The sequence below is a fragment of the Vicia villosa genome, linkage group LG6 (assembly GCF_029867415.1).
Source record: "Vicia villosa cultivar HV-30 ecotype Madison, WI linkage group LG6, Vvil1.0, whole genome shotgun sequence".
Lineage (NCBI taxonomy): Eukaryota > Viridiplantae > Streptophyta > Magnoliopsida > Fabales > Fabaceae > Vicia > Vicia villosa.
This window is the reverse complement of record NC_081185.1, coordinates 3190376-3262464: the sequence shown is the minus strand read 5'-3', so window position 1 is coordinate 3262464 and position 72089 is coordinate 3190376. Positions and strand designations below refer to the sequence as shown.

At 36.8% G+C, this 72089-nt stretch overlaps 2 protein-coding genes across 2 annotated transcripts; both read right to left on the bottom strand.

Annotated features, from left to right (window-relative positions):
- Positions 1-30155: 30155 nt before the first annotated feature.
- On the bottom strand, positions 30156-31322 carry LOC131611053 (uncharacterized). The gene has a single exon (XM_058883179.1). It carries the CDS (start codon positions 31320-31322, stop codon positions 30156-30158), a length of 1167 nt encoding a protein of 388 aa, XP_058739162.1.
- A 21918-nt stretch (positions 31323-53240) lies between these two features.
- On the bottom strand, positions 53241-55425 carry LOC131611138 (uncharacterized). Its single transcript, XM_058883244.1, has 4 exons — positions 55319-55425; positions 54743-55197; positions 53909-54512; positions 53241-53693 (listed from the first exon to the last, which is right to left on the bottom strand). Exons 1-4 carry the CDS (start codon positions 55403-55405, stop codon positions 53241-53243), a joined length of 1599 nt encoding a protein of 532 aa, XP_058739227.1. The 5' UTR covers positions 55406-55425.
- Positions 55426-72089: the final 16664 nt, after the last annotated feature.

Here is a 72089-nt window from a genome sequence, read left to right as displayed (position 1 = left end):
ATACCCTCAGTGGTTAGCTAACATTGTTCCCGTTCCTAAGAAAGACGGAAAAGTCCGCATGTGCGTCGACTACAGAGATTTGAACAAAGCTAGCCCTAAGGATGATTTTCCTTTACCACATATTGATATGTTGGTGGACAGTACAGCAAAATCCAAAGTTTTCTCATTCATGGATGGATTTTCAGGATACAACCAAATCAAAATGGCACCTGAAGACATGGAGAAAACAGCTTTCATCACCCCCTGGGGCACGTTCTGCTACCGTGTTATGCCTTTTGGACTAAAGAACGCAGGGGCAACTTATCAAAGGGCCATGACTACGCTTTTCCACGACATGATGCATAAAGAAGTGGAAGTCTATGTGGACGACATGATTGCCAAATCAGAAAATGAAGAAGATCACATACAGAATCTGACAAAGTTATTTCAACGCTTACGGAAGTTTCAGCTTCGCTTGAACCCCAACAAGTGTACCTTTGGTGTCTACTCAGGAAAATTCCTTGGTTTCATTGTCAGCAAACGAGGAATTGAAGTAGATCCAGACAAGTTCAAGGCAATTCAAGAAATGCCTTCGTCCAGAACCGAGAAACAAGTTAGAGGATTTCTTGGACGTCTGAATTACATCTCGAGATTCATATATCTCATGACTGCAACTTGCGCTCCTATTTTCAAACTTCTACGGAAAAATCAAAGTTGCGTCTGGACAGACGATTGTCAGAAAGCGTTCGACAGCATTAAGGAATATCTGCTCGAACCACCCATCTTGTCTCCTCCAGTGGAAGGAAGACCTTTGATAATGTACTTAACCGTCTTAGAAGATTCCATGGGTTGTGTCCTTGGACAGCAAGACGAGACAAAGAGAAAAGAGCATGCTATCTACTACCTGAGCAAGAAATTCACTGATTGTGAATCCCGCTACTCCATGCTCGAGAAGACGTGTTGTGCTTTGGCCTGGGCTGCCAAGCGTCTCCGCCAGTACATGATTCGACATACTACTTGTTTGATCTCTCATATGGATCCAATCAAGTACATCTTTGAGAAGCCTGCTTTAACCGGGAGAATTTCCCGTTGGCAGATGTTGTTATCACAATACGACATTGTGTATCACGCACAGAAAGCCGTGAAAGGAAGCATTCTAGCTGAGCACCTGGCTCACCACCCACTCAATGGTCATGAATCAACCAGTTTCGACTTTCCGGACGAGGACGTCATGTACCTCAAGATGAAAGATTACGACGAGCCACTACCAGACGAAGGACCTGAGATAGGATCCCAGTGGGGCTTAATCTTTGACGGAGCTGTCAATGCTTATGGACGAGGAATTGGGGCAATCATTGTTACACCTCAGGGTACCCATATTCCATTTACTGCCAGATTAACTTTCAAATGCACAAATAATGAGGCCGAATATGAAGCTTGCATCATGGGTCTCGAAGAAGCCATGGATCTAAGAATCAAACACTTGGATGTATACGGAGATTCTGCTTTGGTCATCAATCAAATCAAAGGAGAATGGGAAAAACGTCAACCAGGGCTAATTCCTTACAAAGACTACGCGAGAAGATTGTTACCATTCTTCGACAGGGTAGATTTTCATCACATTCCTCGTGAAGAAAACAATTTGGCTGATGCATTAGCCACACTCTCTTCCATGATTAGGATAAATCATTGGAATGACATTCCTCGGATCGATGTTATGCGCCTGGATAGGCCCGCTCACGTGTTCACAGTAGAAGCAATCATCGACGACAAACCGTGGTATCACGACATCAAAAACTTTCTTCAAAAGCAAGAGTACCCTCTTGGGGCGTCAAAGAAAGATAGAAAGACTTTGAGAAAGTTAGCTTGTAGATTCTTCTTGAATGAAGATGTTCTGTACAAGAGAAACTTCGACATGGTTCTGCTCAGATGCGTTGACAGAAAAGAAGCAGAAATACTCATGAGAGAAATACATGAAGGTTCCTTTGGTACCCACACCAATGGACATACCATGACAAGGAAAATACTGAGAGCAGGATATTATTGGCTGACGATGGAGTCAGATTGCTACCAATACGCAAAGAGGTGTCACAAATGCCAGATCTACGCCGATAGAATTCATGTGCCACCATCTCTTCTCAACATACTCTCTTCCCCTTGGCCTTTCTCCATGTGGGGAATCGACATAATTGGAATGATCGAGCCAAAAGCGTCCAACGGACATCGCTTCATCTTGGTAGCCATAGACTATTTCACCAAATGGGTTGAAGCAGCTTCATATGCAAACGTTACAAGACAAGTTGTCGTCAGGTTTATCAAGAATCACATCATCTGTCGCTATGGCATTCCTAGCAAGATAATCACTGACAATGGGTCAAATTTGAATAACAAAATGATGAAGGAGCTTTGTGAAGAATTCAAGATCGAACATCACAACTCATCTCCTTACAGGCCAAAGATGAATGGAGCTGTAGAAGCAACTAACAAAAACATCAAGAAAATCATTCAGAAGATGGTCATCACTTACAAGGATTGGCATGAAATGCTCCCGTATGCTCTTCATGGTTTACCGTACATCAGTACGTACTTCGACTGGAGCAACTCCTTTCTCCCTTGTATATGGCATGGAGGCAGTCCTACCTATAGAGGTTGAGATTCCATCTATGAGAGTTTTGATGGAGGCAAAATTAACAGAAGTCGAGTGGTGTCAAAGCAGATTCGATGAATTGAACTTAATCGAAGAAAAGCGCATGAAAGCTTTATGCCACGGACAGCTATATCAACAAAGAATGAAGAAAGCTTTCGACAAAAAGGTTCGACCTCGCACAATCAAAGAAGGCGACCTTGTACTCAAAAAGATTCAATCTTTTCTCACAGATGCGAGAGGGAAATGGACTCCCAATTATGACGGCCCCTACGTGGTCAAGAGAGCTTTCTCAGGAGGAGCCTTAATACTCACGACTATGGATGGAGAAGAATTCGCCCGTCCTGTGAACGTCGACGCAGTCAAGAAATACTTCGCCTAAATAATTAAAAGAACAGCTCGCTAAGTTGAAAACTCGCAAACAGCGACTTAGGCAAAAAAGAGCGTCTCGGTGAATCGAAAACCCGAAAGGGCGATTCGGGCAAAAGTTAGAGACATAAAAAAAAAAAAAAATTTCAATCCCGGTAGACTTAAAACCCGAAAGGGGTAGTTTACGCAAAAGTTAGGGATATATGGCAAGTAACTGTGTTCAGGACAAACTTGATCATTCAAAATCCATAGCGGAGTGTTCATCAGCAGTAGGTCATCTTCTACGAAGCACGAATACAGCGCAACTCGGAGTGGAAGGGAAAGATAACGGTCGTCACGTTTCATCGTAGCCCTTTTCCCGAAAATTACCAATTTCCAACTTTGTAAATACTCCATGGAATCAAGCATTTGGCTGATTACCATTCCATATATAATAATTTGAGCCTTGTGCTTTTCCTTTGCAATCTAGTCTTATTCAGTTTCTTGGAATGCATTTTAAGTTTAAACAGTCAATTTCTTGAAACAAATGTTTTCATAAAATAAAAATGAATTTACTTGCAAAAAAAATAAAGGTGAAATTTCTTTCTGAGGTTTACAAACAATAGGAAGAATGCAAACAGTTGCTCCGAGAACGTTTGAGACTCCGGGAACCAATATTTCCCCATGAGGTCGCTTTGCGAACATCTCCCGATGAAGGATCTTTACTTCAATTCATATTACTCACTTCGGACAGCGGACAACTGATAACCAAATATTCCCAACAGAGTTCGAACTACAAGAAGAGGACATCTTCTGATCAACAAGAATTCAAGTTGTATCTTAGGATTTTCCATCCGCGACAATTCCATTCACATTCACTTTACATTCTATCATTGTCATAATATTCATGCATACATTACATCATAATTGCATAGCCGAATCAGGCTTTGATCCTGTGAATGCCTAAGTCATTGAGGCATGAACTCGAGTTTCCCCTGCAAGTTCCGGAGAAACTTTTTCCTTCGAAACAACAGTTCATACACAAGGATCTCACCAAGCAAGTCAACAGATGGTAGTCTCCCTCAAAGAGATTAGTTTGTTCACTTTTGGAATTCCTCAGCCGAGAATCTCCTGCAGAGCGACATTCGACAGTCTTCTTCAGATAAGATAGTCTGCTTCACATTTTGGAATTCCCTACAGGTTTGGTCTTTCCCCAGCAGGGTCAAGAGGTGCCACTTCTTGTCAAAGAAAAATTCAGAATCTCCCAGCAGATCGACAAATGATTCCCCAGCGGAGTCAACGGATGGTAGTCTTCGTCCAGAAGATAGTTCAGATTCCCCAACAAAGTTAGCAAATGGCAGTCTCTTTCAGCAGAAGACAGTTTGCTCACTTTCTATCATAACAAAGTCAGCAAATGGCAGTCTCTTTCAGCAGAAGACAGTTTGCTCACTTTCTATCATAACAAAGTCAGCGAATGGCAGTCTCTTTCGGCAGAAGACAGTTTGCTCACTTTCTTTCATGACAGGGTCGACAAATGGCAGTCTCTCCCAGTAGAAGACAGTTTGCTCCCCTAGCAATTGGCAAATGGCAGTCTTTTCCCAAGAAAAGACAGTTTGTCTGTTAAATACTCAAGAGATCGACAAATGGCAGTTTCTTCGAACAGTTTGTCTGTTTCTGGGATGTTTAACTCCCCACAGAGTCGATGAATGGCAGTTTTCCTCTTAGGAAAACAGTTCGTTGATTCCCCAGGCATCAGTTGACGAATGGCAGTTTTCACCCCGAAAACAGTTCGTCCGCCTTCAAACAAAGTCATTAGCCCCTCAAAAGATCATGAGGCCATATGACATTCTTTCAAAGACGTCAAGTCAAAAGGGAAGATGTTGAAGTTTCTTTATAGCCGTCAAAGGGCATCTTATCTCCAAGCGCTGATAAGAAGTTTGACGAGGAAACAAACCTTTGAAGTTTCTTTACAGCCGTCAAATGGCATCTTACCTCCAAGCGCTGGTAAGAAGTTTGACGAGGAAACAAACCTTTGAAGTTTCTCTACAGCCGTCAAATGGCATCTTACCTCCAAGCGCTGGTAAGAAGTTTGATGAGGAAACAGACCTTTGGAGATTTTCTCTTTATCTGAGATATTGTCCAAACGCAACTGAGACCAGTTTCGAGATTTGGACATCCGGAACGAGAGGAGGTTGTTTACCTTTTTCTAAGTATCAACACTTAGTTAAAGAAGATGGATTGCGCATCCTACATTGCCATCCATTCACCAGAATCCACATCAAGTATTTCTGCAGGAGTTTGTCTCCTCATCCCCCGCCAAGTGCGACAACGGGATCAAATCATGCAAAGATTTTATCATCTTAGGAGCGCCCAAAATTCGGGAATTCTTTGATATTTAAGTCTCTTTTACGCAGGAGAGATCGAGATATCAATCTCTCTCCCTCCAGATAAAAGAAACTTAAATAGGGGCATCTGTCATACCCTAATTTTTGACCCCCCTGAGATGTCACATCCTAGGCGTCAAATTCAAAAATATTTCTTGATCGGTTTGGAAGCCGTGATCAAGATTTCATTCGTTCACTCATTATTTGCAAAATAATTTCATGTCCATGGAGGTTTTTCAAATAAAGTGTGTCATTTCCAATTTATGGATTCAAGAGGGTCGTTTGAAATTTATTTCATGACTTTTAGCCTATGGATTCATCATGGTGAAGAAATTCGTTCATATGGATTGCTTGGAAAAAGTGTGCTATCTGAATTCATGATGCAAGAATATGTTTCAAGACTTTAAATTCAAATTTTCACTACATGGATATTCCACCATTTCCTTTTCAAAAGGGATCATCCAAGTTTTCAACATTTCAAAGGAATTCAAATTCCATTCAAGAAATATTCATGTTTCATACAACTTCATTCAAAGATTTTAAAGGAAATTCAAACATCCACAAATGAAGATCATTCTTTACAAAGTTCTAAATTCCAAAGTGGACTTCATTCAAAATTCAAGATTACATTCAAAGTTCCAAGAATACAAGTTCATACAAATTCTTTTGGAATTACAAGAATAAAAGAAAGTACAAAAAAATACATTCTTGAATTCATTCTTGAAATCTTCAAGTACCCATTCTTGATGTCCAAGTCTCCTTCTTCATGTTTTCTTCAAAAGTCCTCATATGACATGAAAGAAAAAAGAGACATAAAAGGGGTGCATTTAGCAAAAGTTCAAATCAAGTCAAAAGTCAAAGAAAGTCAAAGAAAGTCAAAGAGAGATTTTTATGTCATAAATTTCTACAACTTAGAGATATCATAAAATGACATGAAAATTTTCTCACATGGCTTATGTCATAAAGGAATCTTTTGGCTTATGTCATGTGGAATCTTTTTGCTTATGTCACAATGGATATTCCTTTCTTACAAGAATCACAAACTTGACTACCAAGTTACATAATGCCTAACATATCCTTTTCTTTGCCTATAAATAGAAGGGCTCTCCATAGTATTTGTCACACCAAAGCAACTTAAATTCTTGCTTTCTCTCTTCTCTCTATTGCTCATATATTGTTCAATATACCTCTTGGCAAGAAGAAATTCTCAAGCCAAGAGATTCTCTATTGGAGGTGAGTATTCTAGTTACAAAGTAAGGAAGAAGGAAAAGGTAGTTCTTCATACCTTTCTTGAAGATCTTCATCTTCAAGCTTCCAACAACTTGAAGTTCCATCTTCAAGGCGCTCCCATAAGTCCAAAGAGGTGTTGTGGCATCACCTTCATCAAAAGCCTACAACAATTTCAAAGAAAGAGAGGTTGTTAATAACAACAATTCAAAGTTGTTCTACAACAATCAACAACAATTTGAGGGTGTTCTTCAACAACACCACCCGAAATTTCCAGAAGAAAGAAAGGAGGGTCAAAACCATACCTCCAACTTTCAGTTGCAGCCCCACATCAACTTCAACCTGCAGCACCAAATAACGGTTCAAAAATTCAGCAACAACAAGAGTTGCGACAACAAGAAACCGCAGTTCAGAATCACTCATCCCGACAGCAACAATTCACAGGAAAAATTTACAACAACTCAGGAGCAACTCAAAGCGAAATTCAGCATCACAACAATAATTCACGGTTCAGATATAAGCAACAATAACTCAGAAGTGCAAGGAACCAGGAGCTTACCTCGATGAATAATCCGACAAACACCTCCTTGTCGCAGGTAAGTCCTTTCTACTTCCACTCTTATATCACTGTTAATTATTTGTTGCTGTAAGTTTTCCTCTACAATTATTCAGACACTAAGATTAGGAAACATAGTATAATTTGTAAGCTATCACTGCTATATCACATATCACATAACAGGGAAAAATCCGAAACAACGAAATTTAAGCTTACCCAGATTTTCGCCACTGTTCATAATTCTGGTAAAATCAAATTAGGATTTGATGTAGAGTTGAGTTCATCCTTGTTATTCATCATATTTGTCCGAAGCTTTCCAGAAAATCCTCCATGGCTGAGTGTTGCTGTTGCTCGGTGAGAAACCGAGTGAGAGAAATCATCGTGAGAGTGAGCACCGAGAGCGACTTGAGCAGAGAGGGGGAGTGATTAAGAGAAGCTGTTGTTATTGTTCACCACCGAGCAGAGAGAACTCGCGAGAGAAAGAGAGAACCATGAGCTTCCTTGCTGTTTAACCGAGGGAGAAAAACCGAGTGAGAGCTTTTGTTGTTGTTCTTCAGCGAAAGAATGAACTCGTGAGAGAGAGATAAGCGACCAAGGAAGGGACGGTGGCTGAACGGAGAAGGGGATGCCGTTTGTCTTTGTTGTTGTTCACAGATGTGAGGGAGAGCAAAGAGAGAAAGAGTATAACGAAAAAGAAAGAGAAAAGAGGCGCTGCCTCTTGTGGTCTGTTTAGGGTTTCTTTGAAAACCACTTGCCCACTGAAGCAAGGGCGGATCCGGGTAACACTGACCCGACCCGGTCTGGCCCATCTTTTTTTATTTTATTTTATTTCAGTTTGGGCTGCACACCCTCCAAACGAATTTCAAACCCCCTGGCCCAATTATTACTTCCTTTTAATTATTTCTTTTAATTTTCTTTAAATACTATCTTTCATAAAAAGATTCAGTATTTTAATTTTAATATAGGATTTTAATCTTCTTTATAATCCTTATTAAAAACTCAAAAAAAATATATATTAGATATATATTATGTTTTCTAAATATTTTCACATAAAACTACAAAAAATATCTTTTCTTAGATTAATTTTGTTTAAGTTTGATGTTTTCATATTATTTTGTGCAGTTAATCATTTAAATTTCTATTTGATTACTGTTGCACATTATTGTTATTTTCTCACTTCACCCAAGGCTTCGAGATTATTTCTCCATTGTCTTTTGCCTTTGTCTGTTTGTTTGGTCTTCCATTTGCTGTAGAAGTCCATAAACAATTGCTGGAAAATCATTGAATGCTGTAAGCTGTTGAGCTTATCTGATGTTCTTTTCGGCTGGTGTGGATGCTCAATAACTGTTGAGATCCCAATTTATTCCAAACATATCACTTGATGATCAAGGTAACACCTCAAACTCAGAAATCCAATTTCTCATTCTTCGAGGTAAGCCTAAAACTCATAAAATTCTTTTTCATAATAGTAATCATTTCAAATCATCAATCAACTGTTTTCACAACAGTAATCATTTCAAATATCACAAATCATTTTCAACTGTTTTTTTCAACCAGTACTATAAAGTACTGGGCCTCTAATAGAGTGTAAGTCCCAAACACCTTCTCTTCTTAGCTTGTTTTCAAAACTGTATTTTCAAAATCTTCTTTCTGTTTTCAAAACATTCTTCTGGTATTTGAAGGGCATTATTCCCGGTGAAACTCTTCAGATACCTATGTGACCTTTGTCCATCTTCACTTCTTCTGTTTTCAAAAACCCTTAACTGTTTATCATATATATATATTCAACTGTTATCCACCAATTACTGTTGAGGCTCTGTACATACTTCTCCAAAGGCCTCCACTCCATCCAGGTTAGGCTTTACAAGCTTTCAATTTACAGTCTTTATTTAAATTACTGTCAAATATAAACTGTGCATATATTAGTTTAGAACTACGTTTGAGTATAAACCTTAAGGCAGTTAAACAATATATATATATTATAGGAATATGACCTAGGATTGAGAATGTCTTCCCGGTGAAGGCTCTTTCCTAATTAGAGATCTGTAGTTCAAACCCCCAAGATGAATTATTCCCGGTGAAACATCTTGGCAAAAACCTTAGAATCCAAAAATATAGGACACATCCACCCAAAGAGGAATTATTCCCGGTGAAACCTCTTACCCATTTGCTTAGAGCCAAAATAAGTTCAAAACCACATAGCTTTCTCTTGTGCTATAACAAGGACCCTCGATTAGCCTCCTCTTGGGCTTTGTACAAGGACCCACAGGCTTCTTAAAAGCATTTCCAGCTTCCTCTTGAGCTTGTATACAAGGACCCATCAGGTTTCTTATAAACATAGGAACAGGTCTTTAGTCACCTTTTAGCCTACCCTGGTGAGTTTCTTCCAATTTAAACCAGACTTTAAACAAGCTAAGTTTGTCTCAATTTCACATTGAGCACACCTTTTGGAATGAGAGACATGGATAGTCTCTGTCACCCTTATCTTCATCAATCTTCCTTAGCAGGGTCTAGGATCTATGTTTATTTTCTCCTCAGCATGAGTCAGCCTTCATCTTGGGCTTTAAACAAGAAGTCTCCACTAGATAATCTTTCTGCCAATCCTTTCATCCTTTAATAATTAATGGAGTGCTACCCAAATCAATCCATCATTTCAATAAAACCCCTGGAAAGGGTTAGCCTCCAAATCAATCAATCATTTCAATAAATTCCCTGGAAAGGGTTAGCCTCCAAAGTCAATTAATAAAAATGTCAAAAAATAAAGATTCATTTCTCTTAGGAGATAATTTCCCCAAAAGAGTCAAAACCCCTGGAAAGGGTCAGCCTCCAAAAAACATGATAAAGTCAGTATTTTACCAAATAATTTCTCCAGCTGAGTCAAAATCCCTGGAAAGGGTTAGCTTCCAAAGAAAAACAGTCTTTCAATAAATAAAATCTCCTCAGTAGAGTCAAAACCAACAAAAATAGTTAGCCTCAACCTTGGGCTTCATACAAGGCACCAAACAATAAAACTCCCCTGTCAAGAGTCAGCCTCAACCTTGGGCATTGTACAAGGCAGATAATAGAGTCTCCCCAGTGAGTTCTTCATCACTCAGTAGCCACAACCTTGGGCTTTGTACAAGGCAGATAAACCATATTTTCATGTGTCAAAGATTCCTAACACCTAGGATCTTTTCCCCATAGAGTCATCCATACTCAGTTTATTTTAGAGTCAGCCACAACCTTGGGCTTTGAACAAGGCAGAAAATAATGTTTTCCCTAGCTAGAGTCAGTCACAACCTTGGGCTTTATACAAGGCACACAAAATAGAGTCATTCATAGTCTCAAAAATTCAGTTATCCTCAGCATTTAGCCACAACCTTGGGCTTTGTACAAGGCACACAAATAGAGTCTCCCTAAATAGAGTCAGCCTCAATTCTGGGCTTTGTACAGAACACAAAATACCCAGTAATTAATCCCCAGTGGAGTCATCTCCCAGAGTCAATAATATTAATAAATCAATCAAAAAAAGCCTCAAGCTTGGGCCTCATACAAGCCAGCTAAAGTCAAATCTTTCATATAGTAAACAGACATAGCTTATCTCTATAGAGAGATATTTTTACTACTCGACCACATTCAAACAAACAAACATTTCAATTTCAATTTCAATCAAAGTCTCCCATTTAGGACTCTGAAAGACATGCTCTGGCACATCCCCAGACTTGTACACTTTCCCTAATTTGGACGAGCATCTTTCTTTCATTTAAGAGGCATCTGACTGGCATACTTGCACACACAAGTAAGGTCCCCCTCTTGAATGAAATGAATCCAGTTATTCTGTCACTCTTTTAAATGTTTGTGGTAGAATAGTACAAATACCTCTCTGTAAAGATGATTTCATGTCTCTTTACTGTAAACAGAGATTAAATTCAAAGCTTCAACCTTGAGCTTCAAGCAAGGCACCAAAAACATTTAATTTCCCTAGTTAGTTCCCCGAACTACATTAAGCTCTGACTTCCACTAGGGATATGTAGGCATGAGGTTCACAAGGAATCTCAGCGAGTTAATAAAATACCAAAAATAGTCAGTCTGTCTATCTGTCTGTCTTTCTTTAATCAATTCAATTCTCTCTCCTAACACAAAGGAGAAACTTTCCCAATCATTAGCAGCAAACACAATCACAATGACACAGAGAAGGTTCCTGTAGAGTACTACAGATATGTAGGGTGTTTAAACACTTCCCTATGTATAACCGACCCCCCGGACTCCAGAATTTCTAGTCTAGGTGAAATCCCCACACTTAGCAAACTCCTAGGGTTTAGTTGAGATCTTTTTTTCCCTTTCCTACTCGTAGGACCAATAAGAAAGTTCGTGTGATATCGTAGGAAGAACTGAAACAAAATTCATCCCACCACGGGCGCATTCTCCTTCCAAATTTCGCGTGAAGGGTTTAGCGTGCCGTCCTCCCAAGTGAAACGGGGAGGTAAAGAAAACGACACCACAGTTCCCATGTGCGCTTTCCATCATCTTTCCATGTGCTCTCAATATCTGAGCCATCTGATCTCATTAACTCTCAATCCAACGCATCAAAACACTCCCCATAACATGGACCTCATTTAAATACCACACCTGATTATTTTATTTTCTATTTTCTATTTTCATTTTAATTTCTTTGCAAAATTAGTTTAAATAATTCTAAAAATCCAAAAAATACACAAAAAATATTTTTAGGCTTCTAAAATAATATTTTATTTTCTGATATAAAAATATTTTATTTTTCTTCATAATTTAAAAAGTTTGCATAATTAATTAGTTTATATTTATATATTTGCTTTTTAATTATTTCAACCAATCAAAAAAATCATTAAAAAAATTGTTCTTTATATGAAACATAGTTTATATATTATAGGCTAATTTTGTACATATTTAGAATAATTTTCTCTTTAAGTTTTAATTATTTGTGTAATTATTTATATAATTATGTATTAATTAACTTAATAAATTTCAAATCAATTTCAAAAATCCCAAATTAGTTTTGTTTTAAAATTAATTAACAAACATTTTGAACATATTTTGAACTTAATTTTTTAGGTTTGAAATTTATTTTCATCTTTTTTCCTCATTTTAATTTAATTAATCATGCATTAATTATAATTAAAAACAATCATAAAAAACCAAAAACACTTCTTTTATTTTCTTGCAATTTAAATTCCTAGATAAATGTATAGGTTGTCAAATTCATGTAAATAGCGTAGTTTACATTTCCTGCAGAATCGATGTAATAGCGTAGATTTACTTTCCGCATTTTACATTTCCGCATTTTAAATTCCAGCACATATAAACTGCGTGTATGCCAAAGATAAAATTGAATCGTTAGATCACTAACTTCAAAGATAAAATATCTGAATCCAAACACAATCACACTTGCACCTCTTAGGGTAATCCCTTTCTCATTCTTTTCAAAATCAAATTCTATTACTTCAAACGCAAAATCAAACTTTTGTTTATATCCGGTGAAATGATAGATTTTTAAAGGAAATAGGATAAAGACCTTATAACTCAGGGTAGACCTCCTAATTTGCTTGCTCAAATCAAAACAAACAAATCTCTCATATATCATTGTTTTTCAAAATAAAACTTTCAAAAAGACAATACTTTGTATATATCCAAACAAGGATCATTACGAAGTTAACGTTCTTTTTTCAAACATCTTTTGAAAGATAAAAACACTTTGTATACATCCGCACAAGGATCATTACAAAGTCAATTTACAAAGGTATTTGGAACCACATACGAACATTTCAAGGCAATCGAAAAGTAATTGAAAACAAGTGACCTAAGCAAATTAAAGAGCCCATGGATAACCATGGATACGAAGGGTGCTAACACCTTCCCTTTGTATAACCTACCCCCTTACCCAGAATTTCTTAAAGGTCTTTTTTCTGTTTCTTTTATAAACCTTTCCTTAATTGGATAAAATAAAAGGTCGGTGGCGACTCTCTGATTTTCAAAAATACAAAAGCAGAAACAAAAAAGAGTCAGTTCGCGTATCTCTCCACGAGAGGTATGGCAAAAAACCGAGCGCACGACAGAACTGGCGACTCTGCTGGGGACACTTTCTAAAAACAAAATGTTTTCAAAAGGGGTTACCTTTAGAGAATAGATCATTCCGATGTTTTCAATTGTTTGACTTGATTGCTCTATTTTTCAAAAGGTTGTTTGGGTATTTTGCTTGTGTGAAAGATTCTAACCCGAATCTCGAGATACCTTAAGTATGTTGCAATAGACCAAGGAAACTGTACGGCATGTACCGATACGGTTGATCTGGTAGTCATCGTTAGTGCGATACTTTGGTTTATACTGATGTCCCTTGAAAACGATCAAGGAGTATATTAGGCTTCCGAAATGTCATTAAACACTAATTTGTCTTAGAACCTTTTAGTTGAACTTGACTTGTGGCCTATTAAGTGGCTAGCTTTGAAGTTGATCGAAGTTAGTTATCCTCGAGGAATATTTTGATCGGCCTTCCGAGCGCCGTATTGAGATGTTACCTCCAAGGATCATAGAACCCGAATACTATTCTAGGACAGGTTTTAACCAACTCAACTTCAGTGGGGAGGGTATCACCTATGGACTTCATGCAAGCCTTTAAACCTAAGGCTTTTGTTTGATTTGTTTGTGTGTGCCACATGTTTGACATCATAACATCATAAGCATCATAAGCATATCATTTTTTCACTAATCATTTCAAGGATCAAAGAGTTTACCTTTGTTATTGCAGGTAATGGCTCCCGCCACCAGAGATTACATCCGAATCAACATCTCAACGGTGCCATCTGAACTTAAAAACTTAGTATAAGAATTCCCCAGGAATGTTCAATTCACCGAAAGGCACGGTCACCTACTCCATTTGGTTACCTCAAAATTTGAAGAAGACATGATACGGGTCCTGTTCCAGTTCTTTGATCCCGAACATCATTGCTTCACCTTTTCTGATTACCAGTTAGTACCCACATTGGAAGAGTTCTCTGAACTAATTGGATTACCTGTTCGAAATCAATTACCTTTCACTAGTTTAGAAAGGATTCCAAAACCTGAAACCATTGCTGCTGCTTTACATTTGCGAAAGCCAGAAATCGAGTCCAATTGGGAAACAAAGAGTGGAGTTAAGGGTTTTCTTGCTAAGTTCTTAATGGAAAAGGCTCGATTACTACTAGAAAACAAAAGTTACCCAGCTTTTGAGGAGGTTGTGGCTCTTTTGATCTATGGGTTGGTTTTATTCCCTAATCCCGACCAATTCATAAGTGTGCACATCATCAACCTTTTCCTAACCCGTAACCCGGGTACCAACATTGCTGGGAGACATTCTACATTCTCTACACACTCGTACCATGAAGAAACGAGGAACTCTCATGTGCTGTATACCACTGCTGGCTAGGTGGTTTACATTTCATCTTCCCCGATCAGTGTTGAGAAATGAACAAAGAATGCAATGGTCTCGCAGGATTATGTCTTTGTCTCATTCAGATATCCGGTGGAACAACTTCTTTCAAAGAGACATTACTATCATTGATCATTGTGGAGAGTACCCTAATGTGCCACTACTTGGCATCAAAGGGGGCATCACTTACAATCCCTCTTTAGCTTTACGCCAATTCGGATATGCATGGAGCAACGGTCCTCATGACATGATTATCCGTGGCATTGTGTTTGATTACGAGGATGATTCCCACAGACATCGACAAAGGTTCATACATGCGTGGGGAAGTGTCTATAGAATAGAAAGCAAAACTTTGGGACAATGGAATTCTATTCCTATGGAACCTTACCTCAGATGGGTTCGGGCTCATGCTCAGAAACTCATCATGCCATATCCCGCTATTCTACCTATGACTATTGAGCCGGAAGCCGAAGGAGACGAACCTCAAGTTATTCTACATCCGGATATGCCAACTAACCTGGAAGAGTTGCAAAAATCTTGGGTTCAACTAAAAGAGGAAAGGGATACCTTCAAAGCACACTGTCAAGACTATGAGAGAAGATTATTGGAGCTCACCGGACAACTCCAAGAAGAGCAGCAGATCAACACATTCCTGGGTGCAAAGAGAAAGCGTCCATGGGAGACCTGAGGGATCCTTCATTTTCTTTATTTATTTCTGTTTTGTAAGCCCGAATGAGGCAAAAAAGAAAAAAAAGAAGAAAAAATAATAATAAATTGTTTGACTAACAAATGTTTGTTTTTCTTTTGTTTTAACAAATCTAAACTCTAAGATCCTTGAAAACATTACATATACATTTCATTCATTGCATATACATCTCATTCATTGCATATACATTGCATTCATATACATTGCATAACAGGTTCACATGACGGATTTCTCATCTCCTCGATGTTTATTTCAGTCAGAAGAGATGGAATCTGAAACAAGCATCAAGAATCTCGAAGCACAGAACGCCCAAGTTCAAGTGGCAATTCTGGAGCTGGCAAAGGGGCAACAAGAACTGAAAGCCCTGATGATCAAAAAGAAAAAGAGGCCCAAAGGATCTGTAGGCTTGAGCCAGCTGAAAAGAAATATCAAAATCCCAGCCAAAAAGTTCAAAAAGCCACTGATCCCTGAAATAGTCGGTGATGGTGAACAAGGAGACAATCACAGCAACCAGGGTTCCGCCAAACCCTCCCTCTCTTCTAATGAAGAAGATTATCATTCTGGAGACGAACAGGATGATGACAAGTATCAGCAGTTGGAAGAACGCATGAAAGCTATGGAGATACAAAAAATACCTGGCTTAGATTTCAATGATCTGGGACTCATCTCAGATGTCGTTATCCCTCCAAAATTCAAAGTTCCTATCTTTGCGAAATATGATGGAGTTTCTTGCCCAAAACTACATCTGAGGTCCTATGTAAGGAAGATACAACCTCACACAACAGATAACAAATTATGGATTCACTTCTTCCAAGAAAGTCTGTCGGGTACACAACTCGAATGGTACTACCAGCTGGAAAGTACCAAAGTTCATACCTGGGAAGATTTAGCTGCTGCTTTTTACAAACAGTATCAATACAATGCTGATCTTGCACCAACCCGTACTCAACAAAGGGGCATGTCCATGGCACCAAAAGAAAGTTTCAAAGGATATGCACAAAAGTGGAGAGATATGGCTGGAAGGGTTCAACCACCCTTATCTGATCGCGAGCTGGTCGACATGTTCATGGGCACTTTAACTGGCCCTTTCTATAGTCATTTACTGGGAAGCTCATTATCAGGTTTCACTGACCTGATATTGACTGGGGAACGTGTCGAAAGCGGCATTCAAAATGGAAAAATTCAAATAGGCTCTTCCTCTGGTACTACAAAAAGGCCCATCAGTGGGAGAAATGAGGTCAACACAATGCACAGTCTGAAAGGTCGCAAAAGTGAGCAGCACCAATCTGTGGGGGCAGTTTTGATCTCCGCATCTGCACCTCAAAAAGATCAACAGCCAAAATATACGCGTCGACCAGATGCGCCAAGAAGAAATTTCACCAGAATTAATATGCCAATCTCTCAGGCATTGCAGCATTTGCTAAAAGCAAATCTGATCACATTAAAAGATCCTCCAAAGAATGTCAACACTTCCTCTCCGAGTTATCGCCCCGGTGCAGCATGTGCGTATCACTCAAACTGTCCAGGACATGACACAGATCACTGTTGGGCCTTGAAAAATAAAATACAAGACATGATAGATGCTGGGGAAATTGAGTTCGATCCTCCAGAAACTCCAAATGTCATCACGACACCCATGCCGAAGCATGACAAAACTGTCAACGCTATCCTAGACACTGTTTACATCTATGATGTGACCGAATTGTCAACTCCGCTCCTCGAAGTCAAAGGAAAGCTAATCCGAGCTGGCTACTTTCCAGGTTGTGACCCTGATTGCTTTTATTGCTCATACCTGCCCAATGGTTGTGAAAATCTGAGAATGGGAATTCAAAAATGGATGGATCGCCGTATCATCATATTTGAGAGGCTCCCTTCTATGGTCGTTTTATGCGAAGTCTTTGCAAACGGGATGAGAATAGAGGATGTCTCAGTGATCTCCAGCTTACCATTCAAAATCTCTGCCAAGGCTCCTTTCAAAATTTCCGCTACACTCAAAGTGGCATCCGTAATTATTGATAGCCCAACTCCATTTCCATACTCCTAAGACAAATCTGTCCCGTGGGGTTACAACACTAATGTTTATGTCCATGGAGTTAAGCAGGGTACCTCGACTTAAGAGGCCACGAAGTTAACTGCTCCAACTGTGGATAATATTATGGGTACCAGCAAGATCACGAGAAGTGGAAGGATCTTTTCACCAGAAATTTCTCCAAATGTTGCTACTGGTCCAGTCCAGGTCCCAGTTCCTAATCAAGATATCGACGCTCGAGGCAAAAAGCCACAAGTTGAGCTAGTTCAAATACCGGTGGAGGTCACTATTGAAGATCCATCAAAGCAAGAAATAGAGGAAATATTGAAAATCATCTGCAAGAGTGATTACAATATTGTTAAACAACTGGGGCACACTGCTTCAAAAATCTCAATGCTGTCTCTGTTAAAGTATTCAGAAGCTCATGCCAAAGCTCTGATGAAGTTCCTGAAAGCTGCGCATGTGCCTCAAGAGATTTCAGTCGATCAATTTGAAAATTGTGTTGCCAATCTAACAGTGACCAATGGCCTCGGTTTCTCTGATGTTGATCTAACCCCTGCTGGAAAGAATCACAATTTAAGAAGGGGAGGAGATGAAGAGGTTATCCTATTGCGTAAAATAAAAGCTAAGGAAAGAAACGGTCTAACCGAAGAAGAAGCCGACACTTGACATTATGAGTCAAGGTAGATTTCCCATCCTTTGGACTTATCGATACCAAACCAACACATTACCACTTGGCGATCCATATGAACTTATTATCTTAACACCACTTTGCATTAAACACATTAAAATTTCTGACGAAAATCGGGCAGAGTAACGACTGTTTTCGGGTAAAATCCTTATATCAGTGCCTTGGAATTAACCATCAAGGGCTTTCAAGGAAATACCTGCACATTCAAACAGACAACAATCCAATGCCAGACAGACAGAACAACAACAGAGAAACAATGTCGTAAGGGTCCAGAGGTACTAAGTCCATAAGTCCGAATCTCCAAAATGCTAGGGATAGTAACCAATAGTCCAAAAGAGAGCCTTAGGTGTTTTTTTTTAGATTTTTGTTATTTATTAGTGTTTTAGCATAAAAATAAAGTATGGTCCAAGTGGACAAAAGAAAAATAGCGGAAACATAAACATATGTCCAAATGGACAAAGAGAAAATAGCGGAATTATAAACGTCCAAATGGACAAAGAAAAAATGGCGGAATGTAAATATGATGAAATGATAAAATAAAGCAATAAAGCGTAAAATAAAAGAGCGATATAATAAATTGCGGAAATTAAAGTTAGTTGTTAGATGTTAAAGATAACCATCTTGAAACTTGTCAAGTATGTTATCAAAGTTAGTAAGAAAGATCGATGGTGAGTGAAGGATGTTCTTGGATTTAAATTCAATGGACATTTATCAGAAGCTTGATAAAATCATAGCGACTACACGATAAACCTCCATAAGTCTTAAATCAAGCGCATACAATTCTCTTCCATATTTGATCTTTTTTGATTCGGGACATGAAATATTGCGCTATGTTAAGCAGATCGCCAAGTGATTTATGTAGAAATCACCCTACAACGAGGCCGGTCAAAACTTTATGTGCTAATGCATGCGAGAGAAATGATATGTAGATCATTCTCCGAAAGCAATACCGCACGAAAAGAAAAATGGTGAGTGATCTAGTCTTTACCAAGAATCCATAAGAATTCTCAAGGTATTAAGACTTTCATCGATCAAAATAAAGAGAAACAAAAGATGGAACCACATTAAAAGCTCCTTTCATCCATAATTTCAATCACTTAATATTGCGGATTTGGATTCTCATCCTATCGACGCCCTAAGTCCATTGAAATTAGAGAGAAATTAGGCCTCTAACTTGTGATTCAAAGAAAATATCAAAAGAATGGAGTAGAAGATGAGTTAGAACCAAAGATAAGTCACAAAAAGGCAAAAAACACATTCTGCTCAGCAAGCAATCGATTGCTCCAGGAGTGCAATCGATTGCTCCTTCTTGAATTTTCAAAATCTGCGCAGTTTTTCAACTGTGCAATCGATTGCAGCAAGAGAGCAATCGATGGCACTAGGCAATTTTTCAAAAAAACAGCAATCAAAAGGAGTAAAACTAGTTTAAACATAAAATCAAACACCTTGAGATCTTGGATCAATTTGTGCACGAAAATGTATCAAGTAAGCAAGCAAATCTCATCAATGTAGCACCAAAGGTGCATCAAGCATAAACAACAATGGATCACATCTTGAATTATGGAATGGATCTAGAATTTTACCAAATCTTTCACAAACTTTGAATCTTCTTCAAGAACACACAACCACAAGCCTTGATTTCTCACAATTGATGAAGAAAGTAGTGTTTATGTTGAGGTTTAGCTCTAAATTAGTGAGGTTTAAGATGTGACTCACTAATTTTTATGGAAGAAGAAGAGAGCTTTGAGAGAGGGGTTTGGAAGAGGTGAGGAGAGAAAGAGCAAGAGTTTTCTTGGCTCTCAAAGCTTCAAGAAATGAATTTGCAATAAGTTTTTTGGCTATCAAAGCTTGAAAAATGATGAGGGGAATGCCTCAATTTATAGCACTTAGGCTTGGGAAATTTTGTGGCTTGGAGTTAGGATTGGAAAATAGAATTAGGCTTGGGAAATGGTTTTGGAGCCAAAAATGAAATCCAATGGTCTTGATGCAATCACATGAGGGTTCATGATTAGATGATGTAGGAAATCAAATGTAAGAACTAAGTCATGCTTCCCATGCTTGCAAATGATGTCAACACTTTCAAAAGTTGAATTTTGCCTTCATTCTTCAAAATTTCGCATTGGTGCAATTGATTGCTGTTTTGGTGCAATCGATTGCACTGCCTGAATGTAGTGAAAAAAGAGTTGGTGCAATCGATTGCTGTTTTGGTGCAATCGATTGCACTGCCTGAATTTAGTGAAAAAAAGAGTTGGTGCAATCGATTGCTGCTTTGGTGCAATCGATTGCACAGAAAGCAGAATGCAAATCTGGTGAAAATCAAGTTGGTGCAATCGATTGCTCCATTATGCAAATCGATTGCTTCTTGAAGAATGCTGAAAAATGCCTTTTTGAGGGATATTTTGACATGGTACCTACAAAGCACAAACACCCAAAAGCACAATGCAATATTTTTGGTATTTTGGTTAGTAAAACAATATATACAAGACTAAGGCATGGGTGCTCGATGATTCCCTTGCAGATGAATAGAGCACAACACATAGAGCAGAGCTTTAAGATGAAAATCTTGATTGACGGTTGATATGCAAATGGTGTATGATCTTAGGGTCAAAAATTGGGGTATGACAGATGCCCCTATTTAAGTTTCTTCTATCTGGAGATGTGAGGGTTAAAATCTTCGGCTCGACGTAATTGAAGAGACTTAAATATAAAACACACAATTTTTGAACCTAAGGTATGATGCGATGCTAATGGATGCATCAAGTATGATTATGGAATAGAGGGAAATATAACACCACTGGGGAGATAAGAAAGGATTCCACTAGGGGAAAAGGTATACGTCATCTAGGAATAGAATCGGACTTCACAAAAGAAAGAAACAGTCGACAGAAGGTTTCAAGATAAAACATGATTGAACTTCGAGAAGAGAATATTTGAGGCCTACATGAATGTGGCTACATCAATTGAATATCAAGGTAAAACATGATTGGACAACATCAAATGACAACCAAGATAAAACGTGATTGGGCAACATCAAATGACAATCAAGGTAAAACATGATTGGGCAACACAAACTTACAATCAAGGTAAAACGTGATTGGATATCGTCAAAGGATAATCAAGGTAAAACATGATTGGATAATCATCAATGGACAATCAAGGTAAAACATGATTAGATAATCATCACAGGTCCATCAAGGTAAAACATGATTGGATGTCATTAAGGGATAATCAAGGTAAAACATGATTGGATAACATGAAATGACAATCAAGGTAAAACATGATTGAAGGTAACCAAGATAAAACACGGTTGAAAGCGATCAAGATAAAGCATGACTGGAGGCAATCAAGATAAAACACGATTGAAGGGAACCAAGATAAAACATGATTGAAAGCGATCAGGATAAAGCATGATTAGAGACAATCAAGATAAAACATGGTTGAAGGGAACCAAGATAAAACATGGTGTAAGTGATCAGGATAAAGCATGATCAGAGACAATCAAGATAAAACGTGATTGAAGGGAAACAAGATAAAACATGGTGTAAGTGATCAGGATAAAGCATGATCAGAGACAATCAAGATAAAACGTGATTGAGGGGAAACAAGATAAAACATGGTCGAAATCTTTCAGGAATGACACTGAAAGGAGAAAGGATATATCAAGGAACAACAATAGACGGACAAGACAAACAAGTATCTGTTTTGATCTCAAGGTGTAGATGTTGATAGCAACAGGACCTCGGAAAACGCAAATGAGTATGAAATTTGTTTCAATGCATGATGTTGAATTTTTCTATGCATGATATATGATCAATGCAATGCAATTGTTTGTGACAACTGAGGGAGACTCTTTTGTGAGGCGAGATTAAAACTCTGATTCCTCAACACGAGAACTCTGCCAACTCTGCTTGGGAAGAAGATGCCTAAACAAACTTTTGTCACATTGGTAGCTGTATCAACTGATGATCCTTTAAGGAAGGCTGATAAAACTGCTTGGGGATTGCTGAAGAATATTACCCCTGATTGACCAATTGTTGTAAGTTAATTGATCATGGCTTCACTTGAACTGTACTAGGGATGAACTGATCATGGCTTCAATTCTTGAAATGCATGCTGGGATGGCTTGCCCCAGTATAAGTCTTGAAAGGATATTCTGATCAACAAATATTGACTGAACATCTGAACAACAGGATCTTGAAATAACGTGCCCCTGATAGGATCACTGATCAAGTTTCTCGACTATTTGAACTTCCTGAAAAATGAGTGCTTACTTGAAAATAAAATGTTCATTCAAGAATGGTAATTTTAATGCAATGCTCAAAGAATATTTTTGAAATTAAAATCATTATTGGAATGATGTTATTGATGTAAAGCAAATGGAATCACTAGTCAAAACATAAAGGTTAAGACATTCAAAGTGAAAGATAAAGCAAAGATATGATATCAAAGCAAATGATTGGCAAATCTCATGGGAGTCAGCTTACGCAACCTTGTTGTAGTATGCTTTCAAACAAACCTTGCTTCAATTAGGTCTTTTAAGGGTTGTAACGTGGCCTGGTTCACGGTTTAAGAAACAAAGGATATAAGGCTCAAAATTTGATTGTACCCACCCCATCTTCGTGATGATCTTCAGTCCTAACACTCAGTTAATTCACCTTATGCATTCAGGTTCCAAGAGACTTTTGGATTTGCACCTTTGATAATGATGATAGTTCACAAGTAGAGAGAACTTTTGAGATAACAGTCACTTCTTCCTTTTGGTAGTCACAACGTTGTGTTGTTCAGGAATTTATTGACTTCTCTTTTTTCATCTTTTTCTTTTGATATCCCTAACTTTTGCCTGAACTGTTTAATTTTGAACTTACAGTCAGCGGGATGCCTTAATTTTTGCCTAAGTCATTTTTTTTGGATTTTTGACTTAGCAGGCTTTTCTTTGTTTGTTCTTTTTATACATTTTTTTTTTTAAAAAAAAGATAGTGACTGCCTTGCTTAATGATTGACGAACCATCATTGGCTTTTGATTGACATCTCCAACATTTCTTTGATGTATGCGGAGGAACGCTTATGATTGAAACCTTTGTTGAAAGGTGTACTGCATGATTCTCTTAAAATAGAATGCACAGCCAAATTAACTGAGAACTACCTTAGCCCAAGTTAAAAATGCGGGTTTTTCGTACAGAAAGAAACACCAACTTCGAAGGCTCTAAGGGGTTGACAAGGGATTAACTTCCTTATTTCTCCAGTGTTTGGGAAATGAAGCAATGCCTGTACATCATCAACAAAGTTTTATTTGAAAGCATACAAATCAACAACTTGGGTATTTCATTGTCATCATCCTCCCTCCAATCTTTGTAAAAAACACAAGTTTGATAGAGAAAGCAAAAGGAAGAAAAAGTTTTGTAAAAGAAGGTATAAACATAGTAGATGTGAATGAATTCAAAATATGCAATGCTCATTTCATTAAAATCACCATTCAGAAACAAACAAAGTTTGAAAGTAAATAGCACAATAAAGGAAATCCAAACAGTACAGAAACAAGGCCTAGTGACTAATCAGCAACCAAGATGAGCTATCTTGTCTGAAACACTTAGCTTTAGGAAAATCGGAGGAATGTTGCATTCTTTCTTCAACAAGACTTGCAGGATTTCCATAATTTGATTCATCTGAATTTTCAACTCGCTGACCTCTGCTCTTAGAAACTCTTGGTCTTGTTGAAGTTCTTACATACTTTTCAGATACATGCTTCTAGTTTAATGTGTCGAGGAATCAGCTTGACAGTAGACAGACAAACTCTGAAGATGGAGACAGACAAGGATAAGTTTTCTGGACAACCTGGATGTATGTATGCAAATGATGCGATTGCTATTTTTGTTTTTTTATTATTATTTGATTTTCAAGGAATTCAAGTTATTAATTTGTAAACATCAAAACAAAAAGGAAATAAATCCTAAATCGGATCAAAGCTTTGATCAAGTTATCATCAAGATCAATCATCCATTTTGGTGGATTAGAGTTTTCACCCCCATCAACACCCAAGATCCATTGAGTTTGATGAAACTTATGATGTTTACAAAGGAAGACCTATGAGTTCCTTGGAAATCAAATGAATGCATGGATGTATGGTTTATGCATCAATCACAATCAAGATCACACATGGTTGCACAAACAGGGTTCAAAGGTTCGACGTCACGAGCATGGAGTCAAAGTTAAGAACCACCTACAAAGGTATGTAGTAGGGAATTTTGTACCTGCCGAACGGGTTCTACAAAGGTTCCCAGAGTTTTCAATCTTCTATCGGATACTACTGGCACGCACAATTGCTCATGGGCGCCAATAATATGCCTAAAAAGACCTCGTCTGAGCGTAGCATCGCATGACAACAAGCTCAAATTGGTACTTGATCTTGTTTCTGCACTACATCCTAAAAAGGCTTAGATGGGTTAAAAGGGTTCTAGGTCATTCAGCTTCTACGGACACTCACTATTGAAAGTAATAGCGTTCTTACGATAGTTCGTAACAACATCTACTACCTTCCATGAGGCCTCCACTGATTGGGGTTCCACCATATGATGCTCATGTTAAGGATTGCTCCTGACATGCAACTATTGGTCTTACCACCTCCTATCTCAAGTTACTCACAAAAGTCCGGGTTAGGATTTTATCTCATCACAGAGGAACCATCGAGCACCAAAAATAAAAAAAGAAAATAAACAAACAAAGCACACAATAATATATACAAATAAAACACACAGATAAACAAAAATAGGCTTAACACACTTAAAACCGGATCCCCAGTGAAGTCGCCATTTTTCTGTAGCGGGGAAAATCTGATATTGAAGACATAGGATTGACTCGAATCAATATTTCCACTGAAATCGCCACCGCGCTTTATTTTTTCAAAGGAAAAGGGAAAAGAACGTAAAACCCAAAGTTTTGTTTTTAAAACAAGAAAGAGATCTCAGGTACGGGTGTTGATTATATGAGGGGAAGGTTTAAAGCACCCCTCATATCTGTGGTACTCCACAGAAACCTTTTTGAAAATCTGTGTTGTGTGTGTGCTAAAAAAGGGTTTTTTTTATTTTTAAAATAAGTTCGGCAAAGCGTTAAGCTTTGTGCCTACATACCTCCTCGGTGCAATGGAGAAGTCAGAGCTAATGTAGTTCCACTTTTGGGAAAACATTTTAAAACGAATAAACACTTTATCGTCGTCGGAGAGAAATACTCAGACATTGATCTTGAGCATGAGAACAAATGAGTTCTTTGCATCACAAATGAAAGAAGGGCTCCAACTCGGATAAAATCAACGAGTATGCCACTAGCTCTCTCATGCGGAAAAGATCTCATTATATCAATCAATTTCAAAATCGTGGGGTATAACCACTCGTTTCGACAATTAACGGTGTCTAAACTTTTTGAAGAAAAAAGGCCACTAAGGGCAAAAGATATTTTTAAAGAAAAGGTTTTGAAAAGATTGCAAACATAAGAAGGTTTTTGAAAAAAGGAGAAGATTTTGAAAATTTAAGAAGGGGAGGAGATGAAGAGGCTATCCTATTGCGTAAAATAAAAGCTAAGGAAAGAAACGGTCTAACCGAAGAAGAAGCCGACACTTGACATTATTTTCCCATCCTTTGGACTTATCGATACCAAACCAACACATTACCACTTGGGGATCCAGATGAACTTATTATCTTAACACCACTTTGCATTAAACACATTAAAATTTCTGACGAAAATCGGGCAGAGTAACGACTGTTTTCGGGTAAAATCCTTATATCAGTGCCTTGGAATTAACCATCAAGGGCTTTCAAGGAAATACCTGCACATTCAAACAGACAACAATCCAACGCCAGACAGACAGAACAACAACAGAGAAACAATGTCATAAGGGTCCAGAGGTACTAAGTCCATAAGTCCGAATCTCCAAAATGCTAGGGATAGTAACCAATAGTCCAAAAGAGAGCCTTAGGTGTTTTTTTTAGATTTTTGTTATTTATTAGTGTTTTAGCATAAAAATAAAGTATGGTCCAAGTGGACAAAAGAAAAATAGCGTAAACATAAACATATGTCCAAATGGACAAAGAGAAAATAGCGGAATTATAAACGTCCAGATGGACAAAGAAAAAATGGCGGAATGTAAATATGATGAAATGATAAAATAAAGCAATAAAGCGTAAAATAAAAGAGCGATATAATAAATTGCGGAAATTAAAGTTAGTTGTTAGATGTTAAAGATAACCATCTTGAAACTTGTCAAGTATGTTATCAAAGTTAGTAAGAAAGATCGATGGTGAGTGAAGGATGTTCTTGGATTTAAATTCAATGGACATTTATCAGAAGCTTGATAAAATCATAGCGACTACACGATAAACCACCATAAGTCTTAAATCAAGCGCATACAATTCTCTTCCATATTTGATCTTTTTTGATTCGGGACACGAAATATTGCGCTATTTTAAGCAGATCGCCAAGTGATTTATGTAGAAATCACCCTACAACGAGGCCGGTCAAAACTTTATGTGCTAATGCATGCGAGAGAAATGATATGTAGATCATTCTCCGAAAGCAATACCGCACGAAAAGAAAAATGGTGAGTGATCTAGTCTTTACCAAGAATCCATAAGAATTCTCAAGGTATTAAGACTTTCATCGATCAAAATAAAGAGAAACAAAAGATGGAACCACATTAAAAGCTCCTTTCATCCATAATTTCAATCACTTAATATTGCGGATTTGGATTCTCATCCTATCGACGCCCTAAGTCCATTGAAATTAGAGAGAAATTAGGCCTCTAACTTGTGATTCAAAGAAAACATCAAAAGAATGGAGTAGAAGATGAGTTAGAACCAAAGACAAGTCACAAAAGGCAAAAAAACACATTCTGCTCAGCAAGCAATCGATTGCTCCAGGAGTGCAATCGATTGCTCCTTCTTCAATTTTCAAAATCTGCGCAGTTTTTCAACTGTGCAATCGATTGCAGCAAGAGAGCAATCGATTGCAATAGGCAATTTTTCAAAAAAAACAGCAATCAAAAGGAGTAAAACTAGTTTAAACATAAAATCAAACACCTTGAGATCTTGGATCAATTTGTGCACGAAAATGTATCAAGTAAGCAAGCAAATCTCATCAATGTAGCACCAAAGGTGCATCAAGCATAAACAACAATGGATCACATCTTGAATTATGGAATGGATCTAGAATTTTACCAAATCTTTCACAAACTTTGAATCTTCTTCAAGAACACACAACCACAAGCCTTGATTTCTCACAATTGATGAAGAAATTAGTGTTTATGTTGAGGTTTAGCTCTAAATTAGTGAGGTTCAAGATGTGACTCACTAATTTTTATGGAAGAAGAAGAGAGCTTTGAGAGAGGGGTTTGGAAGAGGTGAGGAGAGAAAGAGCAAGAGTTTTCTTGGCTCTCAAAGCTTCAAGAAATGAATTTGCAATAAGTTTTTTGGCTATCAAAGCTTGAAAAAAAGAGTTGGTGCAATCGATTGCTGTTTTGGTGCAATCGATTGCACAGAAAGCAGAATGCAAATCTGGTGAAAATCAAGTTGGGGCAATCGATTGCTCCATTATGAAAATCGTTGCTTCCTGAAGAATGCTGAAAAATGCCTTTTTGAGGGATATTTTGACATGGTACCTACAATGCACAAACACCCAAAAGCACAATGCAATATTTTTGGTATTTTGGTTAGTAAAACAATATGTACAAGACTAAGACATGGGTGCTCGATGATTCTCTTGAAGATGAATAGAGCACAACACATAGAGCAGAGCTTTAAGATGAAAATATTGATTGACGGTTGATATGCAAATGGTGTATGATCTTAGGGTCAAAAATTGGGGTATGATAATTCGCTACAGCGAAATATGGTTCGCTGGGGCGAATCGGGCCTTCTCTACCATTCGCTACCTTTCGCTGCAGCGAATGCACTGTTTCTGGATTTTTGCCTTTGAGTGCCTGGAGTTCGCTACAGCGAAATATAGTTCGCTGCAGCGAATGCTCTGTTTTCTGGTTTTTGCTTTAAGGCCAAATCCTGCACAAAAACAAACCAAGCCAAGTAATCTTGCACAATAATAGTTTATTCAATAATTGGGGGTTTTTATGTGAGAAATAGGTCAAATAAGCAAGATAAGTGCTATGTTATAATAAGTCATTTTAGCATGAATAAAGCACTTATCAAACTCTCCCCAACTTGAATCTTTGCTTGTCCTCAATCAAAGTAAAAACAAATGCAAGAGTTTCTAAACCACCTTCACATGATTAACCAAATTTCTCAATGAAGTATAGGAGGCACATGGCTCTTTGAAGTTTGAACATCCAAGGATAAATGTTTTATGACTTCCTTTAGTACTTAGACATATTCATGAAACAAGTCTTCAACATAAAAACCATGTCAATCAATCCAAAGCACTAAACATGTTAATCATGAATCACACTTACCACACTTTTTGTATAAGTGAAAATGATGAGGTATGTTGATCTCTCACATGACAAATTTTGCTAATCATCTAGATCAATTCATACTTTCATCCAAGCAAGATATGTTGATAAGCAAGAACATAGATCACTAAGGTCTTTTATGGTTGTAATGTGGCCAAGGTACCAAGGAAGTCTCATTTCTAGGGGTAATGGAAACAAAAAGGTTGTTGATTTTTCTTTTTAGAAGAGCATTCATAAATTGTGATTCTTCTACACATATCACTCATCCTACCTTTCTTGTTTCTTTCTTTTTGAATTCTTTCTTGTTGTTCATTTCTTCTTTTTCTTTTCTTACTTTCTATTTCTTCTTTTGATTCTCATATCTCTTTATTTTCTTTTGAAGAAAGTATTTTTCTCTTTTCTTCCCAACTTGAACAACACCTTACTTGCTATGAATGCTCATTAAGATTTGGAAAAAGATATCATGATTTCAAGGTTTTATTCAAGGAAAAATAGAATCTATCATTTATGAACTTTTTATGATTTTCAAAGATATAGAACAATATCCATTAAGTGGTTTACTTAATGTATTGTTCAGTTCATCAATGATAGATTCATAGTCATATGGCTCAAAAAGGGTTTGCAAAAGATCACTTACTCACAAGGGATAATGAGGCTATATTTGGTTTAGTGGTTATGCTCAATTTCAAAGAATTGCCTTGATCCCTTCTATGTCTTTGCGATTACCAACATAAATGCAAGATTTAAGCATGAATCAAACGAGTTAAAACAAGAATTTGTCAGTCTCCTTAGCATATAGTGAACAATGGAAGGTTACCTCACTTTCTTGTTTTAGAACTAAGTGATTCATATGAAAACATGTCATGGCATAGGGTTGTATGAACTGGTTTTATGCAGCCTGCTCATGTCATGTATATACTAAATTCTAAGAAAGCATTTAAACATGTACTTGGATAGTGCAATCTTTTCAACTCATGTCCTTAACCTTGTTCTTTTCGTTTATGTGAAATTGATTTTCCACTCTATGCTTCTTCTTTCAATTCATTGTTAGAGGACAACAAGCATCATGAATTGGTCATAAGTCATCTATATCTCAAAAGTGAAAACACACAGAAATCAAAATGAAGAAGATGGCATGATTGGAAAAGATTTTTTTCTGAACCTGATGTGTTCGCTGCAGCGAAGCAAGGCTTCGCGTAGCGAACTCTGCATAATTCTGTTTCCTGCAGAATTTTCTTTGTGCTATGTCATGCCATTTTCTTCCTACTAATCTATTAATTATGCATAAAGGAAATGAAAGCAATGAAAAGTTGGGTTACCTCCCAATAAGTGCTTGTTTAACGTCATTAGCTCGACGCCTGTTTCGAATAAACTTACAGTGGTTTGTTTGAATTCGTCAAAACGTCCTTGCCACCATCATTTGGCCTTTCTTTACCATTTATCTTTTTCAATATCAGGCCTTTTTCATCAGGAGCTTTAGCTTTGGAATAATCATCCTCCTTGTGTTGAAACAATTTGAAGTTTACTTCTTCATCTTTGAACCTTACTTTCATCTTCCCTTCATCCACGTCAATCATCATTCGGGCTGCTTTTATGAAGGGACGACCTAAGATTGGAGGACTATCTTCATCTTTATTCATGCTTATTACCACAAAGTCAGTTGAAAATCGAAAACCATCCACTTTGACCATTACATCTTTCATTACGCCAATAGGTTCTGTGGTTTATTTGTCAGCAAGTTGCAACTTCATTGTTGTAGGGTTCAAGTGAAGATCTTCAATATTTCTCACGACGGATAATGGAAGAAGATTGACGCTTGATCCAAGATCAACCAAAGCACAATCAAAATAGATAGTTCCAATGTTAACCGGTAAGGTAACTTTTCCAGGATCCGCATTGTTTTCTTCCTCCTCCTTACGTTTTCCTTTTTCTTGATTTTTCTCCACAACTATACCTTTTGAATTCTCCCCAACTTTGTCTTGAACAATGTCACTACCTTTTGTCGTGATTGTATTACAAGTTTCTTTGGGATTAACTTGAGTGGTGGCAGAAAACGTACCTCTTTGTTGCTCACTTAGTTGCTTCGCAATTTGCCCAACTTGCGTTTCAAGATTTCTAATTGACGCATCAGTGTTTTTCTGGTTTGCCATGGACAATTGCATGAATTGATTCAAGGTATCCTCGATCTTTGAAAGCTTATCTGGCTGCGTGTAACTTTGGTACTGATTTGGTCGGTTTTGGCCATAGCTTGCGTTGTTGTTGTGTGGATAACCTTGATTGTACGAAACTTGCCTTTGTTGTTGATTTCCCATATATTTTACCTCTTCGTTGATCGGGGGACAGAAACCAGTTGGATGATCACCCGTACAAATTTCACAAAAAGCCACTTGTTGTGATGCGTTTGACGAACCGTGCACATCTTTGAGTTGTTGAGGAAGCTTGGACAACTGTTTTGTCAATTCCTCTACGGTTTGAGTGAGCAATTTGTTTTGTGCTAGGATTGCATCATTTGTACCCAATTCCAAAACTCCAGGCTTCTTTTGGACGGTACCTCGATTGTGTTGAACTTGGTGATCTGTGAGAGCCATCCTATCAATGATTGAAATTGCTTCTGCTGCACTTTTTGCTATCAAGGAACCTCCAGCTGTTGCGTCAAGTAAAAGTTTTGGTTGAGGTAATAATCCATTACGGAAAATATGGATTTGTGACATGTCGTCGAAACCGTGGTTTGGACACTTCCGTAGCATGGATTTATAGCGTTCCCAGGCTTCACAGAAAGTTTCATTTGAAAGTTGGGTGAATATGGCGATAGCTGTCTTTGCATCCATGAATCGGTTGTGAGAAAAGAATCTGCTAAGAAAGTTTCTCTCTAACACATTCCAATTGGTCATGGTTTCTGTTGATTAATCGAGGTACCAATCCTTTGCTTTTCCGATCAAAGAGTGTGGAAATAACCTCATGAAGACAGCTTCCTCTTCAGCCTCTGGTGCACCTAATGTACCAGCTATTTCGTAGAATCGGGTGAGGTGAGTGTATGGATCTTCATGATCCAAACCTGCAAAAGGATTAGCATAAATAATTTGCAGCAGTCCTATTTTCATCTCAGCTCGTCTTGCGACTGGATTGTTGGTGAGATGGGCAAACCGCCTTGGGCTACTTTCACAAGGACCATTAACAACTTCAGCCATTGTTTCTTTTGATGAATTTGATGAGGAAGTTGATGTAGATGCTCCTTTCTTTTTTCTGTTTGGATTTTAGTTTCTTCGTTTGCCTTTTGTTCTTTCGGATTGTTCTTTCGATCTCGGGATCAAAAAGAAGTTGCTCCTTTGAACTTTTGCCTCGAAGCATAAACAGAAATTTTTCCACCTATCCAAACACTTGAGCAAACGTTGCAACAAACAGAAAAATATATACAATATATAAACAAATGCACAAAGCTTAAAAGTATAGAAACGATTGCGATGTTTTAATATCTTAAACGCCAATCCCCGACAACGGCGCCAATTTGATGTTGTAGAAAGTACAATTCAGATGTAAGTATTTTATATTATCGTATCCACAGGTATTGGAGCGATATCAAAACCGTTCAACAATTTCTATAGTTCTAAGAATAAGGTTTCAAGTTTGTTTGGTTGAAAGTTACGGAAAGTAAAAATGCGTAAATAACGAAAGATAAGTTTAGAGGAATAGACTTGTTGGGAAATGGTTTTCATCCACCGATTCAATATGTAAATCTTAGATCATTTATACATAATGTATGCTCGTTTCAATATCATCACGTATTGCTCACGACAAAGTTCATGTCTAAACGTTTGTTGAGATTTCTACCTTATGGTTTAATCGACGATTTCTCAGCCTATTAAACGATACGGTAGCATTAAGTTTCAATACTTGAAGTGAATATTAAACCTAAATCTATGTCTAGCATTTAGAGTTTAATAGTTGTTATCTTGGATCGAGATTAGAATCGTATTTGTTAATATCAATTCAATCCATGAAATAAACGGTAAAACGAAGATAACAACGATAATGATTCAAACATAAATTATATATAACGCCATGATCAAAGAAAATACATACTATTTGGTGAATTACGACCAATCCCAACAAGAGAGGGATTTAGCTACTCATGGTAGTTTGAAGCTCAATGGAAGATTTGAGTTAGAACGACATCAATGAGGATTTCTCGACTCTCGATGTATCTCCAGCTCCTTCTCCCTAATAACCTCTTATATTTCTATTCTACTGCTATTACAAAAGTGTTACAATGATAGAAACTGAATGAATCTTTCTGAAATAATATCTGCTCCTTTTATAGCAGTTCTGGCCGCCTGAGTTCGCTACGCGAACAGAAGTTCGCTACAGCGAACGTTTGCTTCAGGGTTAAGTCTTTGTTGAACCGCCAGAGTTCGCTACGCGAAGGATATTTCGCTACAGCGAATGTTTTCTTCAGTTTTAAGAAATTCAAATCTTCTAGAAACCGCCAAGGTTCGCTACAGCGAAATATGGTTCGCTGCAGCGAATGTACCTCGCTACTGCTTGCTGCTAGCGAAACTGGGAAGTTTGATTCTGACTTCATTTGCTACAGCGAAATATGGTTCGCTGCAGCGAATCGGGCCTTCGCTACCATTCGCTACCTTTCGCTGCAGCGAATGCACTGTTTCTGGATTTTTGCCTTTGAGTGCCTGGAGTTCGCTACAGTGAAATATAGTTCGCTGCAGCGAATGCTCTGTTTTCTGGTTTTTGCTTTAAGGCCAAATCCTGCACAAAAACAAACCAAGCCAAGTAATCTTGCACAATAATAGTTTATTCAATAATTGGGGGATTTTATGTGAGAAATAGGTCAAATAAGCAAGATAAGTGCTATGTTATAATAAGTCATTTTAGCATGAATAAAGCACTTATCAAAAATTGCATATGATAGTCCACGTTTTATTATAAGGGAAAGAAATTCTAGTAATTGCATATGATAGTCCATGTTTTTGGAGAAGGGAAAGAAATTCCATAAATTGCATATAATAGTCCACATTTTTGGAGAAGGGAATGAAATTCCAATAATTGCATATGATAGTCCACTTTTTTTGAGAAGGGAAAGTTATTTCAAAAATTGCATATGATAGTCCACGTTTTTGGAGAAGGGAAAGAAATTCCAAACATTGCATATGATAGTCCAAGTTTTTGGAGAAGGGGAAGAAATTTCTTAAAATTACATATGATAGTCCACGTTTTTGGAAAAGGGAAAGAAATTTCATAAAATGCATATGATAGTCTACGTTTTTTGAGAAGGGAAAGAATTTCCAAAAATTGCATATCATAGTTCGGGTTATTGGAGATGGGAAAGAAATTTCAGAAATTACATATGATAGACAATGTTTTTCGTAAAGGGAAAGATATTCCAGAAATTGCATATGATAGTCCACATTTTTGGAAAGAAATTTCTCATGATAGTCCATGTTTTTGGAGAAGGGAAAGAAATTCTTGAAATTACATTTGATAGTCCACGCTTTTGGAGTAGGGAAAGAAATCTTAGAAGTTGCATATTATAATCCACTTTTTAAAGAAGGGAAATAAATTCTAGAAAATGCATATGAATGTTCACGTTTTTTGAGAAGGGAAACAACTTCTTGAAATTGTATATGATAGTTCACGTTTTTAGAGAAGGGAACGAAATTCCAGATATTGCATATGATAATCCACGTTTTTGGAGATGGGAAATAAATTTAAAAAATTTCATATGATAGTCCATGTTTTATGAGAAGGGAAAGAAATTCTAGTAATTGCATATAATAATCCACATTTTTGGAAAAGGGAAATAAATTCTAGAAATTTTATATGAACGACCAAGGTTTTGGAGAAGGGAAAGAAATTCTATAAATTGCATATAATAGTCCACTTTTTTTAGAAGGGAAAGTAAATTAAAATTTGCATATGATAGTCCATGTTTTTTGAGAAGGGAAAGAAATTCCAAAAAATTGCATAGGATAGTCCACGTTATTTGTGATGGGAAAGAAAATTCGGAAATTGCATATGATAGACCATGTTTTTGTTAAAGGGAAAGAAATTCCAGAAATTGCATAGGATAGTACAGATTTTTGGAAAGAAATTGCATATGATAGTCCACGTTTTCTGAGAAGCGAAAAAATACCAAAAGTTACATATGATAGTCCACGTTTTTGGAGGAGGGGAAGAAATTTTTGAAATTTCATATGATAGTCCACATTTTTGGAGAACCCAAAGAAATTTAAGAAATTGTATTTGATGGTCCACAGTTTTTTTGAAGGGAAAGAAAATTCAGAAATTACATTTAATAGTCCATGATAGTCCAAGTTTTTGAAGAACCGAAATAAATTCAAGAAAATGGATATAATAGTCCATGATTTTTGAGAAAGGGAGGATATTTTTGAACTACATATCATAATCCATGTATTTAAAAAGGGAAAGGAATTCGTAAAATAGCATATAATAGACCACTTTGGATAAGGTAAGAAAATACCAAGAATTGGTTATAATAGTCCATGTTTTTGGAGAAGGCAAATAAATTCCAAAAATTGTATATGTTAAACCACGTTTTGGAGGAGGGAATTAAATTCTAGAAATTGCATATGATAGTCCACGTTTTTGGAGAAGGGATAGAAATCATACAAATTGCATATTATAGTCCATGTTTTTTGGGAAGGGAAATAAATTCAAGAAATTGCATATGATAGTCCATGTTTCTGGTGAAGGGAAAGAAATTCCGGAAATAACATATGATAATCCACGTTTTTGGAGATGCGAAAGAATATCCAAAAATTGCATATGATAGTCCACGTTTTCCAAAAATGCATATGATAGTCCATGTTTTCGGAGATGGAAAATAAAATCTAGAAATTGTATTTGATAGTCCACGGCTTTTTAGAATGGAAAGAAATTCCCGAAATGACGTATGACAGTCCATGATAGTTCACGTTTTTGAAGAACAGAAATAAATTCGAGAAAATGCATATGATAGTCCATTATTTTAAAGCGAAAGGAATTCCAAGAATAGCATATAATAGTCCACTTTGGATAAATGTAGAGAAATTCCAAATATTGGATATGATAGTCCATGTTTTTGGAGAAGGTAAATAAATTTCTAAAAAATACATATGATAGTCCACGTTTTTAGAGAAGGGAAAGGAATTCCATAAATTGCATATGATATTCCATGTTGTTAGAAAGAAATTGCATATGATAGTCCACGTTTTCTAAGAAGCGAAAGAATTCCAAAAATTGCATATGATAGTCCACGTTTGTGAAGGGAAATATTTTTTAGAAATAGCATATGATAGTCCACGGTTTCGGAGAAGGGAAAGAAATTCTAGAAATTGTATTTGATAGTCCACGGTTTTTGAGAATGGAAAGAAATTCCATAAATTACATAAGATAGTCCTAGTTTTGGCAGAAGGTGGAGAAATATTTGAACTACATATGATAGTTCATGTATCTAAAAGTGAATGGAATTGCTAAAACTGCATATAATTGTCCACTTTGGATAAGTAAATAAATTCCAAAAATTGGATATGATAGTCCAAGTTTTTGGAGAAGGTAAATAAATTCCAAAAATTGCATATGTTAATCCATGTTTTTGGAGAAGGGAAAGAAATTCTTGAAATTACATATGATAGTCCACGCTTTTGGAGAAGGGAAAGAAATCTTAGAAGTTGCATATTATAGTCCACTTTTTAAAGAAGGGAAATAGATTCTACAAAATGCATATGAATGTTCACGTTTTTTGAGAAGGGAAACAACTTCTTGAAATTGCATATGATAGTCCACGTTGTTGGAGAAGGGAATGGAATTCCAGAAATTGCATATGATAATCCATGTTTTTGGAGATGGGAAAGAAAATTAAAAAATTGCATATGATAGTCCACGTTTTATTATAAGGGAAAGAAATTCTAGTAATTGCATATGATAGTCCATGTTTTTGGAGAAGGGAAAGAAATTCCATAAATTGCATATAATAGTCCACATTTTTGGAGAAGGGAAGGAAATTCCAATAATTGCATATGATAGTCCACTTTTTTTGAGAAGGGAAAGTTATTTCAAAAATTGCATATTATAGTTCACGTTTTTGGAGAAAGGAAAGAAATTCCAAACATGGCGTATGATAGTCCAAGTTTTTAGAGAAGGGGATGAAATTTCTTAAAATTACATATGATAGTCCACGTTTTTGGAAAAGGGAAAGAAATTTCATAAAATGCATATGATAGTCTACGTTTTGTGAGAAGGGAAAGAATTTCCACAAATTGCATATCATAGTCCATGTTATTGGAGATGGGAAAGAAATTTCAGAAATTACATATGATAGACAATGTTTTTCGAAAAGGGAAAGAAATTCCGTAAATTGCATATGATACTCCACATTTTTGGAAAAAAATTGCTTATGATAGTCCATGTTTTCTGAGAAGCGATAGAATTCCAAATATTACATATGATAGTCCACATTTTTGGAGAAGGGGAAGAAATTTTAGAAATTGCATATGATAGTCCACGTTTTTGGAGAAGGCAAAGAAATTCTAGAAATTATATTTGATGGTCCACGGTTTTTGTGAAGGGAACGAAAATCCAGAAGTTACATGTAATAGTCCATGATAGTCCAAGTTTTTGAAGAACCGAAATAAATTCAAGAAAATGCATATAATAATCCATTTATTTAAAAAGGGAAAGGAATTCGTAAAATAGCATATAATAGACCACTTTGGATAAGGTAAGAAACTTCCAAAAATTGGTTATAATAGTCCATGTATTTTGAGAAGGTAATTAAATTCCAAAAATTGCATATGTTAAACCACGTTTTTGGAGGAGACAATATAATTCTAGAAATTGCATATGATAGTCCACGTATTTGGAGAAGGGAAAGAATTCATAGAAATTGCATATTATAGTCCGTGTTTTTTGGGAAGGGAAATAAATTCCAGAAATTGCATATGAAAGTCCACGTTTTTGGAAAACAGAAACAAATTATAGAAATTGCATATGATAGTCCATGTTTTTGGAGACGGGAAAAACTTCCAGAAATAACATATGATAATCCATGATAGTTCACGTTTTTGAAGAACAGAAATAAATTCAAGAAAATGCATATGATAGTCCATTATTTTAAAGCGAAACGATTTCCTAGAATAGCATATAATAGTCCACTTTGGATAAATGTAAAAAAATTTCAAATATTGGATATGATAGTCCCTGTTTTTGGAGAAGGGAAAAAAATTCCAAAAATTGCATCTGATAGTCCACGTTTTCTAAGAAGCGAAATAATTCCAAAAATTGCATATGATAGTCAACGTTTGTGAAGGGAAATATTTTTTAGAAATAGCATATGATAGTCCACGTTTTCGGAGAAGGGAAAGAAATTCTAGAAATTGTATTTGATAGTCCACGGTTTTTGAGAATGGAAAGAAATTCCATAAATTACATATGATAGTCCATGTTTTTGCAGAAGGTGGAGAAATATTTGAACTACATATGATAGTTCATGTATCTAAAAGCGAAAGGAATTCCTAAAACTGCATATAAAGTCCACTTTGGATAAGGTAAATAAATTCCAAAAATTGGATATGATAGTCCAAGTTTTTGGAGAAGGTAAATAAATTCCAAAAATTGCATATGTTAATCCATGTTTTTGGAGAAGGGAAAGAAATTCTTGAAATTGCATATGATAGTCCACGCATTTGGAGAAGGGAAAGAAATCTTAGAAGGGAAAGAAATTAAAAAATTTTCAAATGATAGTCCATGTTTTATGAGAAGGGAAAGAAATTCTAGTAATTGCATATAATAATCCACGTTTTTGGAAAAGGGAAATAAATTCTAGAAATTTTATATGATAGACCAAGGTTTTGGAGAAGGGAAAGAAATTCTATAAATTGCATATAATAGTCCACTTTTTTTAGAAGGGAAAGTAAATTAAAATTTGCATATGATAGTCCATGTTTTTTGAGAAGGGAAAGAAATTCCAAAAAATTGCATAGGATAGTCCACGTTATTTGTGATGGGAAAGAAAATTCGGAAATTGCATATGATAGACCATGTTTTTTTTAAAGGGAAAGAAATTCCATAAATTGCATAGGATAGTACAGATTTTTGGAAAGAAATTGCATATGATAGTCCACGTTTTCTGAGAAGCGAAAAAATACCAAAAGTTACATATGATAGTCCACGTTTTTGGAGGAGGGGAAGAAATTTTTGAAATTGCATATGATAGTCCACATTTTTTGAGAACGCAAAGAAATTTAAGAAATTGTATTTGATGGTCCATGGTTTTTGTGAAGGGAAAGAAAATCCAGAAATTACATTTAATAGTCCATGATATTCCAAGTTTTTTGAAGAACCGAAATAAATTCAAGAAAATGCATATAATAGTCCATGATTTTTTAGAAAGGGAAGATATTTTTGAACTACATATGATAATCCATGTATTTAAAAAGGGAAAGGAATTCGTAAAATAGCATATAATAGACCACTTTGGAAAAGGTAAGAAAATACCAAGAATTGGTTATAATAGTCCATGTTTTTGGAGAAGGCAAATAAATTCCAAAAATTGTATATGTTAAACCACGTTTTGGAGGAGAGAATGAAATTCTAGAAATTGCATATGATAGTCCACGTTTTTGGAGAAGGGATAGAAATCATACAAATTGCATATTATAGTCCATGTTTTTTGGGAAGGGAAATAAATTCAAGAAATTGCAAATGATAGTCCATGTTTTTGGTGAAGGGAAAGAAATTCCGGAAGTAGCATATGATAATCCACTTTTTTGGAGATGCGAAAGAATATCCAAAAATTGCATATGATAGTCCATGTTTTCCAAAAATGCATATGATAGTCCATGTTTTCGGAGATGGAAAATAAAATCTAGAAATTGTATTGGATAGTCCACGACTTTTTAGAATGGAAAGAAATTCCCGAAATTACATATGACAGTCCATGATAGTTCACGTTTTTGAAGAACAGAAATAAATTCAAGAAAATGCATATGATAGTCCATTATTTAAAAGCGAAAGGAATTCCTAGAATAGCATATAATAGTCCACTTTGGATAAATGTAGAGAAATTCCAAATATTGGATATGATAGTCCATGTTTTTGGAGAAGGTAAATAAATTTCTAAAAATTACATATGATAGTCCACGTTTTTAGAGAAGGGAAAGGAATTCCATAAATTGCATATGATATTCCATGTTGTTAGAAAGAAATTGCATATGATAGTTCACGTTTTCTAAGAAGCCAAGGAATTCCAAAAATTGCATATGATAGTCCACGTTTGTGAAGGGAAATAATTTTTAGAAATAGCATATGATAGTCCACGGTTTCGGAGAAGGGAAAGAAATTCTAGAAATTGTATTTGATAATCCACGATTTTTTAGAATGAAAAGAAATTCCTGAAATTACATATGATAGTCCATGTTTTTGAAGATGGTGGAGAAATATTTGAACTACATTTGATAGTTCATGTATCTAAAAGTGAATGGAATTGCATATGTTAATCCATGTTTTTGGAGAAGGGAAAGAAATTCTTGAAATTACATATGATAGTTCACGCTTTTGGAGAAGGGAAAGAAATCTTAGAAGTTGCATATTATAGTCCACTTTTTGGAGAAGGGAATAAATTCTAGAAAATGTATATGAATGTCCTCGTTTTTTGAGAAGGGAAACAACTTCTTGAAATTGCATATGATAGTCCACGTTTTTAGAGAAGGGGACGAAATTCCAGATATTACATATGATAATCCACGTTTTTGGAGGTGGGAATAAAAATAAAAAAATTTCATATGATAGTCCACATTTTATGAGAAGGGAAAGAAATTCTAGTAACTTTTATATGATAGACCAAGGTTTTGGAGAAGGGAAAGAAATTCCATAAATTTCATATAATAGTCCACATTTTTGGAGAAGGGAAAGAAATTCCAATAATTGCATATGATAGTCCACTTTTTTTAGAAGGGAAAGTAAATTAAAAAATTGCACATGATAGTCCATGTTTTTGGAGAAGGGAAAGAAATTCCAAAAATTGCATATGATAGTCCACATTTTTGGGGAAGGAAAAGAAATTTCTAAAAATTATATATGATAGTCCACGTTTTTGGAGAAGGGAAAGGAATTCCATAAATTGCATATGATAGTCTACGTTTTTGGAGAAGGGAAAGAAATTCCAAAAATTGCATATGATAGTCCATGTTTTTGGAGAAGGGAAAGAAATTCCAACACTACAACACGGAAGGCCTACGAGAGCGCTTATTTTGGGCTTTAAAAGCGCTTTAAAGCGCTGTGAAAGCCAGCGCTGGCGTAGGTAACAAAAGCGCTTCTAAAAGCGCTCTGGTAGACCCCCCCTATAAGAGCGCTTTTCTGGAAAAAGCGCTCTGGTATCCCCCCCTATTAGAGCGCTTTTTCTGGAAAAAGCGCTCTGATAGCCTCCCTATAAGAGCGTTTTTCCAAAAGCGCTTTCGTAGGTTGCGTTTTTTATTTTATTTTTTATGCTTTTTTTTTATAAACCTATTATTTTTATAATTTCTAAACCTGCATTTATGGCAGCATTCTTTCATGAACCTGTAATTTACCATTGTTATCCCATAAACCTATAATTTACAATCGTAATCCCATTATTTCAGTAATCTCATTATTTCAACAAAGAAGCGATTTCGATTATATACTAAACATGCATTATAATTATACCATTGTAATTAATCCAAAATATATATACACCGATTCACATATTTCTAACATGAAAACAACTAAACCAATTCACATGACATTATAACAATAAGAAAATCATCCCTAAACAACTAAATCAACTAAATCGGTCCTAGTCCTGCAAAGTCTGAACATCTTCAAATGACTGAAAATCTTCACAATCTGCAAAATAAAAATAATATAATCAAAATAAGATTATTATTATATAAAGGCTCTAAAATAAGAAGGTAAAGAGTAGAACGAGTATATATATATATATATATATATATATATATATATATATATATATATATATATATATGTCGTGTAAAAAGAATAATCAAATTAAATATATCAATAAATACAAATTAATTTATTAATATTTAGGACTTTATATATCTAACTTGAATACATGGAATGGAATATCATTTATTGTAAATTAGTTCAACAAATTTTGTACATAAAGTTTACCTTAAATTTAACACAGCCACGTCATATAGCCCAGAGGGATAAAGCAATATAGATCACTAACAATAATCCTGTCACAGACACCCTCAAGAACAACATTAGCTACATGTTATTGATAGGAACACTATTAGAAACTCAACCAACAGCATGTCAAACAATTACAGAATTTGAGAAGTTGTTACCAAATTGATCAAAAGAGCCCAGTATCCTTGTGAGCTTTCTACTATCTCTTAGCAATATAAGAAGTTTCTCTGCAACAACAATTAATGTAAATTTCACAACCAATTGACAGGAAAAATTAGACACAAACAAAAGTTGAATATTAATTTCTATGACAAATAATACATGACAACTAGTTACTACTACTTACCCTTCAGCGTTTTCCTTCATCTTTGAGCTATGCTATATCTACGCTTATTTTCCTACACTTGTATATTACACCGTATATTTTAACACAGATAGATACTTGTGCACAGAAATTAAGATAGAATAAATTAATAAAAAATGAATTGTATACCTTGTATGTAGAAAATTACGGTGTTGGTGTAAGCTAGGGGTGTATGTTTACTCAATCAATAAATGTTGCAATAATGAGAAGGGGTTGTTGGACTAGAAATTTGAAGGTTTTGTTGGACTTAACCTGCATCGCCTCATTTCTATCCAAGTTGTATTGTGTCACAAAATATGAATCAAGTAACTGTACCCCGAAGGATCCTACCACAGAAGACTTCGGGGTACAATTACTTGATTCATATTCTGTGGAACATAATCGGCAGGGGCACATTGTGTTCTATCCTTTACCAGTCCATCCACTGTTTGAAGCTCAACCTACAATAGAAAAACGTGATTATTACTAACTACATATAGAAAATCTTGAATCATGTAAAAGTTGATGAAACAGATATCCCTTGTAGGTCTCATTATCAATAACATCTTCTACTTACTTGATACATGTCTTCAATACTCTAAATCACTGATAAAAACCTAACAAACTTTGTCTTCAATACTCTAAATCACACTGATAAAACCTAAATCACTGATAAATTAAAAAAGCCCCAATAATATTAACTATAACCCTAAATAAAATTTTGTATTTTTGAAAGCAAACAATGAAAAAAAGGAAAATTTCCGGCACAAAACCCTAACCTGAACAGAGAAGAGACGGTTGAAGGGTGGCGATGGGGTGAGGAAGGCGGCGGCGGAGTCGGTTGAAGGCTGGAGAGGGAGTGAGGACGGCGGAGCAACGAAAGGAAGAAGAAGGTTCGCGTGTTTTGGATCTGAAACAAAACGCGTGTGTTTGTAAAATATATAATTTTTTAAATGGGCTACCAGAGCGCTTTTCAAAAGCGCTTTAATAACACCCCCTACCAGAGCGCTTTTATCCCAAAAGCGCTTTCGTAGCACCCACCCTATAAGAGCGCTTTTAAAAGCGCTTTCATAACCCCCCTACCAGAGCGCTTTTTAAAAGCGCTCTCATACCCCCCCCCCTACCAGAGTGCTTTTTGAAAGCGCTCTCATAACCCCCCCTACCAGAGCGCTTTTTATGCATCATTTTCCCTTGTTTATTAATTTTGTTTTTAGCGAGCCCTACGAGAGCGCTTTTGCTAAAAGCGCTTTAGTAGCTGCGCTGCTACAGCTTAAATTTGGCGTAGTGCAAAAATTGCATATGATAGTCCACGTTATTAGTAATGGGAAAGAAAATTCAGAAATGGCATATGATAGACCATGTTTTTGTTATTGGGAAAGAAATTTCAGAAATTGCATAGGTTTGTCCAGATTTTTGGAAAGAAATTGCATATGATAGTCCACGTTTTCTAAGAAGCGAAAGAATTCCAAAAGTTACATATGATAGTCCACGTTTTTGGAGAAGGAGAAGAAATTTTTGAAATTGCATATGATAGTCCACATTTTTGGAGAAGGAAAAGAAATTCTAGAAATTGTATTTGATAGTCCACGATTTTTGTGAAGGGAAAGAAATTCCTGAAATTACATATGATAGTCCAAGTTTTTGAAGAACTAAAATTAATTCAAGAAATTGCATATAATAGTCCATGATTTTGGAGAAGCGGAACAAAATTTTGAAAGGGAAAGGAACTCGTAAAATTGCATATGAATAGTCCACTTTGGATAAGGTAAGGAAATTCTAAAAATTGGTTATAATAGTCCAAGTTTTTGGAGAAGGTAAATAAGTTCCAAAAATTGCATATGTTAAACCACGTTTTTGGAGAAAGGAATGAAATTCTAGAAATTGCATATAATAGTCCAAGTTTTTTGAAAAGGGAAAGAAATTATAGAAATTGCATATTATAGTCCATGTTTTCTTAGAAGGGAAATAAATTCCATAAATTGCATATGCTAGTCGACTTTTTTGCAGAAGGGAACGAAATTCCATAAATTGGATATCATAATCCACGTTTTTGGAGATGCGAAAGAAATTTCAAATGATAGTCCACGTTTTTGTAAAAAGGAAATAAATACTAGAAATTGCACATGATAGTCAACGTTTTTGGAGAAGTGAAAGAAATTACATAAATTGCATATGATAGTCCACATTTTTGGATAAGGGAAAGAAATTCCAAAATTGCATATGATACTCCTTGTTTTTTTAGAAGGGAAAGAAATTCCAAAAATTGCATATGATAGTCTACGTTTTTGGAGAAGGGAAAGAAATACCAAAAATTGCATATGATAGACCATGTTTTTGGAGAAGATAAATTAATTCCAAAATTTCCATATGATAGTTCATCTTGTTTAAGAAGGGAAAAATTCCCTAAATTCCATATGATAGTCCACGTATTTGGAGAAGGGAAAGAAATTTCTAAAATAGCATATGATGGTCCATGTGTTATGAGAAGGGAAAGACATTCCGAAAATTGCATATGATAGTACACGTTTTTGGATAAGGGAAATAAATTCTAGAAATTGCATATGATAGTCCATATTTTTGGATAAGGGATAGAAATTCCATAAATTGCATATGATAGTTCATGTTTTTGGAGAATGAAAGAAGTTCCAAAAATTGCATATGATAATCCATGTTTTTGGGGAAGGGAAAGAAATTCCAGAAATTGCATATGATAGTCCATGTTTTGGAAAGAAATTGCATAAGATAGTCCATAATTTCAGAGAAGGGAAAGAAATTCTAGAAATTTTTTTGATAGTCCACTGCTTTTGAGAATGGAAAAAATTCCAAAAATTACATATCAAAGTCCATGATAGTCCACGTTTCTGAAGAACACAAATAAATTCAAGAAAATGCATATGATAGTCCACGTTTTTTGAGAAGGTGGAGAAGTTTTTGAATTACATATGATAGTCCAAGTATTTTAAAGCGAAAGGAATTCCTAAAATTGCATATAATAGTCAACTTTAGATAAGGTAATGAAATTCCAAATATCGGATATGAGAGTCCAAGTTTTTGGAGAAGGTAAATAAATTCCAAAATTTGCATATGTTAATCCACATTTTTGGAGAAGGGAAAGAAATTTTAGAAATTTCAAATTATAGTCCACATTTTTTGAGAAGGGAGAGAAATCTTAGAAGTTGCATATTATAGTCCATGTTTTTTTAAAAGGGAAAGAAATTCTAGAAATTGTATATGATAGTTCATGTTTTTGGAGAAGGAAAAGAAGTTCCAAAAATTGCATATGATAATCCACGTTTTTGGAGATGGGAAAGAAATTACAAAAATTGCATAAGATAGTAAACGTTTTTGGAGAAGGGAATGAAATTTCTAAAAATTGCATATGATAGTCCATGTTTTTGGAAATAATTTGCATATGATAGTCCATGTTTTCCAAAAATTCATATGATAGTCCACATTTTTTGAGATGGAAAAGAAAACCTAGAAATTTTATTTGATAGTCCACGGCTTTTTAGAATGGAAAGAAATTCCCAAAATTACATGTGTTAGTCCATGATAGTCCAAGTTTTAGAGAAGGGGATGAAATTTCTAAAAATTGCATATGATAGTCCACGTTTTAGAGAAGAGAAAGAAATTCCATAAATTGCATATAATATTCTACGTTTTTGGAGAAGGGAAAGAAATTCCAGAAATTCCTCTCACATCTTCCTTGTGTAACACCCGAGGTCGAAGAAGGTCAGGGTTGGTAGCACCACATGTAACACCTGAGGCCAAAGAAGGCATGGGTGGTCGCCACATCTGAATGAGAGGAGTCTTGAGGTCATGCAATTATGGGACTGCACGGTTGAAGGAAAGCTTAAAAGGATTGATGAGTACTATACCAACAAGATGCATCTTCTTTTCGGTATCCCGTTCTATAAGAACTCTACAGCTAAGCGTGCTTGACTTGGAGCAATTCTGGGATGGGATACCTTCTAGGAAGTTTCCCTAAAAACATGTGAGTGAGGTCAAAGCATGCTGAAAAGACCCGTGTTAGTTTGTGGGGTCAGACGATAATCCTGAAATCATTCTTGTGCGTTACAAATGATATTAAAGCCAGACTTCTCCCAGTACGATGTTGTTTCGAGGATGAACCATGCGGAAGCTGGTGGGCATGTAACACCCGAGGCCGGATAAGATGAGGGTTGGTTGCACCGCTTGTAACACCCGAGGCCAAAGAAGGAAAGGGTGATCGCCACATCAAAATGAGAGGAGTCTTAAGGCCGTGAAGGTATTTGACTGCATGGTTGAAGGAAAGCTTATAAGGATTGATTGGTGCTATACCAATAAGATGCATTTTCTTTTCGGTAGCCCGTTCTATAAGAACTCTACAATTAAGCATGCTTGACTTGGAGCAATTCTGGGATGGGTGACTTTCTAGGAAATTTCCTGGAAAGCATGTGTGTAATATCCCGTTATTTACAAGTATGCCCGACGCCCTACTGGATGAGAAATTAGTGGCATTATATAAACCCAAAACAAGACCAAGTCTCACTATATTTTCTCGTTCTCTTACTCACCAAAATTCAGAATTTGGAGGAAGGATTGGAGGAGAGGAGAAAAAATCAGAATAGAGCAAGAGAAAGAGGGAAAGAGAGCTCGTGGAAGAGGGAAAGGAAGAGAGAAGTGCAGCATCTTCATCAACCTTGTCTTGCATGCAAGAGATTGGTAAATTTGGAAGGGGAATGATGAACAAGTGTGAGAGCCATCATCATCTTCTTCAACTCAGCCCTAATCAGCGTCCATTGTCATCATCAAACTCATAATATCTTCTTAATCAAGGTGAGTTCTATAGTTAGAACTTGGGGTATGAATTGGGATTTATGCTTGATTAAGGGTTTAGATAGTGATCAATACCTTGCATGTGTATTTAATCGGTTAAATATTTGTTCTTTTGATGTAATTGTATGATATGGAATGTTAATATATGATGGGATTCGTATTTGGATTGTTGGGGAACATATGGATGAGTTAGGACTCTTTTGGAACTGGTTTTATGCAAGAAAAATGTGATTTTTGCTTCTGGTTCAGTAAGCAATCGATTGAAGGGGTCAAGCAATCGATTGCACTGTGAAAAATTGGCATTCTGCGCTTCTGGTTCAGTGAGCAACCGATTGCACACCAGTGCAAATGGATTGTACCTGACAGAAAATCATCCTTTTACTGTTTTGACCATAACTGGAGTTCCGTAACTCGGAATTAGGCGCCGTCAGAGGCATTGGAAAGCTAACGGAAAGGGATACAAGATGTCTAAGGTTCCACAACCTTAGAATATTATTAAGTACTAATTAAATCCATGTGAATATTCTTGTATCGTGGTTATTAAACGATAGTGCTTCGATAATCGTATTGTTAATCATTCTAAATTCCTTGGTGCACAGATGTTCCTTCAACTGGGTTGTAGGGATCATGGAATGAATGGTAATGTAAATCAAAGTTATCCACGTACACTAGAGATGTTGAGGTCTTATAGCTTGTGAAGCTAAGTATGTGAACCAAGAGGCGAGGATGTCTTATAACTTGGTGCAACTTGTGTACGTCGATTAACAACATATGAATATGGTAAGCTGAACCTTAGGATACCTAAACTAAGAGATATGAACATATTCTAAGCCTAATATTCCCTCTTTCCTATCAAGTGACTTCTTCTAAAATTCTACAATCTAATGGTGTAGTAAGTATGAGACGAGGGGTTAGAGGACACACAAAAGGACAGTAACTGCGAGTAGGCACGTTACATATATGTTGGCTACTTCTTGTGAAGAAATTCCAAGGATGCCCCTGTGCCACATATATTGCGGGAATTCTCGGGCTTTGGTCTCGGGAATGGGTCGGCTCCATTGTTCAGGAGCTATTCTTCGGGGATGAACTCCCGGGGATGTGTACCTCACCTTCTCCTTTTGTTGTTTCCTTATGGGTGAATTTCAATGTGAGATTTGGACCAAGGAAATTGGACGAGTTGAATCGTTGTAGCGATTCAATATCGGTTCCATGGTTCTCTATAGTCATATGAGTTACTTACCATGTAGATTGGAAATGTACGCTATTAGGTCTTATTTCCATGAGCAGATAGACAGGTAACCCCGGAAGACCAGACCTTGAGGGTAGCTCCCGAGAGAAGGCTGGCTGTTAAATCTGGAAGACCTATTCTGGAGGAAGCATGTACCCAATATTTGAACATGTGATATGCTCTCAGAGTATCTAATCGGGTGGTCAGTGGACACTCAATCGTGGTGCTATGAGTTGACAGGCTTTCATGTACTAGATAGTGAGGAAACCTTAGTGTCTGAGATGGATTTGTAGTTTGTGTATGTAACCTGTAGAGCCTAGAGGACCCATAAGATAGGGGAACTCACTGAGATTTAGTAATCTCACCCCATTCATCTTATTATTTTTTTCAGGTACCGTGCAAGATCGAGTTTTTCCAGATGCTTGGATCAAGAGCTTTTGATTGGATACCATGAAGACCGTGCTTGATCTTTTCTTCCGCTGTATATTATTATCATTGTGTAAACATATTCGTTGTTTCCATCTTCGTGATTATTTTGAAATGTATACAGCTTATGTCCGTATTTCTGACTTTTGTATGTACTCAATACCAATTATTAGTATTCTACTGATATGATTCTAGACACATATTGGTAGGGTATTACAATGTGATTAAGGTCAAAGCATGTTGAAAAGACCCGTGTTTGTTTGTGGGGTCAGTCGATAATCCTGAAATCAGTCTGGTGCGTTACACCTTGGATATGATCTTCTTCATCCCTTTTAAATGTAGATGTCCAAGTTTTTGATGCCACAGTTTAACATCTTTTTCTTCTTTTTCTATAGAGCATACAGAGGAATAACTATGGGTTTTAGGCTCCCGCAAGTATCAGTTATCTTTATATCTGAATCCCTTCATGACATCTTTATTTTCTCCATTTGTGACTACACATTCATCTTTAGTAAATTTGACATTGAAGCCTTGATCACATAGTTAATTGATGCTGATAATATTTGCGGTCAGTCCTTTTACCAACAAAACATTTCCCATACTTATCTCCAGACATATCTCCAGCTTTCAGAACCACTTGAAGAATTTCTTCAAATGTGTCAGATCCACTGTTCAACATCTTGAGAGATTTGGACATCTGGTAAAGTTTGGAATTCAACAGGGTGACTTCACTATTGAGTGAGTCTATTGTTGCAAGTTTCTCTTTCTTCTCAGCTTCCAACTCCCTTATAAGTTTCTTTTGCTTCTCCCCTTGTTGGCTGATCGGTCACCATTTCTATTAAGTTTCGGTCTTTCATCCGGCACAAATTCATCATTTCCGTAACACAGTTGGTTGTTTTTATTGCTTTTAAGTTAAGCTTATCTTGATTATTAATTCATAGTATTTAATTGAATTTTGTTTAAAGTTTATGTCAAAAGATCCTCTTTATGCCTTCGTTTGGTAGTGTTAGTGTTTCAGGTTGATGCATGTGATCAAAGGAAATGATAATCAGAGTTTGGGGACTCTAGAAGGCTGAAAGATGGGAGTTGTTAAAGAATCAGAAGGTTAACACGGACACCCGTGTAAGTCAACACGGCCCGTGTTGAAGGCTTCAGGTGAGAAGTGAAAAAACCTAAGTCAGTGAATCAAAACGGCCACCCGTGTAAATCAACACGGCCCGTGTTGAGGAGTCTGGAGTAGGAAATCATTGCCACGTGAGTCAGGAGATCTACACGAGCACCCGTGTGAATCAACACGGCCCGTGTAGATGGTTGCATATAATATTTCCACTTTTTGATCTATTACCACTTGTCTGGTCATTAAGGGAATTTTGGACTTTTTGCTGAGACTGATACTGAAACTACTTAAACGAAGTTGTGTAAGGAGAAAGGCACTTTTGACCGTACGAGAAAAAGACACCACTAGAGATAAGATAGATATCACGGAGTATTCAGAGACGGAGAAGGGAAAGGGAAACCACCATTGAAGATACACATCATCGTTATTTTTTGTAATTTTTAATTCTTCTATTATGTTTTCTTCGAATACTATGAGAGGCTAAACCCCTTAATGCTAGGGGTTGGTGTTAATTTAACAATTGTAATGAATTCAGATCTATGATTTTCTTTATACATCGTTCATCTAGTTCAATTCAATTGTCTGAGGTTATTATGCGTTTGTATCGGACAAATACAGATTGATCTACAACTAACAGTTAACAGGATTATGATTGTTTGGGTTTTCACACAATTAGGTTAAAAAGAATACAACCTAGACTAGGAATTCTTGTTAATCACTATAAACCTGGACTATAATAATGCTTAAAATCAATAATTGTTTGGATGGTCATTCAAATAAAGATTGGTAGTTTAATAGTTTCGTTCATTAAGGACTTAAGAACGAACACTAAAAGGTTAGCAAATTGAACGTTTCTTTGCATTTAGGAAATCCGATTTGGATCATGACTTGTTGAATTAACCACTCTCCCTAACATGCTTTTTTTTCATAGAACTTGCAATTTTCGTTTTACTTTTATCTTTGAAAATCTCAAAAACAAACCAACTCGTGTTTTTGTTCATTAGATTCAAGAGTACAATTGGTACTTACTACGCATTCCTTGAGATAGATATTTGGGGAAACTCACTATAACTACATCGATAATAATAGTCCACTTGCTAATTTACCGATCATTGGCACACTTCTGCACTTCTGACACACAGCTTTTTATATGAGGCTGCAAGTTCATCAAAGGTTAGCTCATCTTCACTTGAATCATCATCATATACATATACACTGGTTAGAGCAGTGACATGTTTTGTAGATTCTTCTTCAGACTCACTCTCAGAGTCTCCATCAGACCAGGTGACATATAGCCCTATCTTTTGCTTCTTAAGGTAAGTGGGACATTCAGCTTTAATGTGTCCAAAACCTTCACACCCATGACATTAAAACCCTTTGCCTTGTTTGGGCTTTTCTTCACATTTGGATCTTCTGCTTGAATCATAAGCCATGCAGTTGTCAGATGGAACGTTCTTGACATTTGGCATGAACTTCTGATTTAATCTTTTTATAAATTTATTGAATTGTCTTTCAAGCATAGCTATGGCTTATGATAGATTTTCCTCCCTTCCACCATTGCTTTCTTATAAATCCTCTTCCGTATTTGATACAAAAGCTATGCTCTTGTTCTTCTTTTTAACATTGTCACACATACCCATCTCAAATGTTTGAATGGTCTCTTCCTCTTTCATCCTCAGATTCTCAAACTTAGTAGTTAAGATCTGAAGTCTAGACATCTTCACCTTGGAAGTACCTTCATGAGTTGTTTTGAGGGTGTCTCAGACTTCTTTGGCAAGTTCACAGTGATGCACAAGTTTGAAAATATTCTTATTTATTCCATTGAACAGAGCATTCAAGGCCTTAGAATTGCGAAGGGCTAATGCTTCTTCTTCTTGGCTCCAATTCTCTTCAGGAACTAACATAGTTGATCCATCTTTCTCAGTTCTCATATGATGTACCCATCCTTTGTTTGCAGCTCTCCAAGCCTTGTTGTCCAAAGATTTTAAGAAGGATATCATACAAGGTTTCCAATAGTTATAGTTTGATCCATCGAGAATGGGTGGTCTATTCACAAATCCTACATCCTTGTCCATAGTATCGGAATATGATGTCCCTAGATATATCCCAAATGATAACAGGCAGGGTGCCTACTCTGATGCCAATTAAAAATTCTAGTAACAGACAATCGATGTGGTATTGGATGTTATGACATCCACTATTGAACAGATTATTAACTTTCGTAGTAAGTAAATAATAACAGTAAAGAACACGGGGAATTGTTTACCCAGTTTGGTGTACAACAACACCTACTCTGAGGGCAACCAAGCCCGGGAGAATATCCACTATAAGTAGTATTAATTCAGAGCTAAACTACTAGTTTACACCCCTCACTTAAAACCTATTCAATGCAATTTCAATATAACATTAGACCTGAGTTCCTACTCACCCCCCCCCCCTCAATCACAACAGTGATAACAAATAGATAAATGTAAATTCATAGTGAAGACACACTTCAAACAAATCTTGATCTTGCTTAAATGCTTCAATCAAGAGACACGACACTCGTGCTTAAAATCTAAGAGTGAGACAACAAATTACAACTCAAAAACACCCTAGTCCAATACAATCATCAAGGTGATAATTGCTCGGCTCACAAGAAACACTAAGAATAAATAACCCTAAACACAAATTGGAGCAAAAATATTCTTCACACAAAATCTCTGCCTCTTTAAGTAGGATTACCAATCTTCTTATATGCAGAACATGGGCCTTGGGCCTCCTCGCAAACATAAATTAGGGTTAACCAAGTTAACCTAATTTTCACATATCAGTGTGCTAAAAATCAGCCCATGGCTCGTTCTGTTATTTATATACAATCAACACAATAGTTAGTTTCCTAAAATATAACGTGAGATTAATAAGGAAACATATCAGAAAACATAACAACCTATTATGTCAGATACTGATGTCACAACATCCATCTTGACATTCAATTATTAGCTAACCATACATATCCTGCAGTACACTACAAATGCATGTCATGACATCAGTCAAGACATCTAAAAACAGAAATATATTTTACCACAAAATGCAGCCAATCAAAAACATCTATAGAGCCCAACAACAACAATTGCTCACCAAATAAAACCTAACTTAAGTATTGCAAAGGGCTTTGCAAAACTCATAAAAGTTGTAATTGAAATGAGAAATTTTCTCTATATAAGACTACCTCCATAACAAAGCTTTACAACCCCACATAACTGTCTAGCATTCCAACAATTTCTCTTATACAAGCATAAAAATAACTTGCATTAACATCTCCTTCTTTATCTAAATATTCCTTAGTGTTGTGATTGGGTTACAACGAACTTAGCTTAAAATTAATCTTATCAACCATGACAATCATATTTCTAGCTATAATTATGCATTTTCCTCATATTTTAAGAAGAAAGGAGAATAACACACCCGTAAAAGTATACAAAATGCCACCCTTAAAATAAAATTAGAGTTTCATCTTCCAATTATAAAAATTATTCTTGCTAGTTATATTTCTTGAATAAACTAGAATAGTTTGACTCTTGGTCGTTGGAACACCCAAGATGCAATAGTTTGATGAGTTTAATAAACTAGAATGTTACATTTTATTCATTGTCATATATCTTTGACCTATCTCTCTCTTATATTTATACATTCATAGTGACTAAATAAGTTCATTAGACACAGAATGAAAAGAGTGATGTTCCACCTGTATATTTAAAAACAACTCCTAGGGAGACATTATATCCACTTCCCACATAAATACATCCATTGCTAATTGACATGCCTCCATAAACACTACCTCCAGTTGCATAAGACCATAAAATTTTACCATTTCTCGCATTCATTGCATATATGTGTCCCAAACTATCTGTAGATCCACCAAAGAGAACATCATTTGCCACACTGACCGGGCCGATGGGAAGACCATTGCTAGGGTTTGCGGTAGACCAAAGAATTTTTCCGTTTCTAGCATCCATTGCCACCCATGCTCCTGCTGTTGTATTGATATTTGAGGGTAAAAGTTGGAAAGTTTTTCCTTCTGAATTTCCAATGTTAGTATAGATTCTGTTTTCATCAGTTGCTGCACCCCACATTCCACCTCCTGATAGTCCACCAGGTCCCGCTTCCTGCATTAATTTTAGTTTATAATAAAAATGAGCTCGAAAAAAAGAGTGTTAGAGTAAATGTTTAGAAACATCTCAAGTTTTTGAAGACCCTATATATATTAGCCACAATTTAATCGTGACAAATTTTAAACTTCGTCGGGTATCCTTCCTTGCACACACTCAAAAACAATTCTGGAAGTGTTGCTAGCGCTCCTCTAGTGAAGAGTATATATTACCTTAAACCATAGACGATTTCCATTATTGCGATCCAATGCCCATGCAAGTCCACTTTTCTGAACAGCAACAACAATATCTTTCTTAGTTCCATTTATATGTGTAGTTAACATCATTGGTTCTTCTGCAAAATCAGAATCTGGTATAGGACCTTGAGGTGGACAATTAGTCGTTGACGGATTGATACATGCAATAAACCAAACATCCAAACCTCCTAATTGATTGAACCATTTAATTTCACCAGTGTCCAAATCAAGCGCTATAATCGAATTTGAGTGGTTTTCTGGTTCAATGCACTTATCGGTTTCAACAGGAGTAGTATCATTATTTTGTGTTTCTTGACACTCAAGTATGTTCTCTGGGGCAGAATAGAGATTTCCCGTGGCAATATAGACATGTTTTCTATAAATATCAATAGAAGGACTACTTCCCCAAATCGCAGCTCCTGCGTATTCTCCTTTTTGACCTTTGTTATCTGGCAACATATAGGTTTTCCATAAGATGGCACCTGTTTTAGCATCAAGTTTTACAAAGCTTCCACGAAATACGCAACAGTCTTCAATTGTTGCACGTTCTTCTAATGAAGATACTCCGACATAGTAGTTCCTATATACATAGAGAAGTTAGCATTATCACAATTGAAGTAAAAGTGCTTGAAAATTTATGATGTCATTCATTTCAATATAATAAAGTTTATACAGAAAAAGAAGACAAACAGACACTAAACTGCGCTGTTTGAAAATACGATATTGAAAGTTAGTTATTATTATTAAAATTAGTGTATACAAATAGTTAATTTTCAGATCATCAAAATAAAAAGGGTATTTTGTACTAACCCATTGTAATATGTTCCTGACATGGTAACAACTGCTGCATAATGATCATCCAACTTTGTCAACCAAACAAGCTCACCAGTTGCTCTTTCCAAACCAACAACAACAGGAGGCCCATAAATTCCAACCATCAATAAATCTCCTGCCACAGTTGGACTTGCTCTAGCCACGGCTCCATTTCCGATTATATTAGCAATTGATACACTTGCATTCAAGCCAGTCAATTCCTTCAAATTTTTCTTCCAAACAACTGACCCATCAATTTGTCTAATTGCATAAATATTACCATTCCAGCTTGGAAAATAAAGTATACCATTGTATATTGTTGGTGTTGCTGTTATCTCTTTGCCTGCATAGAATTTCCATTTAAGTTTTAGGTGTGGTGCTGTTATAGGGTTGATCTTATGCTCCATGTATGCATACCTTCTGTTGTATAAATCTCCACCATGGTTTATCCACTAATAAACAAGAAATAAACCATCCATTAGAAAATTTATTAGATTATGATAAATTCTCATAAAAAAACTTAAGAAAAATAATGGAATAGGATAATTTGGGAAGTGATAATATATATCTTACATTTGATTCTAGGTGTGTAGCAAAAAGTACTACCATATGAACACAAAAGAAGAGTAAACAAAGAACAATGTATATTCTTCTTGTCATTGAATTGAGATTTAAGATGGTTTGGCAATTAGCATTATGAAAAAAGAAAAATTAACTAACTTGTAATATAAATAGGCTAGAAAATGGTCCCAACTATATACTACTCAAAACTTAAATATAAGAAAAAGGAAAAGAAACTATTTGTCTAAAAGCATTTTCCAATTCAAATGAGATTTGGAGGATAGTTAATTCTTTGACTTTTTTTTTTAGCATTTAGATTCTGCCTAACCTACAAACACTACAAGAAAAAAGCCAATTTGTCAGGGGTTTAACCCCTTACTAGTGGCAAAAACCCCCCACAACTACAAAATTTGCGAGGGGAACGCTCCCCTAGGAAAACAGGGGGTCGCAAATCGTTTTCCGTGGGGCTTTGAACATCGCCAATTTGCCAGGGGCCTACCCCCTCGCTAAATGTTGTCCCTTATTTCAAGTCTACAACATGCAGACGTAGGCTCTAACTAGTGGGTCAGGGTGCGTCAGATATTTTGCTTGGGGATAAGCCCCTCTCAAAAATCAATAATTTTTTATTTCTAGGTGTTATGCTGTAAGGTTGTAACACACAGAACTTGGAAAATTAATAGAAGTTATGCAATATTTATAATGGAGATAGCTCAAGCCAATGAAACAGTACTGACTAGCCAATTCTTATAACAATTAAAGAAGCAGTACAGCAAGGAATAAGGAAAATTGAAGGTACCCTTAAAAGGAGTACACAGCCACAGCAAATATGAGGGAGAGAGATTCTTGGAGTCACCAATTCTTGCCTACCACCTCTCTTGCACAACCCTCACTTATATGGAAATCATGTGCAGTATTTTTTGTTAGCTTTTCTCTCTCTTGTGATGCGCCTCATCCCCCCAATAGTGGGATCATATGCCACCTGTCCACTCTCTCTAACAGAATTAGACTCTACCACAATTGGAATATTCTCCTTCATAACAATGCTCCCGTCATTGAAAACAACCTTGTCCTCAAGGTTGAGGTTAGGATAGTTCTCCTGGATGGCAGCCCTATTTTCCCATGTCGCCTCATCAGTTGTCATGCCTTCCCAATGAACAAGCACTTGGGGCACCTCTTGGCCTTGCAGCTGCAAGATACGCGTCTGTAAGATAGCATGCGGACGGAGCAGGGGACCGTGTTCACTGGTAAGGAGAGGCAGTGGTATATAATGATTGTCGTGTTGTCCCTTGCAAGGCTTGAGTTGGGACACATGGAATACCGGATGGATCTTGGCAGTAGGTGGTAACAAGAGCTTATACGCAACCGTACCTACTTTTGCAACAATGGGAAAAGGACCGAAATAACGCAATCCTAACTTCTGGTTGCGATGCAATGCAACTGAATGTTGGCGATATGGCTGGAGCTTAACCAAGACCATGTCACCCACATGGAATTCCACAAACCGACGTTTCGTATCAGCAAATCGTTTCATAGTTTGTTGAGCCTTCAGTAGATTAGTCTTTAAGAGAGTCAGAACGGAATCACGTTCGGTAAGTAGTGCTTGTAATGATGGTGGGTCAGCAACTTGCATTTCGTATTTAATAAGCGATGGAGGATCCCTTCCATAAACTGCTTTAAACGGAGTCATGCCGATGCTTGTATGTAACGCAGTGTTATACCAAAACTCTGCCCACGGAAGCATTTTGGACCAATTGCGCGGGCATTGGCTGGTAAAACAACGAAGATACATTTCTAAACACTTGTTCACCGCTTCAGATTGCCCATCAGACTGGGGATGGTATGCTGAGCTCATAGCCAAAGTAGTGCCGCTCAATTTAAAAAGCTGCTGCCAGAATTTGCTCGTAAAAACTTTATCTCTGTCAGATACAATGGAGTTTGGAAAACCATGTAATTTAACAATAGAATGCAAGAATACTTCTGCAACCTTGGCACTAGTAAAATCAGCCTTCAATGGGGAAAAATGGCTATATTTAGATAGCCGATCCACTACCACAAAAATGACCGTGTAAGAGTTAGAGGGCGGTAAACCGGTTATAAAGTCCATGGAGATGTCTTCCCAAATGCGAGATGGTATTGGCAGCGGTTGCAGTAAACCTGCCGGCAGAACTGTAGAAGCTTTTGCTTGTTGACAAATGAGGCATTGTGCAACAAAGATGCCAATGTCCTTATGCATGCCATCCCAAAAAAATTGCTTCACAATACGGGCCTTGGTCCTGGTGAATCCAGCATGTCCACCTAGTGGGGAAGAATGGTATTCCTGCAAAATCTGACCAACCAATGGTGACTTAGACGGAATGACCAAACGAGATCGCCAACACAACATATCCCTGTGCACATGGTAATTAGTATCTGGACAGCCTCCTTGAAGACATTGATTCTTCAAAGCTGACAACACAGGGTCAGCTAGCACAGCAGTATGAATCTGAGTAATCAAGTCGGCACAAGGGCGAGACAGAGCCATATAAAAGGACCTAGACAATGCATCAGCAGCAATGTTATCTATACCCGGTTTATATTCAATAGTAAAATCATACCCCAGAAATTTATGCAGCCAATGTTGTTGCTCCGGTGTTTGTAATGACTGCTCTGTTAAGGCTCTTAAGCTCTTCTGATCCGTACGTATGACAAACTTGTGGCCTACTAGATAATGACGGAATTTCGCCATTGCCTCAGTGATGGCATAAAGCTCGCGGACATAAGCTGATTGCTTTTGCATTCGTGGACTCAATTTCTTTGAGAAGTAAGCAATACGGTGACGAGCTTGGCTGAGAATTGCACCAATGCCGGATCCGGATGCATCCGTTTCCAAGATGAAGGGCTGCTGAAAATCAGGAAGAGCTAACACAGGTGCCTTTGTGATCGCTTCTTTGAGCTTTTGGAAAGCGACAGTAGCCTCAGAATTCCAACTGAAGGCATCTTTCCTAAGCAAGGCAGTCAAGGGTGCGGCGATGGATGCATATTGCTTAATGAACCGACGGTAATAACCAGAGAGCCCTAAAAATCCCCGAAGCTGCTTGATATTCGTCGGGGTAGGCCAATCCAAAACCGCTTGGATTTTGGAACGATCCATAGCAACTCCTTGGCGAGAGATAGTGTGACCCAAGTAATCGACTTGAGTAAGGCCAAAAGAACATTTTGACATTTTTGCAAACAACTGATGTTGTCGGAGCAAGTGCAAAACCTCCTCTAAGTGTTGCAGATGGGCAGCCCATGTGGGACTATAGACCAGAATGTCATCGAAAAATACAAGCACTGAACGACGAAGTTGTGCCTTGAAGACATGATTCATAAGGCTCTGGAATGAGGCAGGTGCATTGGAGAGACCAAAGGGCATAACCAGCCACTCATATAAGCCTTGATGAGTGCGGAAAGCAGTCTTGTGACGATCCTCTGATTTAACTAAAATTTGATGATATCCCGAACGGAGGTCCAACTTGGAAAAATAAGCCGCCCCATACAATTCATCCAAGAGTTCATCAACAGTGGGAATCGGAAAGCTATCCTTTATTGTGATGGTGTTAAGTGCACGGTAATCAGTACAAAAGCGCCATGTCCCATCCTTCTTCTTAACCAGCAACACCGGTGAAGCAAACGGGCTGATGCTGGGTTGAATAATGCCCTGCTGCAGCATCTCATGTACCATTTTCTCAATTTGCGTTTTTTGGCTATGCGGGTAACGATAGGGCTTGACCTTCACGGGGTTACTTCCCTCCAGTAATGTAATAGCATGATCTTGAATCCGTGGTGGTGGTAACCCAGTTGGTTCTGCAAAAACATCGGCATAAGCATCCATCAAGGTAGACAACTCTATAGGTAGATGAGATGGTAGTGGTTTAGTTTCATCAGAGAGCGCAGGGATTTGTTGGAACTGAAGTGTGAAGGATTCTTCAATAGAATGAGTATTCATCATACGACGAATATGGTGAAATTGAGCTGGTCCCGGTGTGATCACGCGGTCACCGTGGAGGGTTATGAATGAGTTTCCCGCATAGAACTTAATAGAGAGCGCGTCATAGTCTGCAATATGAGGCCCTAGTGTCTTCAACCAAGGGGCACCAAGAACTAAATCTGCACCAGTGATGTCAAGCAAGTGCACTGGAATGCATAGAGTGTGACCCTGAACTTGGACTGGTAAGTCAGGGATGTAACCTTCTACTGTTAAGGCATTGCCATTTCCCACAAGCACCTGAAACTTGGATCCCGATTCAACAGCCAATTTTAAACAATGTGCAATGGGGGGACGCAAAAAATTATCGGAGCTGCCGCTATCAAGTAAAATCTGAATATTAATTCCCTGGATTTGCCCTTGAAAACGCATCGTACCTGCACCCTGAGATCCTTTTAGTGCATTGAATGAGAGGTGGTGTTCAATATCTAATGTCGGTTCAAATGAGGGTTGAGGTGTATTGACAGTTTCATTTTCCTCTGCACAATCAGAGAGTTCTTCAACTTGAAGGAGGAGGAAATGTTTATTGGGGCATTTGTGGTTGAGGGAAAAACGCTCATCACAATAGTAGCATAAGCCCTTATCACGACGGAGTTGCATTTCGGCGGCAGTAATGCGTTTGATTGGATTTTTGGCCGGTGATGGGGTGGTTGTGGTGTGGCGGTTTGCCGGAGTTGGTAACAATGGAGGTTGGTTCGTGTTTCTGATGGATGAAGATGGGTTGGAGTAGTGGAAGGGTTTGGTTTGTGGGTTAGAAGAAATGGGCTTAAGTGGTGGGCCAAATTTTTCCTCATAGACTTTAGCTAAAGCAAAGGCTTTGCTTAGTGAGTAAGGATTTTGGACCATTACCTCCCTACGGATCTCAGGTTTGAGCCCACTAACAAAACAATCCAAAAAAGCTTCAGCACTCACCCCTTGTACCCGGTTAGCTAAGGCGGTGAACGATGAGTGGTAGGCTGCGACGGAAGCCGTTTGTTGAAGCTTGAATAACGCCGGACGAGGTGCCTCATACGGTGATGGACCAAATTCAAGCTCCAATGCCCTAGTAAACGCTGCCCATGAGTGAAACGGAGTCGTCCTTGCCGTCATCTGAAACCAGGGTACGGCGTCCTTTTCCATGTGTACGGCGGCGATGGTTAAACGCTGAGGATCTGGTGTGGCGTAAAATTCAAAGAATTGTTCAGCTTTAAAAATCCAGTTCAATACCTCGTGACCGTCAAAACGTGGAAAATCCAACTTAATGTTGCGAGTGGTGAAAGGTTGTTGGCCGGCACCGGAGTTCGAGCTACCATTTGAAGCGGAATACTGTTGTTGCATGGAATGGAGATGAGCCTCAACACGCTCAAAACGGGAAGCAGCGTTGGACTGAGCCTGAATAAATTCAGCATGACGAATATCGGCATCGTCGGTCAATTTCTTCATCATCCCTTGAATCGCTGTAATGGCTGCTTCCATGGTTTTCATCCTAGTATTATCCGCCATGGTAATAGAATGAAAGCACCAAATGTAAGGTTGTAACACACAGAACTTGGAAAATTAATAGAAGTTATGCAATATTTATAATGGAGATAGCTCAAGCCAATGAAACAGTACTGACTAGCCAATTCTTATAACAATTAAAGAAGCAGTACAGCAAGGAATAAGGAAAATTGAAGGTACCCTTAAAAGGAGTACACAGCCACAGCAAATATGAGGGAGAGAGATTCTTGGAGTCACCAATTCTTGCCTACCACCTCTCTTGCACAACCCTCACTTATATGGAAATCATGTGCAGTATTTTTTGTTAGCTTTTCTCTCTCTTGTGCTGCGCCTCATCCCCCCAATAGTGGGATCATATGCCACCTGTCCACTCTCTCTAACAGAATTAGACTCTACCACAATTGGAATATTCTCCTTCATAACATATGCCCCTGGCAAAATGTAAATCTAAATTCAAAAAAAAATGAATTTTTCTAATTAAACATATATTAATTCTAATTAAAGACAGTATTACTTTTCTTATGAATACATTTGATTCTTTTAACATATATTAATTAAACATATAAACACATATAAACATACTTTTCTAATTAAAGACCCTATTACTTTTCTAATTAAACATATATACACTTTTTGTTTTCTAATATATATTAATTAAACATATAAATATACTTTTCTTATTAATTTGTTTAAAGACATTTTTTTTCTTTACAATCTATACGGTTAAAAAATATATACTGTTTCTTTCTACAATAAAACAATATTACTTTTAAAATGTTTTTCTTTTATTTTAAAATATTTTTAAACATTAACATAATACAGATTTTTTTAAAACATAAACATTTCACTTATAAACATAAACTTAATATCATCTTTTTGAGAAAAAATAAATATAAGCATCAACAAGATAAAAAAATAGAGAAGAGAAATAAACATTTTAAAGAAAAAAATAGAGAAAACATGTAACTTGGATGAACACACAACAATATAGATTTGAACTTTTTGCTTGCTTTGGATGATATAAATAGTATTTAAAATCAAAAAAAAAAAATGTTATTAATAAATATGTCATATAAATTAAATATATAAATTTGATAAAAAAAGATAAATAAAAAATTATTAACTTAAGTGTTTACGGGGAGGAAATGATAATAGAGAGAAGAAAGGATATGAAGATGGGAGAAATGAAGAAGAAATAATATGAAGATGGGAGAAATGGAAGAAAGTGAAGTGGATGGGAGAAAGTGAAGAGAAGTGGATAATTATATAGTGCAATTGGTGGGGGAGCCCCTCACAAATTGTAAACATCTTTTAAGACCAACTGACACGCTGCACAAGAAATGAGTGATGGGACAATTGTTCAGCATTTGCGAGGGGCAGCCCCTCACTGGTTGCGAAGTCAGAATTTGTGAGGGGCACCCACTCACAGATTGCAAAGCGGTAAAAAATTTCGAAATTCAAAAATCCCTCTTTTTATTTTGCGAGGGGGCACCCCCTCACTGATTGTTTTTTTAATTTTGTTTTCTTATTTGAGGTTTGCGACGGGGTAACCACCATGCAATGTCAAAATTTAGTGAGGGGTTAACCACCTCACAGATTCTCCTAGCTAAACAGCTTTTTTCTTGTAGTGAAAACGCTCATCAGAGATCGCAAGACTATTGACTGAATTGTTTTTTCTTAATAAAATAAGTGTTTGTATATATTGTTGTGTGTCTAATGCCATAATGATCGCTTCGTATCGAGCAATACCAAATTGTATAAAGGCAGAGCTAAAGCAACTTAATCAAGCATGTGGGGACATTTTCAACCCATAAAGAGATTGTGAGATATTGGATCGAACTCTAGTATGACCGAAGGGTAGTTTCTTAGTTCGACGGGATTAAGCATGAAGTCGAAGGTTTTTCACATGATTGGGTCGAAGATGCTAGGGTTGTTAGCATGTTAAATTAGGTTTTAGTGTTTAAACCCTAATTTGTTAAGTTGGCTTGTTTATTAAGTTGGCTTGTGTAATGGGCCTTGTGGAAAAAGCCCATTAGTTAGTATGTTAGGTTTTATTATAAATAGAATACTAGTCTCTCATCATTGCTAAGCTGCAAATCCTAATTTAGGGTGAGAGAGGTTATTTGTTATTCTAGTAAACTTGTAATCTTGTTTTAAGAGAAACTAAAAGAATAGCAGTTATAACCAATTCTTGTGTTCTTCTTATCTTCCCTAATTCCTATTATATTTTGTTCTTGACATCATTTTTCACAACAAAATTGGTGCGGTGAGCATGGATAAGATGCCTTCAACAGAGTATGAGATTGAAAAGTTCACCAGAGTGAATGATTTCGGTCTGTGGCGCTTGAAGATGAAAGCCATACTGGTTCAGCATGGTTGTTTGGAAGGTTGAAGGGAGAGGCAGCCATGAATGCAGAATTGACAGCAGCGGAGAAGACGAATATGATCGAGAAAGAACACAGCGCAATTTTGTTGAGCCTTGATGATAAGGTTCTCCGGCAGCTATCAAAGGAGACGACGGCATCAGGGTTATGGGTGAAACTTAAAAGTTTGTACATGACCAAATCGCTGGTAAATCGACTCTACCTGAAGTAAACTTTGTATTCATTCAAGATGATTGAAGACAAAGGGTTGGCTGAGCAGTTGGATATGTTCAACAAGCTGATTCTTGATCTTGAAAATATTGATGTGAAGATTGATGATGAAGATCAAGCGCTATTACTATTGTGTTCTTTCCCTCGATCACATGCTCACTTCAAAGAAACTCTCTTGTATGGAAGAGAGTCCCCGACGTTTGAAGAAGTTCAATCAACCTTGTATTCTAAGGACTTGAATGAACGAAAGGAGCATAAACCTTCGACTGTTGGTGAAGGTTTGGCCGTTAAAGGAAAATTCTTGCGAAAGGATGGCAAGTTTGACAAGAATAAGGTCAAAAGCCAGTCGAAGTCTTATAGTGGCGAAGCATCTGGTATTCGATGCTATCATTGTAAGAAGGAGGGTCACACGAGAAAGGTGTGCCCTGAACGCCTGAAAGATCATAAAGGAAAAGATAATGGCAATGCACCCATTGTTCAAGATGATTTTGAATCATCTGATGTTCTTGTGGTTTCAAGCAATGACTCGAGAAAAGAGTGGATTATGCATTCAGGTTGCACTTGACACATGACTCCAAACAAAGACTAGTTCGAAGAATTATGTGATCAAGATGGTGGATCAGTATTGTTGGGAAACAACAAAGCTTGCAAGATTGCAGGTGTTGGATCTGTGAGATTCAAGCTCCATGATGAGTCAATAAGGTTGTTGACTGAAGTCAGGTATGTTCCTGACTTGAAGAGAAATCTGCTTTCTCTTGGTGAATTCGACAAGAAAGTATATGTTTTCCAAGGAGAGAAAAGTATCCTAAGAGTCATGAAGGGGTCAAAGGAAGTCTTGAGAGGCGTGAAGAAACAAGGCTTGTATACCCTTGAGGCTGAAGTTGTAAGTGGTTCGACAAATATTGCATCCACGAAGCCTTTGTCGAAAATATAAATCTGGCACATGAGATTAGGCCATGTCAGTGAAAGGGGTCTTGTCGAATTAGGGAAACAAAATCTGCTTGGTGGAGACAAAGTCGAAAAGCTAAAGTTTTGTGAACCTTGTGTACTTGGAAAATCTTGCAGAGTGAAGTTCAACAAAGGAAAACAAAGAACACATAAATCCCTTGATTACATCCATGCTGACCTTTGGGGGCCTGCAAGGTGTCCATCACATTCAGGAGCAAGGTATTTTCTATCCATAGTTGATGACTATTCCAGAAAGTTATGGGTATTCATCCAGAAGACTAAGGATGAAACTTTTGAGAATTTCAAAAGTGGGAAGACTCTGGTAGAAAATCAGACTGGCAGGAAGGTCAAGAGGTTGAGAACCGATAATGGCCTTGAATTTTGCAATGAGGCGTTCGACAAATTTTGTGCGGCCTCTGGTATTGTAAGGCACAAAACTACTGCAGGTACTCCATAGCAAAATGGTTTGGATGAAAGGTTCAATCGAACTATTTTGGAGAGAGTCATATGCATGTTGACTAGTGCGGGGTTAAAGGAGGTGTTCTAGGCTGAGGCTGTTTCGACAGCAGCATATCTGATAAACAGATGTCCTTCGACAGCATTAGATATGAAGACACCTGAAGAAGATTGGTCGGGAGATCCACCAGATCTCGACAAATTGAGAGTATTTGGCTGCGTAGCCTATGCTCACATTAGGTAAGACAAGGTCAAACCTAGAGCTCTGAAATGCTTGTTCATGGGATACCTTGAAGGAGTCAAAGCTTATAGGCTATGGTGCCTAGAGCCAGGTCACAGGAGGTGTATCACCATTCGATATGTAGTTTTTAATGAAGCTGAAATGGCTTTCAAGAAAACTGATGATGATGATGGTCAAAGTGCAGAAGAGCTGGAACAGGTAGAGATTCCTGTTGAGGTGGAGCATGTTGATGCTGAATTGCTTATCCATGATGAAGTCGAAGAAGAAGCAGAAGATGCTGAGGAAGATGAGGAAACTGTCGATGACTACCTATTGTAGAGAGATAGGTCGAGAAGAGTCATTAAGGCACCTCAGAGACTTGGGTATGTAGATATTATAGCTTATGCCTTAATCTCTGCAAGTGAGGTTCTAGACGAAGAACCTAGAGATTATAATGAATTTATGAGAAGTCGAAATAAGACTGAATGGCTGAAGGTCATGGATGATGAGATGAAATCTCTTCATGATAATCACACCTTGGAATTGATCAAGAAACCTGCTGAGGCAAGGTTAGTCAGCTGTAAATGGATTTTCAAAGTTAAGGAAGGAATTGAAGGAGTGACGTCGAAAAGATACAAGGCAAGGTTAGTTGCAAGGGGTTTCACTCGGAAAAAAGGTATCGACTTCAATGATGTGTTTTCTCCTGTTGTGAAGCATAGGTCCATTCGAATGTTTTTTGCCATGGTGGCACAGCTCGACCTTGAACTGGAACAGATGGATGTGAAGACTGCGTTCTTGTATGGTGATCTAGATGAAACAATCCTGATGAGTCAACTTGAAGGGTATGTCGAAAAGGGTAAGGAAGAATATGTGTGCAAACTAAAGAGATCTTTATATGGGCTGAAACAATCTCCTCGACAGTGGAATAGGAGATTCGAAAAGTTCATGGCATGCATAAGTTTAATTAAAGTCAGTTCGACTTTTGTGTTTACTTCAGATTTCAACCTGGTAATTCATTTGTTATTTTGTTGCTTTATGCAGATGATATTCTCATAGCAAGCAACAATGTTGAAGATGTGATGAGGGTGAAGGCTGGACTCAATAAGGAGTTCGATGTGAAGGATCTGGGAGCTGCTTCCAGGATTCTTGGAATTGACATTCGAAGAGATAGAAAGAAGTCAAAGTTATGCTTATCCCAAGAGACATATCTACGAAAGATTCTCGAAAACTTTGGTATGTCGAATTTGAAGCCAGTTGTGACTCCAACAAACCCTCAATTCAAGCTGAGTATTGATCAGTGTCCCACTACTGATGTTGAAAGAGCCTATATGAATAGCATCCCATACGCTAATATAGTTGGTTTTTTGATGTATATTATGGTCTGTACTAGACCCGACATAGCATATGCAGTAAGTCTTGTAAGCATGTACATGGCAAATCCTGTAATGGCTCACTGGAAAGCATTGAAGTGGATTTTAAGGTATATAAATGGGTCTCTGAACAGAGTCCTAATTTATGGTGGAGCCTTGGATGAAGATAGTAAAGTAGTAATTGAAGGATATGTCGACTCTGATTATGCAGGTTGTATGGATTCCAGAAAATCTATTTCTGGATATGTTTTCACTATGTTTGGCACTGCAATTAGTTGGAAAGCAACACTTCATAAGGTTGTTGCTCTATTAACCACTGAAGCAGAGTATATTGCCCTAACTGAAGTTGTGAAAGAAGCATTGTGGCTTGAAGGTTTTATGAAGGAGCTGAAACTTCAAGGTCGAGGTATCACTGTTAAATGTGATTGTCAAAGTGCAATACACTTGTCGAAGAATTCAGCCTATCATGAGCGAACTAAACAAATTGATGTGAGGCTGCATTTCATCAGAGGAGTAATCGAGCGTTGAGAAGTCCAAGTGCTGAAGGTTCTGACTGAGGACAATGCTGCTGATATGATCACAAAGTCATTTCCGAGTTGCAAGTTTTTCCACTGTATGCAGTTGGTAAAGCTGCATGAAGACAGCTAGTTTGTTCCCTTGATGTTGTAGAGTGAGATCCAAGGTGGAGATTTGTGAGATATTGGATCGAACTCTAATATGGTCGAAGGGTAGCTTCTTGGTTCGACAGGATTAAGCATGAAGTCAAAGGTTGTTCACATGCTTGTGTCGAAGATGCTAGGGTTGTTAGCATGTTAAATTAGGTTTTAGTGTTTAAACCCTAATTTGTTAAATTAACTTGTTTATTAAGTTGGCTTGTGTAATGGGCCTTATGGAAAAAACCCATTAGTTAGTATGTTAGGTTTTATTATAAATAGCATACTAGTTTCTCATCATTGCTAAGCTGCAAATCCTAATTTAGGGTGAGAGAAGTTATTTGTTATTCTTGTAAACTTGTAATCTTGTATTAAAAGAAAGTAAAAGGATAACAGTTATATATTACTTTAACAAGAAAGGAAGACCATCATAACCTTTATTTTAGTAGGTTTATTAAACATGCCTCTAGGCACTTGTTAAACAATATCAAGTAGTCAAAATTTTAAAATATCATGAAAAAATTAATCTCACTATTATAAAAGAAGAAAAGAAATAAAAGTTAAAATTAATAAGAGTTGACATTTAAACTAAATTGACATCTAAAAATATATAATTTAGGAGAACTAGGCCAAAACTTAAAAACAAAAAATAATTATATAATTCAGGTCGATCAAATCTATATAAAATATCCTAAATATGTATCCTCAATTTTGTCCCTATTTTAATTGCCAAATTTGTCCCTAGTTTAAGTTAGAGGTATCCCAAATTTCAAAAACTTTAAGTTAAAATTTGGCAAAAGTAAAGCATATTTTAGTTTAATGAAAAGATAGTAGTTTTTGTCAAATATATATAAGGAGAGATAAAGATCCCTTATAGATAGGGCATATGAAAAGCAGAATGTGGGGTGACATTGGCCCCCAATGGACCACCCCTCCCTTGCCAAAGTTTTGGCCCATCCTATCTTCCATTAAAACAAGCAAGTCAAGAATTTGTTCCATATTAATTGATTTATTTCTACATAACTTAATACATTTCAAAATTAAAAACTTTCTCATTGTAGACTTGTGAATTATTTCTACATGACTTAATACATGTGATAGCGAATATGTAAGAATTTAATGACCCAAATGTTTGTGTGAGGGTCTAATGATTGACTAATTTGAGTAATATGGTAATATGTATTGTGATAATAACAAGTTACAATTTCTGCAAACTGCCAAAATTGGATATTCTTGCTACTTTTCGGCTTCTTGATTTTTGACAATCTCAAAATATATTTTCTTTCTCTTCATCAACAATGGTTTTAAGGCATATCTCAACAATCTTCACCTTAACTTGAAACCGTGTTGATGTTAATTTAACCATCAACAACCTTGTTGCTCTCTACCATGTTGAAACTCTTATCAATAACCTTGATCAAATTCAAGACACCCTTGAATCTTGATCCTGCCACTTACATCCAGTTTTTTCCCATTACTCTTTTCTGCCTAGATAATCTAATAAGCCCACAAGTATGATTCTTCAACCATCGTCGACTCCACATGCTTTCGAACACATTTCTAAAGATCCATATTTGTGTATTTTACAACCCTTCAGTCATCTTCAGAGCATATCACCTTAGGCTAGCATAATCTTTCCTGTGAGATGCTATAATCCCCCTCATTGATTTATCATGAGTTAAATGATAATCAGAGATCTCTATAACCATTCCCTTACTACTAGTATCCATAGTAGGAAACTCCACCTCAAAATGAGTTTTCTCTGTTATAGTTTCTAATAGGTTTATCCCTTGTTTTTACTTTTATTCCTCTGAAGATATTATGTATCAACCAAGTAATTTGCTTTGACATCATTCCTTCCCCAAAACTTAATAACAACTCAGCGGTCATATGCATTTTTATCCCTTGTTCTCTGAAAAATTTATTATACACTTATGAAACAGCATCAAGGCATTCATAACGCATTAACCTCAAATCCCATAGCTCTTTTTTGTCATGAAATCCTCCACTAGTTAATGATGAATTAATAACAACATTTAAACCTTCGAAAATATATAGACCACATATTTTATACCCTTTAGCAATAATCACTTCATCATGCAAAATCTTCAACACTCCACATTCAACTTTAGTGCAATAGCCTAGATCATCAAACATGCTTATAGATAAAAAAAATTCGCTTGAGTTCTAGAACAAACCTTACGTCGTAAAGAATAAATTCAAGATCATCAAACAATTTAAGTCTAGCCGTACCAATACCATGAACCTTGGAAGTCTTATTATCACCAAGGCAACTACTCCACCTTGCATGAGATTTAAAGTCTTAAAGTATTCTATTCTTAGACACATGTGATAAGAGCAACTTGAGTCTATGACCCAACTATCTTCAGTCTCTAAACTCGATAGCACTGGTGCACCAACATTCTCATAACCATCCTCATCCAAGGAAACCTCAACTTAAATAGAATCACCATTGACCTTTCTCTCAGGATAATCGTTATTGAAGTGACTGGTTTTCTGTCAGTTAAAATATTTTACCCTTGACTTGTCAAACTTTTTAGATTTAGACATCCTTATATTCTCAGTTCCTCCTTTTGAGATACTTAAGCCTCCTCCACTATAATCAATCGTCAAATCTTTTACCTTTGAAAATTCTTTGGATATCACTGTCGTTTGGACTTCATCAAAAGTAATAGTACATTCCTTACCATAAAGAAGGGCATCCTTAAAGTGCTAAAAGGATCTGGGTAATGAACTCAACAAGAGTAAAGCCTTGTCCTCATCATCAATCTTCACTTCAATATTCTCAAGATCATCAACAATCTTGTGAAATTCTGTAAGCCGCTCCTTTATGGATTTGTTCTCTACCATTCAAAATGAATAAAGTTGTTGTTTCAAACATAATTTGTGAGCCAAATACTTAGTCATATACAATGATTCAAGTTTTTCCACATCACAATCACAGTTTTCTCCCTGGCAACTTCTCTTAGAACTTTAACCTTAAGGCTCAAGATAATAACATTCCTGGCCTTATCTATCATCTCGGTGTTTTGTGCTTGTGTAAGCGTTACATGCATCAATGTTTTACCCTTAAAATCATCAATACACTTCTCTTGAATTAAAATTTCTTGAATTTTTATTTTTCACAACCCAAAATCGTTGTCTCCGAAAAATGTTGCGATCTCCCATTTAGCCATTGTGCTCACTTGTAAACAATACCTATTGGTCTTATGGCAGGTGCCACTTGTTGTGATAATGACAAAGTTCAGTTTCAACTAAAAGTAGATATATGAGGCAAAGAACATTAGCAAACAAAATAAATGGCCTTCAGCAATCATAACCAATAAGCAGAAAATATGACAGAATAAGGCAAAAAAGGCGCAAGGTTTGTTTACCCAGTTTGATCAAAAGATCTACTTTGGGGGAGAGAGAGAGAGAGAGAGAGAGAGAGCATCTCATTTCATTCTTATCCATTTCAGGATTATTTCTTTCAGCTGTCTAAACTTTGCAATTATAACATTGATCATCATCAACATCAATCAATTTTACCTTCATCATCGTACGCCTGAGGCATATTTTGGCCACACATCTTGGAAAGTGCTACAAAACATAAATATTAACAATGCAATCATGTATTAAGTAATATAGACAATATTCATAAAAGCGATGATATCAGTAAGGGTTATTAGACTTCTACCATCATATTGGTTGCGATTGTTTTGGGCTTTGCAACTATACACTCCCAAAGGAAGTGGTTCTTTCCTGGAATCCCACTGTTGCACCCCAAAATTTGCCCTCTTTATTTGAGCTATAAGTTATCAAAGACTTTTATTTTGATTTTCGAAAAGGGAAGAAAAATAATAAAGAATTTTCATGGTTTTAAGGAGATATGGTGTGAAATGTGGTTTATACAGTGGAAATATGAGAAAATTCACAAGTCTTATTTGGAAGTTGATATGAGCTTGGTTCAGGCGTGGTCGGGACTGTTTCGAAGTTCTCTATAATTTTCGTGTTTGAATCAAAAACCAATTCTATGAGGAAGGTGGTTGAATTTGCAAATTACTTGAGCTTTCACGATAAAAATGGTGCTGAATGTAGGTTTTCGGACACTAAAAAGTTCATATCTCACAATCCGCTCATCCGATTCACTCGAGATTTTAACTATAGCTCTGTGTCATCATTCTCGAGATTTCATATGTTTGAGGCGTTGAAAAATTATGCATTGAAAATTCCCAGCATTTTGAAGAATGTCGTAATCTTTCGGTGAAAAGTGTATTTTCGGGTATGTCGCGACAAGTTTGAAAATTCATAACTTCTTCGATTTTTATCGTACGAAGTCCATTTTAGCGGCATTCTCTCGGAAATTTTGTTAGCTTCGATTCTTCGTCACACATGCTTGTTTAGATTTCGAGCCCGAAGATGGAGTTTTATCGAGTTCTTTGAGTGGTACGCACAAAATTCTGCACAGTCGCGCCAGATGAATCGACATTTCTCGCCATTCAAACGCACGTAATTTCTCCATCACTTATTAGATCGAGACGATTCTCGCGGCTACGAGTCACAAATTTAGTCATCTTCGAGTTGACATTGGTCTCGCTTTCAAACTTCGCACCGATTCGCGTTTCCTCAAAAACGAGCAAAAAAAGAGATAATTAAGGGCATTTTGGACATTTCACCACTCACACTATATAAAGATTTTCCATCTATTTTCTCTCATAACTTCAAAAATTGACCCAAAGGATCAAAAACACTTTCTCTCAATTCTCTCTCAATTTTCTTGGATCAAAACCACAAAAACTCACAAAAACTTCATCAATCATCATCAGTTCAAGATCAAAGTCAAGAACAATATGGATTGAAGATCAAGATCTCGAGTTCGAATTCTCTCTTCTCCTCTAGGATCTCGTGCGCCTCTCTTCTCACTCTCTCCGAATTCGCAGTTTCAACTTTGCTTCGCGTTCGCGTCGTGTTTGTGTTCATCCAATCTCATTATCTTCATTTGATCCGGTAAATTCACTACAAACCTTGCTAGATCATTGATTTTGTTGCTTAATTCG

What these genes read in the sequence shown, in the direction of transcription:
- LOC131611053 (XM_058883179.1), bottom strand. Translation starts at nt 31,322, where the DNA reads ATGACCAATTGGAATGTGTTAGAGAGAAACTTTCTTAGCAGATTCTTT.
- LOC131611138 (XM_058883244.1), bottom strand. Translation starts at nt 55,405, where the DNA reads ATGACAAGAAGAATATACATTGTTCTTTGTTTACTCTTCTTTTGTGTT. An exon ending in CTACACACCTAGAATCAAAT is followed by an intron (nt 55,198 to 55,318) that starts GTAAGATATATA and finishes CTTGTTTATTAG; the next exon opens with TGGATAAACCATGGTGGAGA. An exon ending in GAAATCGTCTATGGTTTAAG is followed by an intron (nt 53,694 to 53,908) that starts GTAATATATACT and finishes AAATTAATGCAG; the next exon opens with GAAGCGGGACCTGGTGGACT.